This window comes from Rhinatrema bivittatum, chromosome 7 (genome assembly GCF_901001135.1).
Source record: "Rhinatrema bivittatum chromosome 7, aRhiBiv1.1, whole genome shotgun sequence".
In the NCBI taxonomy this organism is placed as follows: Eukaryota; Metazoa; Chordata; class Amphibia; order Gymnophiona; family Rhinatrematidae; genus Rhinatrema; species Rhinatrema bivittatum.
Window position 1 is genome coordinate 65,035,001 of NC_042621.1, and position 72,089 is coordinate 65,107,089.

The window sequence follows — 72,089 nt, forward strand, 5'->3', positions numbered from 1 at the left end:
ATTTAGTAGTAGGATCCTCTGAAAGTGGCAAGAAATAAGAGCAATCAGCTGTCTGTGTACTTCACAGATAAAGTCCATCAAGACAATCCCTCCCCCTTTGTCTGCTGGTTTTATTATGATGGAGGAATCAGAGAGAAGAGATTTAATAGCCTGACATGACAATCATTTCTTGTAAAATTCTGAAACATCCATGTTTTCTTATCCTTAAAATGTTGTAGGTCAAAAAGAACAAGTCTTTCAAAGGATGTCAGTAATGGATCCGCCAAATCAGGCGGGATCCACAAGGATTTTCAACGAATCTGTGAAAGATCAGGGCTGGAAGGCCTGGTGGCAAAAAAAGAGCTTAATTTTCAAAGTTCTCAAAAAAACATTGAAAGAAGAGACAAGTTTCGAAGGGGTCATAGCATGCAGAAGAGACAAAGAACAGACCTTTCTCTAGGACAAGACCTTCTGATGTGCTTAAGGTTCTGGAGGAAAGATTGATGACTAAAGAAGAAGGAGTTTATCCATGCTTGGTTTTTTCAACAAAGATGTTACTTAGTGCCTCACTTAATCTCTCAGGAACATTACCTTCTATTAACGAAGCATTAATGGTCTGCAATAAAAATTTGAAAACCACATTGGGAGGTACTTAATTACATTTGTAAGGCAAGGATCTAAAATACAACTTGTAGCTCTTACTTGTATAAGCAGATATTTAAACTCCACTAAGCAAAGAATATAAAACTTCAAGTCACATTCTGTTCTCCTATTCTTCTGATCTACTTTATTAGAACTAACTGGCAGAGGTTGGCAACTCTGATCTTGGAGTGCCGCAAACAGGTCCGGTTTTCAGGGTATCCACAATGAATACGCAGAAGATATATATTTGCATGCACTGCCTTCACTGTATGCAAATCTATCTCATGCATATTTACTGTGGATATCCAGAAAATCTGGTTGGCTAGCTGTTTCCCCAAGGATTGGGTTGAGAGCTCCTGCTTTAGGAATGAGAATTACATGATTATGTTTTCCATCTCGAGAAAGATGCAAGCACACAAAAAAAAAAGCTAAAAACTGATAAGGAGAAAGCTATCAAAAAGAGATGGGGGGCTTAAGCAAACCTGAGAAGCCTGAGATCATAGGTAAGAGCAGACTGGACACATACACAGAGCATAGAATATAGAAAATGCAAAGGCATGGAATATAGAAAATGCAATAGAAACATGGAATGGCTCTACTGAAATTTATTGTAATCGACAGGTAGAATGAGCACTTTATAAAAATCCATTTCATTCTTTTTAATCAAAAGTGTAAAATGGTGTTATGGCTAATGAGTCCCCTGTTGTAATGAATAACCACCAGGTGCAATTTATTTTAATGGATCTATGACTTTTTAGCAAAGCTTTCGCATTCCTACTGCTATTTAATCAGAAATGAAAAACCAGTATTTGGAAGTGCATTACGACAAGCTATCTGATAAGCCTGGGGGTGAGCTCTCAGTTTGATTGTGCACGTAACATCTGCTGTGTTTCTGTCGTGTTTCAGACCCAGGTAAGGAAATTGTTCTCGCCTTTGTTATGAAATTTCCTGAGAAGAATACATAAATAGGTGGTACAATCACAGCTATAGATAAAAAAAATAAAATACCCAACAGGGCAAACTTTAACATCCAGCAGGGCTCTATGAAGCACCCTATAGTTAAATAAATATGAAATACATAAAAGGGGGAATGGAGCGAAGTCTTATAACATTTACTGCAAATCAACTTATGTCCATGCTGATGGGGGTGATGGAAGAGAAATAACGCCTCTAGGTATTTCTGTTCTACCCATTTAAGAGTTGAAATGAAATTCTGTAAAAACACTGAAGACTGAGGTGCATACATGGATAGAACTATATAATAGCCTAATAAATGATGGAAGAAAATGACCCAGTGGCCCACCCATACATTATTAGCCAGTTAGAATAAAGAAAGCTCCCTGGGAGTGAGTAACAGGAAATAGAAATGTTTTATGGGATCTGCCAGGCACATGCGACCTGGACTGGCCACTGTCAAACACAGGATGTGTCACATATAGGCTCTCACAGGCAGACACACACACACACATACATAATGTATCTGTGAGGGAGAAGGAGCCTGTGTATATGAGAGAGAGAATATGTGAGCGAATGAATGTGTTATTGTGCGTATGTGTGAAAATTTGTATAGCCCTACCTCCCCCAATCCACGATGATCTCAGGGTGACTGGAAATCAAAAGATACCAGGTATGGAAAGCAGGAAATTTTTTTTTTCAATTCTTTATTTATTGTTTTTGCACTTTAGTACAATAAATAAAATTATACTTAGAAATACAACAAAAGAATGAATCTTATAGAAAAATACATCAACTTTAAATCCTAAAGGAAATTTATACCAAAAAGAAACGCCATTTGTTTAATATCAATTAGGTTAAATCATAGTGGCAATCAGCTATATATTAAGCGGATTCAAATTACATAATAAAGGAAAGTTTATGTTTCCTTTATTACATTTATTACTTTATTACATTTATTTATTTATTTATTACATTTATTTATTTATTTATTTATTACATTTATTTATTTATTTATTTATTACATTTATTACTTTATTACAAATTACATAATAAAGGAAAATTTTTTCTAAGATCGATTACTGTAACTCTATCCTTCTGGGCCTACCTTCCTCCTACACTAAATCCCTCCAGATGTTACAAAACGCTGCGGCAAGATTACTGACAAATTCCAGGAGGAGGGACCATATATCTCCAATCCTAAAAGATCTCCACTGGTTGCCTATTCACTTTAGAATCCTCTACAAATCTCTTTCCATAATATACAAAACCATCCATCAACACACCCCACTCGACTTACAAGTCCCATTCCAAATTTATAACTCCTCCAGACCAACAAGAGACACACTCAGAGGATCTCTTCAAGTGCCCCCAGCCAAAACTACCAGACACATTACCTTGAGAGATCGAGCCTTTTCAACAGCCGGCCCCCTTCTGTGGAACTCCATCCCACCGGACCTTAGACAGGAGCCCAGCCTCCCAACCTTCAGGAAGAGACTCAAGACCTGGCTGTTTAAAAAAGCTTTCCCGGACACCGATTAATTCTATTCAGCCAGATTCTACCACTTCCACATGTAAAAATGTTATTACTAATGTAAATACCTATACCTAATGTTATTCTCTCCCTTTTCTTCTCTCCTCCCAGTTCTATTACCTTGTTATTTGTAACTGCTTCCTTCTACACTAATAGGTTATTGAATTGTTCACTGTACACCCCTGTTATATGTAAACCGGCATGATGTGTTTGCAACATGAATGCCGGTATATAAAAATTTTAAATAAATAAATAAATAAATAAATAAAGTATCTCTTTCCAAGGAATATTTGCATTATTTATGACCCCTCATATCCAATAATCCCAAAAACTATATACCAAGAAGGCTTCTGAGGTCCTCTGGCTCTGTAAATACATAGTTCTTCCCTTCTAGTTTTACCAGACAACGGCATGGATATCTCAATATAAAGGACCCACCCCTTCCCAATAAGTCCTTCCTTAACAATAAGAATTTTTTCCTTCGCAATTGTGTGGATCTTGCACAATCTGGAAATATCCAGATTTTCTGTCCATAGAACATTTTTAGACGATTGCGAAAGAAAAATTTCATTATTGTATCTTTATCTGTGATAAAGGCACATTGAACTAGTAAAGTGCCTCTTAATTTAACTTCAATTTCTTCTTGTGACTTTTGTATCAAATCTGAAATGTCTAAAGAACTATCCTTATCAGTTTTTGAGTCCGATGATGCATCAATTTTTTCTTTATCATCTATTGGTAGTTCCTGCTCTAGATTCTTTTTCTTTTTACCCAGATAAAAAGCTCTTACAATTATCGGAAGACATTTTTCGGGAATTTCCAAGATTTGCATTAAATAATTTCTGAACAACTCAGTTGGATTCAATTTCCTAATAATAGGGAAATTGTTAATTCTAAGATTTAATGATTTAATAGAGTTTTCTAATCCTTCCATCCGTTTATGTACTTCCGTTTCTACTATTATCTGGTGGTTCTGAATTTTTTCTACCTGTAATATTCTCTTATCTAACTCCTTCATATCTTTTTCTTGTTCTACCAATTTTTTAGAATTTTGCACTGAAATATTTGTATTCTTCATAACCATCTCTGTTAATTTATTTATTGATGCATCCATCTTGACCAAAAAACTCCAAACATTATCTAATGTGACATTTGCTGGTTTAGAAATCATTATATCAGAATTAATAATAATTTCAACATTTTGATGGAGAGAATCCTTTTCATGTTTCCCTACTTTGGGAATACTAGAACTCTTTGGGAGGGGATGTGATTTACTTGAGATATTCTGTTGAATTGTCCCTTGATCTACTTTAACTATCGTGTCTGATTTTTTTTCTTGGTATAGTTTATTATCCAGAGCAGAGGTTTTCAGAGGTATTCCTTCCTGGTTTCCTCCTGGGTTCTCTGGGGATAATACTCCCTCTGACCCAGGTGGAGGTGGTACTTCGGGTGCCCCAGGGCTTAGAGATGTTTCTTCGACCGGAAGGAAAATATCCCGCTCTGACATTACTCCTTCAATGGTCTGCTCTTCTGGGGAATTCTGGGTCAACCATTCAGAGACAGATCTCTGACCTGAATCTGCCGTCATCACACCAGTTGAAGGCTTTAGTTTAGCCTTCTTCTTAGTGTGAGGCATATCATCAAATAGGAAAAAAAGAAAAGGAGGTAAAATAATGTCCCGGACAGAGTTGTATCTGATATGGAATGCAAATCTATGGCTGTTGTCACTTGATGGAGGGTGAGAGATTTAAGATTAGGAAAATTTGAAAAAGGTACTCATATGATTTCTACATCCAATTTCCAATTTATATAGTAGGAGAAGAAGAAAAACACTTACAATGTTCATCTAGGTCTGGCTGAATCCGGCTAATCCCGGCGAAGCCCGGCAAAGCCCAGAAGGTGTGCGCCCCTTTAGTGGGCGCGGCTTCAGCGGCGCGCCGGCGGCAGCTGCACACCACTACCGTTTGAATTTTATAGTGAAGGAAATTCAACTCACTTCCGGGTTCGGCCACGCCCCTCTGGCATCGTCAGTCGCTGGCTGAAGGTCTCAATACCGTCGGGGCAAGTAAAACTGCTTACCCCCAGATTAGTCAGCAAGTGAACAACAGGTAAATCAAGTATGTCCTCCTTCTCCTCTCACCCTCAAGGAGCGAGAGGGAGAGAATCAATTTATACGAGCAGACTTCCGGGTCCAGGTTCGGCCACGCCCCTCCGGCGTCGTCAGTCGCTGGCTGAAGGTCTCAATACCGTCAGGGCAAGTAAAACTGCTTACCCCCGGATTCGTCAGCAAGCGAACAACAGGTAAATCAAGTATGTCCTCCTTCTCCTCTCACCCTCCAGCAGGAGATTTTTAATTGCTTATTAGTTTTAATTATTGGGTGTAATTGATGTTTCTGCTCTTTTGAAATAGTTAATTTGTTGGGGGGGGCATAGAACATGTTTTAATTATTGGATTTTTTTGGTGTTTGGGAAATTTTGGATACTCTTATTTATTAACTGGCTTGAAATATTTATTCTTTTTATGAATAAGATTTTACTATTATGATTTATGTTTTATATTTCTTGATTTTATTATTTAATGTTTTATGAAGAATGTTAATGTTGCTGTTTTTCCATTGTTGCTCTGCATGTAGAGGCTGGCTTTTTGTGGGTTCCAGTTCAATTCTTTTCAGCACGCTTCTATTTATACTTTCTGATCTCTTCATTCTGTATTTAGTGAGGTTCTGTCTATGTTCTGCAAATGTGACTGAACTGAGGGGGTGGGATTGCATCAGTTTTTAAAAATTGTGATGCAGTACGACCTGGCCAGGGGCAGAAACAGCCTGGATATAGAAAAGCAGAAGCGGGTAGTACCAAACCTATCCACCGGAGGGCGCTGAGGAAAGCAACAAAGACTACACTTCCCAGGTTTCCTGAACCGGCACCTGACCCCTGGCTGGAAGGTGAGCAGGAACAGGTGGAAGAAATAGGGACTAATCCCTATGACTCAGCAGAACCCATGGAAGCTGAGGAAGAGAGTGTGCCATCGTGGTGGAGCTGGCCACAAAAGCCCGGCTCCTCAGAGTCAGAGGAGGAGGAGATGGAGGTAAGCTGGGGAGAGGAAAGCTCCAGCTGTTCCTCTATGGAGGTGGAATAACCAGGAGGTTGGGGGATGGTAAATCCTGTGTTGGTAAATGGATGTATGAGAAAGGTTGGAAGGGAATTGTGGTTTTAAAAGCTGTTTAACTCTGGGCTTGTTAAGGAGAACCTAAGCGGTTAGGCTTGGGGCTTGTAAGGACAACCCGGCATTATTACCGGACTGCAGCCGGTGAGGCTACAGGACCACATTAAACCCTTTTGTGATAAAGACCTTTTTCTGTGTACTGTTTGGGAGTGCCAGGACTAGGCCTGGCACTCTGACTAGAGACTTGGAGGAGTCCATAGCAGCGGTGTGCAGGAACTGTACGAGTGGACAGACAGTGGGATATGAGCGGAGAGGGAGTCCTGAGGCCCAGCAAAGACCCCACAGAGTGCTGAGTGGAGGGGCGTGATCATGACAAAATATAGATCGCAGGAGAGAGCTGGGCTTTTTTGATGGGCCGGAACAGAGCAAAAAAACCTAGCACTGGCCCTGAGGATACCACTCTTAATCCATTTTTCTTCCTCATTGTTTCTGCATCATCCTGGATAGATGAGCATACAATATCCCCTACCTAATCCAACATCCAGTCTCCCGTTCCTCGATGTCTTACCATGAAGCTTTGTAATAATCTAAACTGCTAAAAAAAAAAACCAACTAGTGAGACTTTTGCTGAACAATCCCAACCTATTGCCACTGACCCAGTTGGTTTCTGGAGACTTGAAACCTGCTGGTACCAACTTGGCTATCCCCATTGCCTGCAGTATCAATAGCTTCTGCTTCCTTGATCTGCATGCCTGGAAATTCTCCAGTTTTCACCCAGAGACTCAGGGAATTTTCATTAATTGCCAGTCTTCAGGGCAATGCTAAATAGCTCCATGCCTCTAGTTACTGCTCCAGCCACTCGCCTTCAGGAACTCTGCAGGCAATAGGAGGGGAGGGGTAAGCTCAGAGCTCACACTGCAGGCAGTGTGTGGGGGGGATAAATTGAAGAGGGGCTGCAACAGACCAAACTCATGCTGCATCTGTGATTTCAGGACCTGGGACTCGGCTAGAGTGATGGACAGCAAGTCAGATCGATACACTGAAAGACGGCAGAAATTGTGGACAATTATAGATCTGCAATTAGATGTTATATTTTTTTTCATTGCAATCAAAATCACATTATAAGCGTGAGAATACTTACCTTGATGAAATGCAAATTATATCACCCCAAAACGGTGCCCTGTTTAAAAAATGAATGCAATCAGGGGGCGCCATCTTCAACTAGATCTGCTCCAACGCTTTTTTTGGTTCATTGCTACCACTGGGAAACTGAGGACACTGCGAGCCGCCCAGGATCCAAAACACTATTGAGCTTTAATCATTTCTCCTTCGCCAGCTGCAACCACATGTGTCCCAAAAGTTGGGAGGGGGAGGGCCTGCTTATAGTAGGACCCAGACAGAGACACACAGACAGAGGCAGGTAGGGGCTAAATCTGCATGTCGCTTGTACACGCAGAGTTTAGACAACATTGTCAAAGCAAACTCACGTGCATGTTCACTTTTAAGATGCTCAGGTAATTGCCCCCACCGGCGTACACAAATTGCCTGGTGCAAAGTTACACCTGCTCTTCACAAAGCATAACTTGTGCAGATTAATGGGTGCACATATGTTTTGTTTGTTGTTTTATTTTTAATTTTAAAAAATTGCATGGAAGTTTCAACTCTTCCCTAACTCTGTTCCCCCCGCCCCCCTCGGAATGTCTGACCCCGGTGTGCGTAAAAGTATGCACGAAACCGGGTCACACGTGTACTTTTACGTCCACTGAGCCCAGTCAATTACACGTATAAAACTGGGTAAATGGCTTTGCAAACTCGCCCCAAAAGGCTGATTTCTCTGTAGGACACGAGGGCTGAAAAACAGAGCATATATATTTGAGCCTTTGTTTCTTTCTGCAAACTGATATAACAATTAGTTTCCTGTCCCTTCATTTCTATTAATGATAAGCCCCTCACCCATCAGAGGCCAAGATTCAAATAAAGCTGAATGCCTGACCTAGGTGCCTCTGTTTTAAGCACCTATAACTGGTTGAATTTTCAGCTGAATGTAGCTTCTAGGCTTTGTGCTGAAAATCTGCTTAACTGTAGGAGCCTAACACTGAAGGTCCCTAAATTTAGGCTCCTAAGTTAAGGGGCCTGGCACTGCACATCAGCACTAGGTGCCTAACTTCCTTTTCCTGACCTGGCTCCACCCACATTTCAGGCTCCTACATAAAGACCCTCAGCCAGGGGAGGGAGAGGAATGTTCATATAGGACGTTTTAGGTGCCTAACATCTTTGGAATATGAAGCCCCTTGGACTGTAAATCAGATTTGATGAATGTTCTTACTATACTCTGCATAGACCCTTGGATATCGCGGATTATAAATGTGTAAGTAAATTAATCACTCATTAAAACATTTTGCCTCCCCCTTAATAATTTCCCCTTGCAGAGCTTTCTTTTCTGAGAAGTTGCAATAATGATCTGCTTCTGCTTTCTTTGCACTTATCAAACAGGCAGAAAGAAGAAGAAAAAAAAAACTTAATTTTGTTTCTGCTATAATTTGGCACAGAAAAAAAAAATCTATAACACTGTAAGCATGAAAAGGATATTTTTGCTAATGACCTGCCATTGAGAAACAGGGTGATACCTAACAGATAATTACATTTGGGATGAATTAAAGCAGAGCTGGAGAAAAGAGGATGAAAAGGAATATATTGCTGCCTTAGTGGTGTACGTTCTTGAATGAAAGTTTTGCTAAGAGAGTATTTTTATTCTAGAATAACTGTAAAAGGTTTCTCAAAAGAAATCAGAAACGGTCGGCCCTTCTTCCGTTCCGTCTGGTGATTTTTCTTTCAGCCCGTATGAATTCTTGTTTCATTTGCACTAGTGAGTCAGAAATGAGTTATCGTGACACGCCAGCCTCATCTGCCCTGGCTCTGTTGCCGCGTCTGGCATTGCTGACAGGCCTCGGTAGTTCTGGGTGACCTTTTAGGTAAAATGCTCCAAATGAATGTCCAACTATTTTAACTTGGCCAATGGTTCAGTAACAGAAAGAGATCTTATTTTGGGTGGGAGTAGGACGGAGGGGGGGGGGGGATTTGTTCCTTATTTGTCTCTTCCTTTAGAAGCCTCCTTGCGGTCATCAAGGAATCATTTACACATATGTTTTCTTGTGAGATCATTTTATCACATGAATCAAAGCAACTCTACAAACCCCATTGGGATCTCTACTAGAAAACCTGACCTAGGGGCCTGGTTTACTAAAGCTTTTCTTCCATTCTGTGTCTATGGGAAAAATGCTTAGTAAATGAGGTCCCTAGTGATTAAGACTAAGTGCGTAGTATAGAAGAAGATGCCATTTTGCCGAGGCACTCCCTTTAGAGGTTGCTGCAATGATAGTTTCCTGCCTGCATATTCACAGGTGGCCCCTAGGTTCAGTCGGCATTTTGTTTTGGAAGTTGAATGGGAAGGAAAGATTTTTATTATAGTTCCCCTATTCGTAACACAGTATTGGCTCAGCACCTTTGCTGGAGAATAGGAACAGAGAGGTTTGGAAGAAGGATCAAGCAGTGAATTACAGGTATTTGGAAAGGGAGAGCCTTATGGACAGCTGCTATTCTATTCCAAAGGAAGACAGGGTCCCAGGGAAATGTTTATTTATTTATTTATTTGAAAACATTTCTTTTCCACCTATAGTGGCAAACTGTGTTAAGCAGATCACAATATAAAATAAAACAGATACCATAAATTCACATTAAGATAAAATGCAAAAACAAATAAACATCAATAAAAACAAAAAAAAAACCAGACATTCATATTACAATTAAAATAAAAACAAAAAAATAAAATCATAGTTCAGGGAAAGCTACCTGGAACTATAGTGCCTTCAAATATTTACAGAAAACCTTTATATCATCGACAACCCAAAGAGAATCCAATAAAGGTTTCCATAGCGAAGGATCAATGGCAAAAAAGGTTTGATGACGTGTTTCACAAAGTTATGCTTTTTTAATTATAGGGATATCAAGAAAAATGTTTCCTTGAGACCATAGGGGATGAGTAGGCTGGTAAATTGTCAGTAAAGTCAAAAGATAATTTGAGCCATCCTGTTTTAAGGTTTTAAAAATCGTTAACAATTGTAAAGAAGTATTTCCTGACATTGTTCCTGAGCCTACCCCCTTGGAGTTTCATATCCTGATCTCTAGTTTTATAGCTTTGTTTCCTTCAGAAAAGGTTTGATTTGTGTGTATCATTAACATCTCTCTGGAGTTTAAAAGTCTGTATCATATCTCTCTTGTCGCGCCTGTCCTCCAAAGTATACATATTTCATTCCTTCAGCCTCATTTCATATGCCTTCCAGTGCAGACATGGTTGGTTGCCTTTCTCTGGACTGCTTCCACCCTTTCTCTGGACTGCAGATCATTTTTTAGATACAATGAGAACTGCATACAGTACTCCAGAGGAGGCCTCACTAATGACCTGTACAAGAGACATCATCACCTAATTTTTCCTGCTAATTTTGCTTCTCTGTTCAGCCCAGCATTTCTCTGGCCTTAGCCATCACAGTGTCACATTGCTTTACTACCTTCAGATTGTCAGACACCATCACCTCAAGGTCTCTGTCCCACTCCATGCACATCAATCTTTCGTTCCCCAACATATTCAGCTCCTTTGAAATCTCTGCAACTCACATGTATGACTCTGCACTTCTTTGCATTGAATCCCAGTTGTCAAACCTTCAACCACTCCTCAAGCTTTCTTAGATTGCATCTCATTCTCTCTACTCGATCAGGTGCATCTACTCTGTTGCAGATCGCAGTGTCATCAACAAAAAGATACATTTTTCTTCTACTCCTTCTGCAATATTGTTCACAAAGATATTGGCTAGAACAGGGTCCAGAATCAATCCTTGAGGCACTCCATTTATCACGCTTTTCTCTTCAAAATAGGTTCCATTTATCACCACACACTATCATAGAAACATAGAAACATAGAAACATAGAAATGATGGCAGAAGAAGACCAAATGGCCCATCCAGTCTGCCCAGCAAGCTTCCACACTTATTTTTCTCTCGCTCTCTCTCTCATACTTATCTATTACTCTTGGCCTTTAGTAACCTTTTAGTTCTATTTCCCTTCCACCCCCACTATTAATGTAACCTTTTGGTTCTATATCCCTTCCACCCCCACCATTAATGTAGAGAGCAGTGCTGAAACTGCTTCTAAGTGAAATATCTAGTTTCATTGGTTAGGGGTAGTAACTGCCGCAATAAGCAAGCTACTCCCGCGCTTATTTGTTTACTCAGCCTGTGCAATTCAGTCCTTGTTGGTTGATATCTGAATATAAATCCACTTTTCTTTATTTCCCCCCGCTGTTGAAGCAGAGAGCTTCTCTGACTATGTATTGAAAGTGAAGTATCAGGCTTAATTGATTCGGAGTAGTAACCGCTGTAGCAAGCAAGCAAGCTGCACCCATGCTTATCTGTTTAACCAGACTGTGGAATTCAGTCCTTGTTGGTTGTTGTCGGAATATAAAAATCATCTTTTCTTCATTCCCCTTGCCGTTGAAGCAGAGAGCAACACTGGATATGCATTGAAAGTGAAGCATCAGGCTTGTTTGATTTAAGGTAGTAACTGCCGTAACAAGCAAGCTACTCCCCACATTTTTTGTGACTACAAATCCTTTTTTTCATATTTCCTCTTGCCGTTGAAGCATAGAGCACTGTCGGAGTCGCATTTACAATGTGTATATCTATTTAATAAGGGTATTATCTCCAGGTAGTAGCAGTCTCTCGGTCAATCCATTCCACCACCTTGAGACCCACTCCTAGGCTTTTCATTTTGTTCATGAGCCTCCTATGCAGGATCATTTCAAAAGCTTTACTGAAATCCAGATAAATCACATCAATTACTCATCCTTGATCTAATTCTTTAATCACCCAAACAAAAAAATTAATCAGATTAGTTGAACATGTCCTTCCTCTAGTAAACCCATATTGCTATTGGATTGTGGATAGTTCACTATCCTTTCCTTCAGCAGAGTCTCTATTAATTTTCTACCTCCAAAGTAAGGCTAACAGGCCTGTAGTTTCCAGCCTCCTCTCTGCTACCGTTTATGTGAAGCAGGACCACAACTGCCACAGACACTGACTATTCTGGATTTGATTTTATTGTGTAATTATGGAATCAACAAGAAGAAAAATGAACTGGAAGCCAATTAATTTCTATTGAACATCAGAACAGAAAACGTGTGAAACACTACTCAGTTTCTAAATGATGGGAGGTTACAGACACATTTTTGAGCCTAAACTCAATGAAAAAAAAATTCTACTATATATGGGCCTGGAAGATCTGTTCTACCCCTTTTTGGAGAATCTATGCTAGCTTTTGATAAGATTGTGCCTAGACTAAGCCCTGGTACTGAGTGTGCCTGCGCCTTCATAGCTACAGCTGGAAGAGGGGCTACATAGCAATTTGAGGCCTAGATTAATTAAAAAATCTATAAATATAGCAAAAATAGTTCCTACGATAAAAAGGGGGCATGGTTAGGCAAATTTCTGTGCTCCCACATCACATAGGTAATTTCCGCAAAGCTGCAATAAAATTTCACACCAGTGCTAATTTTCACATCAAATGCTGATTAAACCACTGCAGGTCTGATACCAACCGAAAAGATTTTTATCACACATGCCATTGAGATAGACAGAGAGACTGACCAATATGTAAGTTTACTATTTATACCACTGTAAGAGGGGGCCCTTTTAATTCGGGGTGAGATTTGAGAGTGGATAGGTTTTGGGGGGGGGGGGGGGTCAGTTTTATATATACAGTCAGAGGTACAAACAGCAATGTTGACATCACTGAAGATTTTCTGTCACATGGAGCAATGAAAGGAAAGAAGTTGATATGTATAATGTACTCTCTACCTAGCTTGATGTAAAACTGCCCCCCCCCCCTCGAGTTACAGAGGTATAAATAGTAAACTTACACATTTGGTCTCTATAGAAGTTCTCTCACGCTCTTTCTAAAATCTTTTTTGGTCGCTAACAAAGTCATAAATGACCCTGTGTTGCACCCGTTGGCTGCAGATGGCTGCACCCTCTATTGCTCACTTTTTTTCTACCTGACTCAGTTCATTTTGGAAAGATGGCTGCCTCTGCTTCTCCTCACCATACTCTCCGGTGTCCTCGGCCCGGCATGGGCGATTGCGTTCACAATCTTTCCTTTACATGCTTCATGGCGGGAACCTCGGGGGCATCCCCACCATATGACATCACTAGCTCTGGTATTTAATCTCTGCTCATGATTCCTTTTTAGAGTTAGCAAAGAATCCTCCATGCCGATCTCTCCACGTTACCAGACGCTCCCGCTCTGTGTATGCTCGTTCCAGGACAACTTAGGTACCCGCTCCACGGGGGCCTTGCCTCGCTCCTCCTTACCCTCTGGGGTTACCTCCTACCAACTAGGACGCCTAAGGTACCCACTCCTCGGGGGCCTTGTTCTTCTGTGACCTCCACTCCTCAGGGGTTCCCTTCCTCTACAACTACCAGCATCAGAGTGAGTACTGCACTCCAGTTCTGTCTTGCATTGTCTCATCTCTCTCTCCATAGATCCTCGGCCTACCCCGCACCGCAGAACACTACCGGATCTATTGGCTTCTCCATCTAAGCTTGGGTTCTCGGCCTACCCTGCTTCGCAGACCACTACCAAACCCATCTCCCTCTTGGGACCTGGTGAGACTGTGGAACTGCCTTTTCCAACCTGCAACCTACAGATGGAACATTGCCATCTGGTTCCTCATCTCCTGGCTGAAATCATCACCTGTTCCTTGGGTCACCATCTACGTTGCAGTACAATAAAGCTAATTCTCTGTGTCCATCTCTGCCTTGAGCTAGCCTATCCCTGCAAGTCCCCACAGGGCCCTGCCCTGTGGGAGGTGCCATCTCTTACAGCGACCAAGGGCCCACGCTTCAATGTCCAAAATACAAAACCCTGTAAGAACGAAAAAGTGGACTGCAATAAATAAACCACATGCTTTCCAAAATATAGACAGTGGGAGCACTGAGAGGAAAGGATCACCTTGCTGGTGGCTGAAAGGAATCAGTAAGTTCTGTTTGGGAAATTTTTAAAAGTATCGGGGAGAAGTGTTGCGTTCGTGCCTGTTCTCGCCCTCGCTCCACTCTCTCTACCTTAGTGGCGACTCCCTTCGGGTCTGACAGACAGATGCTGCTGCGTCTTCTCCTCACCGTACTTCCTGGAATCCCTGGGCTGGCCTGATGCTGTGGATCCACCATGTTCCTGATGACATAAAGGCGCATGCGCGCGCTCCAGAGTTTGTAACGGCAAGGGCGCGAACCTCGGGGGCATTCCCCCGTAGTGATGTCATCCACTTCTACTTTAAAAGGTCTTTGCTTGCAACTACAAATCGAGTTAGCAAGGGGAATTCTTTCTCTGCTGCTCTGCCTCCACCACCTAACCCTCCTCGGGGGCCCCACTCTCTCTCTTCTTGATTTCAGATTACTAAGACAGGATCCGGTACTCGCTCCTCAAGGGCCTATGTTCCCGAATGCTCAGAAGACTCCTGACTACCTGGAAGCGATCGCAGACGTGAACACAGTGAGTTCTATTGCAGATAGGAACCGGTACTTGGATAAGTTCTTGGAGGAGAAGTCCATTAATGGCTATTAATCAATTATACTTAGGGAATAGCCACTGCTATTAATTGCATCAGTAGCATGGGTTCTTCTTAGTGTTTGGGTAATTGCCAGGTTCTTGTGGCCTGGTTTTTGGCCTCTGTTGGAAACAGGATGCTGGGCTTGATGGACCCTTGGTCTGTCCCAGCATGGCAATTTCTTATGTTCTTAACTCTTTGAAAATATCCCTGCAACTGCAAGTCCTGCGTTCAATTTAAAAATTGTCAATTTAAAAAGTCAAATATATGTGCAGCATTTTAACCGAAATTCCTGGGAATAAAAATGAAAACTGAACAGTCAATCATATGGCCTTCCCTCACAGTCTCCTCTCCTTGACTCGGCTATAATTTGTGCTTTTTATAGGTAAGGGAAATAAGACCTTCAGTGTCTTATGTTGCTAGGAATATGTACGGCATCAGCTTTCCCTTTCATTGCTACCGGTTTTCACCTCCTCTTAATAGTGTGTCCGAATCCCCAAATAAGCAGCTGAGATTCAGAGCAGCCTCTGCTGAAGCTGCCCGTCCCTGTGATTAATTATCTTTTTAAAGCGCGCAGGCCATGGAATGAATATAGCTAGTGTCCAAGGTTTCAAACGGATCTTCTTTTAATGAACAGTTTCATAATTATCCGGGCATTCATTTGTTTCTGGCAGCAATGACTGGACTGAGAGCTCTGCAGTGTAGTCTACTTCAACTCCATTAGCAGAAACCTGGACATGCCGATGTCTTAATGATCCATCCTAATGCAGCTGACAACCCAAGTGAAGTCTCTCTCTCTCTCTCTCTCTGAAACTGTGACTTACTTCATAGTAAGTGCTTAATTGAACTCAAACAATTAATTTACAAAACAGGAACCATTTGAGAGTTCCCAACACAACAAATAGTGGATCGGGGATCACACTGATACCAAAAACTATAATATTCCAGGCAAAGTCAAATCTGACACTGTGATAGAAGAGATGATTCATGTCTGAGCAAGATTGCAGAATGAAAATTGTGATACTCTGATTTACCTTAGTGGGCAGTAGCTAGGCCACAGGTAATGGCAGCAGCATTGTTCAGTGTAAAAAAAAAATAAAATAAAATTATTTAAAGCATTGCCAGTGCACGAAGAAAACTGCTTTGATGTCCTGCCGTTTTCTGGAAAGCTCGTGTCCAGCAGCATCTTTCTATAGTTTTCTGCTTAGTCAAATAAAAGCATAGCTAAGAATCTTGTGGCATTGCAAGTGACTTTCTGATCATCCTCTTCTTTCTGATTGTCAGCGTCCTTTTTCAACCATGCATCTTTATAGCAAAGATATTCAGGGGCATTAAAGAACATCACCAATGACATCCGGTCATTCTCAGAAGCTCCTCCCTACTCTGTTCTCATTTTATATGCAGGCCTGATACCAGACTAACCACCTATTACCAGGAGAGCACGGGTCAACTATCTCAATAAATACTCTTAATGGTATCACTTTTCTAACTCTTCTATCATTGGCCCATCCAAACAGCCACAGGACTGAGCGGCAGTAGAAATGCAATGCAGATTTCTCACTTGAGTTTCTCGATCGCTAATTATCAAGGTCTATATTTTGTGAATTTCAAAGATGTGCTGAAATTATGCACAGGAGTGACTCTCAGACGGAGAGGCAACTATCCACCAAGTAAGTCCCAATAGTTTCTATGGAGCATGAAGGAAAAAAATGCCCCAGGCCAAACATCTCCAGATATTCAGTAATATACCTACCTAAGGATTTAATCAAAATCGAGACCTAAGTTCTTAGCATGAAACAGTCAGCTGCCGCTGCTAATGTGTAGATGTCTTCATCTGTCATCTTATCCTACGTGAAGCTCAACTGATTCCAGTTAATGTTTATAATGTATTGTATTGTGTTTCCTTTGGCCAGATTATGCTTGAAGTCATACCTTACTAGCAGTGGAATACATGTTTTTTTAGCTAACAAATATCAAATTAAACACATTCTATCTCACATCCTTCAGCAGCTGTCATCCAGCTAACTTCCTGTAAACCATCTGCAGCCTTCAGGAATGCAAAAGACACATCTAGCAAGTTCTCAATGCCTCTGAGTTCTTCATGCTATTTTCCATGCCAATGTACCTGAATCCTCTTCCATTAGTATTTTTTGGTTTAACTACAGCATTTGTAATTTGACTTGCTATTTGGGCTTCCTTATATTTTGGCATCTGATATATTTTGATGAAGTTTAATTTTCTGGAGGAATCCTGCCCAGGTGAAGGGCCCTTTCACCATATCAGTAATGCAGCTGCCTTAATCTGATACATGTTTATACCAAGAGGGATATCTGATAAGCAACAAAAAGGGATTAACAATCAGCATTTGCACCAAGCGTATAGTATTTCTCAAATGCTGCAGTTTTCTCTAATGCAACAATCCTGTGATGCTAAGGCATAGCAATAGCTATAGCAGGACAAAAAAAGCTGTTATGAATGGAATCTGTCAGAACTTGTTTCTTAGTCATTACTATTTATTTCTTCTGATTGTTTCGCTGAATACTAGCATAAATACAAGATAGAGACAGAGAGGGGGAGATAAAGAGAATGTACAAAGCCTGAAGTAAAGTAATAGGCAGTGACCTTGATGTTAGACATTCAGGGGGCAATTTTCAAATACTACATGTAAAACATTCTTTTACACACAGTGTACTGTATTCACAAATCATCTGTCTTTGCATGAATTGCCAGTCTGTTAAACCTTCTTTTTCCCCCAACTTCAGAATATCAGAGAACTCTGTTCTTTAATGCCAAACATTTAATAGAACAAAGAAAAGTTTCAACACTGACTTGAAAGGTGAAAAAAACAGCCACACAAACAACAGCCTGGTTCAGCTGTTAGTCTCTGGAAGCCCAGTAATCAGACAAAGATAACTGCAGCTGAAGTAGAAGTTGTGGCTATTAGAAAATAGTAGGGGCTATCAGCAGATGAGAAATAGAGGTAAAAGAGTGATGCTTCTAGGAGTTTATAGAGGTTGCAGGAAAGCTGTTAGTTTGTCAAGAGCCTTTTTCCAATTGAAAACACCACAGGAAGTGAGTCAGTCCAGGCTGCTTTTGTCAAGGGACCAATAGGAAGAGGCAAGAGAACACAGACAGAGGAAGCAATAAGGAGCTCAGAATCATTCAAACAATAACCAGTTGGGGAAAAAGAGCTAACACCTTGCAGAGACAGTAAACTAAGCCCTATCAGGGAAGCTAAACAATTTGGCAGTGCAATAATGATAGGAGACTTCAATTACACCAATATCGACAGGGTAAATGAAACATCAGGACATGCCAGAGAGGTAAAGTTTCTGGATGGGATAAATGACTGCTTCATGGAGCAATTGGTTCAGAAACTTACAGAAGAGGGAACTATTTTGGATCTAAATGGAATGTAGGATATGATGAGAGAGATAATGATGGTGGGTGGAGGGGCCACTTGTCAATAGTGATCATAACGAATGAGGTTATCAAATTTGTGGATGATACAAAATTTGTGGATCTGTACTTGGATCGGAAAAGCACCGATCCAAGTACAGATCCCTAAGGCACTCCACTGTTTACCTTTTTCCACTGAGAAAATTGATCATTTAATCCTACTTTGTTTCCTGTCTTTTAACCAGTTTGTAATCCATGAAAGGACATCGCCTCCTATGCCATGACTTTTTAGTTTTCTGAGAAGCCTCTCATAAGGGAATTTGTCAAATGCCTTCTGAAAATCCAAATACACTACATCTACCGGTTCACCTTTATCCACATGTTTATTAACCCCTTCAAAAAAATTAAGCAGATTTGTTAGGCAAGACTTCCCTTGGGTAAATCCTTGTTGACTGTGTTCCATTAAACCATGTCTTTCTATATGCTCTATGATTTTGATCTAGAGAATAGTTTCCACTATTTTTCGTGGCATTGAAGTCAGGCTCACTGGTCTATAGTTACCCGGATCGCCCCTGGAGCCTTTTTTAAATATTGGGGTTACATTGGCCACCCTCCAGTCTTCAGGTACAATGGATGATTTTAATGATAGGTTACAAATTTTAGCTAATAGATCAAAAATTTAATTTTTGAGTTCCTTCAGTATCTAGGATGTATATCTTCTGGTCCATGTTTTCTCAGTCAAAAAAATGTAAACATTGGAGTGCCTCAGGGATCTGTACTTGGTCCTTTGCTTTTCAATATATTTATAAATGATCTGGAAAGGAATACAACAAGTGAGGTTATCAGATTTGCAGATGATACAAAATTATTCAGAGTAGTTAAATCACATGCGGATTATGATAAATTCCAGGAAAACCTTGTGAGACTGGAAGATTGGGCATCCAAATGGCAGATAAAATTTAATGTGGACAAGGGCAAGGTATTGCAGGAAAAAATAACCCATGCTCTAGTTACAAAATGATAGGTTCCATATTAGGAGTTACCACTGAAGAAAAAAATCTAGGCGTTGTGATGGATAATACTTTGAAATTGTTGGCTCACTGTGCTGTGGTGGTCAAAAAAGCAAATAGAATGTTAGGAATTATTAAAATGGGAATGGTGAATTAAGGGGCTCATCCAGTGCTGCCGGGCTCATCTCACATCTCGCTGTCGCCAAGCTCCACAGGGGCCTCCCCGAACACCTCCACCAGCAACGAGGGAGTCTAACGAGCCGACCCCCCATCGAAATCACCTGCAACCAGCAGCACAGGCCTCAGAAAGGCCTCCTTTCTGCAGCACCACCCATCTTGAAGCAAAGCCAGCCCCTGACAAGCGAAGCCAGCCCCCTGACGTCAGAGGAGGGGGCTGGGTGAGTGGTGGTTAAATTTAAACTCACCCCAGGCGCCGCGCACTGAAGGTACGTGTCCAAAGGAGCAGGCCCCTTTGCGCGCCCCTTCATCGCAGCACTCAAAGATACCCCCCTTCCTAAATCTTGCCTTCTCAACCCGCTCCTCCCAAACACTAAAAAAGAAAACTGCATCACTAACAACTGCCTTCCAAAAGCAAGCTATATTCTCATATTGCTATCTCAATCAACTTCCAATCCAAAAACTCAAAAAGATATGAAGATGAACAAGATCTCATCTCCAAATAACAAACCTACATCCTCTAAGAAACATTCATCCTCGAAACTTCCACACAAACTAAATCAACCAATAAACTACAAAAACAACACACATATCCAACTCTCAAACTATATGCTTCTCTCATTCATACTCATCAATACTCGTTCTATAATAAAAAAAAATCCCTCTATTCAATGACCTACTCAGTGACCACAAACCAGATTTCATTGCAATTACAGAAACCTGGCTCAAAAACACGGATTCCGTTCTAATAAACCAACTATCCAACCAAGATTACAACACCTCTTCAATCCCCAGAAAAAATAAAAAAGGAGGTGGCTTAATGCTTACATCTAAAAAAAGCCTGCAACTAACACTTCGCCCATCTAATAATATTCCTCCACCATTGGAAATTGCTTTATAAGACTCACCAAAACTGCAAATATGCCTCATTTACTGTCCTCCAGGAGCACTCGATAAAAACTGCTCACCTCTAATTGAATATATTATGAACAACATCTCCCTCAACAAACCCATAATCATACTTGGTGACTTCAACATACATTTCAGCTTACCAACTCACTCAAAAACCTGCCAAACTATCATTGATGCACTGTCAACTCTATATCTAGAACAAATAATCCAATCACCAACTCATAAAGTAGGCCACACAATTGACCTCATTTTTGTCAACACTGAAATCTGGAAATCATTCTCTACCCACACCAGAGATACCCTGGTCTGACCACCATCTATCCAAGCTAACTTACATACCAACATCAACCTTAAACCTCCTCAAATCACCCCAAACAAAATATCCTACCGTCCACCATTCAACATAGAACACGTTACAAAAAACTCTTCAATCTGAATTAAACACCACCAATCTATCTAACTCCAAGAATGCTACCTCATCATGGCTAAGCATCACAAAACAAGTTGCAGACAACATCATTCCCATTATTACAAAGACTAAACAACAACCCAAACACAACAACCAATGGTATAACGAAAATATCAGAGCTGCCAAATGCATACTCTGAAAAAAAGAAAGAGAATGGAGAAAAAACAAAAATACTACCACACTAAATAATTATCGGAACAACTTAGCTCAATATAAAAATATCAACAATGCAAAAAAGGAATTCTTCTCCAACAAAATCTCCAAATTTCATCATAACACCAGAATGTTATTTGCAATAGTTCAGAAACTTACCAAAATCACCCAAGAGTCTTCATGCAACAAACTTGGAAGCGACGACTTTGCTGATTTCTTCAACAACAAAATATCTCATCTAATCCAATCCAATATAACCAAACTTAACAAGATAACCTCATCATGGTCAAACTTTGACACTGCCTCCACCATTGAAATTCAATCTATAATAAATAAAATGAACCCTGCCAGCCATCCATTAGACAACATCCCAATAACAACCCTCAAATCAATTGAACCTACCATATCAAAAACCATCACCAAAATTGTCAATTTATCACTGACCGAAGGCAACTACCCCAAATGCCTCAAATCTGCTGTCATCAAACCAATCCTTAAGAACAACCTAGATCCAGAAATCCTTACCAACTACAGTCCCATATCAAACCTTTCGTTCATAGCCAAAACCATTGAAAAAGTCGTACACACTCAACTAGATGACTACCTGGAGACAAACAGCATCCTACCTCCATCCCAATATGATTTTAGAAAAAACCTAAACACGGAATCTCTCCTCATCTCCCTAAATGACATTATTATAAGAGGCTTTGACAAAGGTGAAAAATACTTGCTCATTCTTCTTGACCTTTCAGTCGCCTTTGACACAGTGAACCACAATATACAATTGGAGCGACTATCCCAAATTGTTTTAACTGGCAATACCTTACATTGGTTTTCTTCCTATTTATCTGATCGAACATACCAAGTATTAATCAACAACAACCTATCAAAAATAATCAACCTCAACACCAGAGTCCCTCAAGGATCAGCTTTATCAGCCACCCGTTTCAATATACCTTCTCCCCATCTGCAAACTACTAAAAGAATATGAAATCACACACTTCCTCTATGCTGACGACATTCAGCTCCTCATTCCCATACAAAATTCGATTGAAGACACCTACAAGAAAACCTCAGAACTACTTATCTCAATCAAACATCTCCTAAATTCCCTGAAACTCATAATCAACTTTGACAAAACTGAAATACTCATGGATAAAAAACCCAATCCAACTCTGCCACCCCTGACAATACTTGACAAACAAATGATAACTATACTCCCTACCACCCACACCAGGAACCTCGGAGTTATTATTGATAAAGAACTTTCTTTCAAGAACCACATAGCAAATAAAACTAAAGAAGGATACCACAGACTCCTAACCCTAAGACACCTGAAATCATTTCTCAACCCCTATGATTTCAGAACTGTACTGCAACTTCTTATCTTCTCCACCTTCGACTATTGCAACTCCTTACTAATTGGAATACCTTTTTCATCCCTCAAACCACTCCAAATACTGCAGAACTCAGCTGCCAGAGTCCTAACTGGAACAAAAAGATGTGAACACATAACACCAATATTGACATCACTTCACTGGCTCCCTATTACTGCACGTATTGCTTACAAATCAATGACCATAATCCACAAAATCCTAAACAATGATAATCAAGGTCTTAACACCCTAAACATAATCCCTCAAAATCCTCCAAGAAACCTACGCTCTAATAACTCAGGTTACCTAAACATTCCCCCTATCAAAGATGCGCATCTGGCAACCACAAGAGAAAGAGCCTTTTCAATTGCCTCACCTATACTTTGGAACACCCTACCTAAATTCCTGAGAACCCAACACGACCTAAAAACATTCGAAAAAGACCTAAAAACACTAATGTTCCGCAAATTCTACATTGGCCTTCAGACGTCTGATCATCCCAACTCTCAACTGAACTCTCAGCTGTAAACCTCTTAATACATTCTCTTCATCCTGAACCTGCATACCCTCCTCATCCAACCTAATAATGCTCTCTGGACTTGATATGCTTATTTCTGATATTGTTCAAATTGTTTTTACTGTTGCACAACTGCTAAGAAAATGTATACCGTTCACATTGCTTTTCTGTTACACAACTGCTAAGAAAAATGTATACTTTTGTAAACCGTTATGATGGCTCTACCGAATGACGGTATATAAAACTCAACAAATAAATAAATAAATAATGGCTCTGTATCGCTCCATGGTGATACTGCACCTTATGTACTGTCTGCAATTCTGATCGCCGAGTCTCAAAGAAGATTTAGTTGCACTGAAGAAGGGACAGAGAAGGCGACCAAAATGATGGGATGAAACAGCTCCCCTATGAGGAAAGACTAAAGAGGTTAGGGTTGTTCAGCTTGGAAAAGAGATCGCTGAGGGGGGATATGATAGAGGTCTAAAAAATCATGAGAGGACTAGAATGGATAAATGTGAATTGGTTATTTACTCTTTCAGATACTAGGGGGCACTCCATGAAGTTAGCAAGTAGCACATTTAAAACTAATCGGAGAAAATTATTTTTCACTCAATGCACAATTGAGCTCTGGAATCTGTTGCTGGAGGATGTGGTTAGGACAGTTAGTGTAGCTGGGTTTAAAAAGGTTTGGATAAGTTCTTGGAGAAGAAGTCCATAAACTGCTACTAATCAAGCTAACTTAGGGAATAGCCACTGCTATTACTGGCATTACTAGCATGGGATCAATTTAATATTTAGGTATTTGCCAGTTAGTTATAACCTGTACTAACCACTGTTGGAAACCAGATGCTGGGCTTGATGGACCCTCGGTCTCATCCAGTATGGCAACTTCTTATGTTCTTATAAGATAACACAGGATGGCAGTATAGCAATGAAATATATACATACACTAGGGGGGCAGAACACACAGAAATGGAGTTTTAAAAAACGTCTGTCCTGCTCATGCTTTACCCAGACTGTGTAGAAGTATTCTCAGTGATGTGGGTTTTACTTATATGTATACTTTTCGATTTATATGTTACAAATAGCTTGTGTAATTTCTGGGGCCACTTTTGGTGGTATAATTTTCAAAATGAATGTACGTGCATATCTTCCCTTTGAAAGCTTGTGCAAATTCTGCATGCATTTATTTGCTGCAGAAGTTGTCCACAATGTTACAAAATTAGCATCCCTATGAAATACCTTGGAATTGATTTGAACAGAAAGATGAATGTATTTTTTTCCAAATGACTTTGATAGTTTACTCAGGTTTGGGTTTTTTTTTTTTTGTTTGGGGATTTTTTTTTCAGTTGTGGTATCAATAAATACAATCCCATAATAGCACAAAGTCTCAGATGCCTACAAATAATTTTTTTAAAGAGATTGTTTGTTTAAAATTGTTTTTTATTACCTTTCCTTATTTACAATTCTTATTATTATTGTAATTAAATTTATAAGCCTCCTATCTCATTTTGCCTCTTTTAGGATCTTTTTTTCCCATAGAGATCTCACATGAAAAAAAAAAAAGTGTCCCTGGAAACACGAACAGAGAGAAAATAACTACTCCTAGACTACAAAGAAATTAATTCTAACCATTCAGTGATCTTTCAGAAGGACCTTTTGCTGCTTTTCCCCACCAGCCCTCCCTGCTTTTCTTTTGGTACCAGTAGTTCAGACAATCTTGCATTAGATATCTGAAGAATTTCCAAAGCCTCCACGTCATCTTTCAATTCAACTTCCAGCACTGCATACATAGTAGGTGCCGTGCTCTGTGCCTCTTGATATTTTGCATTGTGGTCCAGCGAGTTGCAAACCAGGCGGCTTCACTCTGAAGAGTCTGACTTTCTTGTTTCTATGGAAACCGTAGGACTCACAGATTTCTACTCAAAGGCAGCCTCTACTGACGGCTCAACTCTCCTGATGCCCTGGCGTCATCCCACCTCTTTCACTGAGCACTTCTTCCCTGGGGTTGCCACCTTACCCACATCAGTGGGAAGAGGCTGAGCCTGTCCCCCTTTTGCCCCATCGCACTGCATGCATGGAGTTTTAGCACTGATTTTTTTCCCCCGAGAAAAGGAGGATTACAGAGGCAGCTAACTTGTGTCAGATATTCAGTGGCCTGGAGACACTGCTAATAAATACACCCGGCTATCGGGAAATTAGTCGGATAAGTTTAATTTAGCCAGAGGCCCAGTCTCTCCATATTGACCTCGGAATTTGACAGCAGACAAAAGACTCAAATGTCAGTTCTACTCTGCCTAACTCTAGTCTTGCTGCAGGTTTGATGGATTAATTAGAGAAGACCACAAAGACACAACTTCAATAGGTAAAACACTTTTACTCAAGAAGGGGGGATGTGAAAGAAAACGTGCTGGAAGAGCATGCATGAACACATAGGTCACTGCAGTAACATATTCCTTTCTTTTTAGGAAGGTTTTTAAAAATTAAATAAAATGTAAACTAATAGCACATCAAGTGACACATAAGTGAATGTAATTCTTAGATAACAATTGAAACACTTTGCTCAATGTGAATGTAATTTTCCAGTTTAATTAACATAATATTTTAAGACTAGCTGATACCTGGTGAAATTCAACATTCCCAGATGTTTATAAAATGGAGGGAAAAGGCCTCAGAACCTTATTTTTAGTTCTATTTAGATCATATATTTGTGAGGTAATATTGCAATCACTGGTCTTAGAAAAAACCTCCAACCTTCCTACCATCCAACTTCAAATTTTATTGATACAGGTTCATTTTTTATTTTTTCAATTTTCTTTTAAAAAAATGTTTTTTAAACTCTCATGTTTTAACAACAAAACTCAGACTAAGGAGGAAAAGCTTGTGGATCCCCATTAATTTCTTTTCAAAATTCTAAAAAGTGTTGTCCTTCTTTTACATATTTCTCTCTGTGTTTAACAGTATGACAACAGTCCATTATTCTTCTTTATACACCACAAAAACTCTGGGATTCAGCGCAAGGTTCAGACTTATCTGTGCTGATATTCAAAACCGGCCACTTATTCTCTCTTCACCAATAGTCTTGGTTGCTTAGAGTCGACATCAGCCAATGTTTCGGGTAAAGCTGTCTCAAGGCATTACTGTTTCAATCAAAAATATTATTGTGAATAGAACAGCATTAAAGAATTTCAACAGACATGTCCCTTTACTGAGATCAATTTTACCTTATGCAATACAGCGTCCAACATCTAATCATCTCATTCTTGCTGACTCAGCCGCTAATGGCGATTTAAAGCACAAAACGCTAGCACATGTGCCTTGTATTTATATGGATTTCTAACCAATCACATTCAACTCTGTTTTTTCAAACAAGCCACCGAAATGTCTGATTCATTTAAAATCAATCACACTATTTGCAAATTTTCTTGACTACTCACTCAGCCAAAACTTTGATCGGTCACCAAAAAAATATTTTTTTAAGTTTTTTTTAGTTCACAGAAATATCTGATTCGTTGAAAATACATCGCATTATTTGTAATTGTTCTCAACTACTAATTCAGCCAAAAATTCAATTTGTCACCAAAAAATCCTTTAGTTCTCAGGTTGATTTTATATTTAATAAAAAGGAAACCAATCAATTTCCAAATTTAAACCACATGGTTGAACACATTGGAGTTTAAAAATCCATCGGTTTCTTGTTGTAATAATTTTTTTGGTTTATCTCCACCTCTAGCATTCATCTTGATTTATTCCAAAACAATACATTTAAGTTCCCCAAATATTTGTTGCAACTGAATGCAATGATTCACCAATGGTGCCTCTAATTTCATGGACTTAAGGCAACTCTTATGTTTGACTAATCTTAGCCGCAATGATCTGATCATTTTGCCCACATAAACAAGCTTACAGGGGCAGATCAAAGTGTAAACAACAAAGTCAGAACTGCAGCTGGTAAAATCTTTTAATTCATACATTTTTTAATCTTTGGGATTAGTGAATGTGTTACCTTGAATCATTATTCCACAGAACAAACACTTCCCACACCGATGATGCCCGCTAGGTTTGCCATCCCCAACAGTACTGAGAGTTTGCTTATTTTTTTCTGGTAAAAATGACGGACTCACAATCTCCTTGATGTTCTTCAATCTTACATATGAAATACGAATGTTACTTTCTTGAAAACACGGAATTAGCTTAAGAATATCCATATGAGATTTTTTTTTTTAGATCGAGGCTACAAACAGAAAAGAAGAGGCAGAGGATGCTAAAATTGTAATAAAAAAAAAATTTCATTATTGAAGCGGGAACAAAAATGGAATTTTTTATTAGATACAGTCACACCTAAAGGATCGAATGCTGAACTAGAGTGGAGTTATTTTACCTGACTTCCCTTGTAGTGATTGGATTGGATGTCCTTTCTGCTCTCTTATTGGTTTAGACCTCTAGCGTCCTGATTGGTTACTTTTCTTTCACTTTGAGCTTTCTGTGCTTTTCGCACCAAAATTTGGGCTTTAAATTGCTGTTAGCGCTGGAAGTCTGTGCGCTCCCTGGATGCTTTGATATACAACGCAATTGGTATGTTGTTAGTTTATTCTTATTTCTATGTCGGCTTGCCCTTTTTATTTCGGTTCTTATGTATATATTTATGTTTACAGATATCTGGTTTAAAGATATCTGTCCCTCCCGACGTAGCCTGATGGCGAAGCAGAGGTTTATTCTGTTTTCATAATAGGTGAATACATCCCATTAAAGTCTTTCTCATATGTTTGAGCACAGCCAGTGACAACAAGTCATGCCTTCTACTTTGTTATGAAATTGTCAGGACTCAGCTTTAATTTGTATACCTATTTTGAATTGATGGTCTTCCAACCTGGAGTTTTTTGCTACATTATTATACTGTAGAGCAGGGGTGGCCAACTTCGGTCCTCGAGAGTTACAAACAGGCCTGGGTTTCAGGATATCCACAATGAATATGCAGGAGATAGATCTGCACGCACTCCCTCTATTATATGCAAACATATCTCATGCATATTCATTGTGGATATCCTGAAACCCAGGCCTGTTCGCGGCTCTCGAGGAGTGGAGTTGACCACCCTTGCTGTAGAGACTTAAGAGCTGATTTTCAAAAGTATTTACATGCTTAAAACTGGGTTTTACATGTGTAGATGCTCTTTACCCATGTAAGTGGGCTTTTGAAAACTATTATATATGTCATTGAAGTGCACTTAGCGCAGGTAATGGCTTTTGAAAATTGCTATAATGTTATGCTACATTTACATGTGTAACTCCTTTGAAATTCACTTATAAATTTCTTCTTGCTTGGCTTTTTCTATTCCTTTGCATATTTTATTCTTATAGCCTCTGTACGAGTGTGCAGCATCACAGTTTCCTCTTGGGTTACTCATGCTTATTCATAACAGTTTTGTTTATCTTCATCATTCTGTTCAGTTTTACTGTTAGATGATATTCATTCTCTATAATTCGGTATCCCTTTGTTTCTCAGATCCTACTTTATTGTCATTATGTATTTTTTCCCCACTTCTTCATCAGCTAATTTTTGTTCATTATCTTGACAGGTATTCACTATTTTCATCAAACAACCAAATGGGAAAACAAAATGATAAATCCCTAACTCTGGTGTCCAGTACTGTACTTGTGAGTAACAATCGTTTTATAGGTTATGACTCAAGCTGTGCAACAGTGCCATTTTTACTTTATGTGATACTAAGTTATATTTTTTATATTTTTGCTATTAAAATCTTTTATCATTCTAAACTAATCAGTTTTTCAAATGCCATAGCTCCTCCAGTGTCAGCTTGCTTAAACCTTCATCACATATGAGTGCTTTAAACTTATCTTGTTGACCACTATAAGTGATAGTAACTCTTGATGGAAGCTCCTTACTTCAGATTATTGATCATGTCGCCTGATACTGACAGTGTTTTGGCGCATAGCGTCTGCTTCAGCGACTGGAGAGCTGGGTACAAACATGAATAGACACAGCCAAGACCTTCTGCCAAACACCAGAGAAAAGAACAATAATTTTATGCCACTTACTTTACTGCTGCATTCTCTTCCTCTTTTGCTCGTCGCCTTTCTGTGATTAGGACGGCATTGGTCCTAATCACATTAGTATTTAAATAATTTCTAGCCAATCAGATTCTCTCCCGGAGCTGGAAATTGCCCACTGTGTTAGGGTACATCGGCTTGTGTTGTTTCTTCATAAATGACCGCTTTATCTTTATTTCGGTTAAGGTCTACGTTCCTCCGGAACTACCCCAGTGTTACTCCCCCATGGACTTGCAATCAAATATATGATTTTTCTTTTTTATATGCACTTGCCACATTCTCCACTAATGTTTCTCAAAGAACACCCAATTGGTTCAATTTTCATGGGGCCATCAGAGACCTATTTCTGATGGGCGGGCATGAGCAATAATCTGAAGTAAGGAGCTTCCGTCGAGAGTTACTACCGCTTATAGTGGTCAACAAGATAAGTTCAAAGCAGTCAGATTTGATGAAGATTTAAACAAGCTCATGTTGGGGGAGTTGTGGCATTTGAAAAATGGATTAATTTAGAATGATGAAATATTTTAATAGCAACAATATAAAAAAATAAGAAAATATAACTTAGTACCACACAAATTAAAAATGGTACTATTGCACAGCCTGAGTCATAACCTATAAAATGATTGTTACTCACAAGTACAGAACCAGACACCAGAGTTAGGAATTTATCATTTTGTTTCCCCATTTAGTTGTTTGATGTTAGTAGTAGAGGGGTTCACAATAGAGGAACAGGTCTATTATAATTCACTATTTTCAACCTGCTCTACATTGTTTTCATGTCATTCTTTATGATGTATATTATTTAAAATATTCCTGAAAAAATGTTCTTGGTTGTCCTCTCTCTTTGCTGAATTTTTTTCATGAGGAGTTTATATACTCAAGAAAACAAATGTCTTCATTAAATTTGCGGTGTCTTCTTTTATGACATTTGTTGTGCTATTGTATATTCTATAGGCTTTGCATACTCTTGAATAAGCCACAAAAATTCCATCTTAGGCTGTTAGATCAAGCTTTTCTCTTTTATGTTTAGAGGCCCTGTGATAAGGATGCTAGATGAAAATTTTAAGGAGACTGATGTTTTAAGATAGGCATCTAGATCTGGCTTAATAAAAAAAAAATTCCCCTTCCCCACTGAGCACCTAAGTTTATAAGATTCCTAAATTTAGGTACCTTAAAAATAGGAAAGCCAAAGGTGGGGCTAAATCAGAGGAATGATTTCCATTTCCAACATTGGGTGTCTAACTTTAACTGAGGTTCCTAAAGTTACTCCAGTATAACTTTAGGTACCTTTCGTGAGGTTATAATTTAGGCACCTATATTCAGCCCAATATTAAGGAGGTCAATATTCAGAGCCACTTAAGCCAGGTAAGTTTGGACGTATCAGGATAAGAGGTGGTGTCTGAATATGCAATCATGTTTAGTGGTCACTGCTTAGCCAGATAACTATTTATCTAGTTAAATAGTTACCTGGCTAAGTGGTGGGCAGAATGAGGGATATCGAGAAGGAGCTACCTATCTGGCTAACATAGTTGGATAAGTGGCGATATCCAGATAAGTTAGACCTGCTATTGAGCAGGTCTAAAGTTAACCAGATAAACTTGTCCGGCTAATTAAAAGTTATCTGGATATATTCAGTGGTGCAGCCATGCCTCTAAATATCCTGACCAAGGCCTGGATTTATAAAAATATACTAAATATCGCATGCAATAGAAAAAGGGTGTGTTTTATGGTAATAGGCTGTTTATCACAAAGTGCATTATGTTAGCACAGATATTACTGCAATAACCTTTTTGCACTTAGTACCCAAATTGTTGCAATTTCTACTTACAACCAGTGGGGGTAGAGAGAGAAAGAGAGAGAGAGAGACTAGGTATAAGGCCCTCATACTAGGTAGGTATTTATACCTCTGTATGAGGCCCACCTAGTTACTCGAGGTGAGGTTTAGGTAGGAGTATAGGGGTTAGGGGCCACTTTGACATTCAAAGTGAGACGTGCGAACAGAGCAGTGCTCTCTTGTGAAGATTTGATGACCTTCCGAGTGAGGAAACTCACTCAAAGTTGAGATTTGTGCAATGTTCTCTCAACCTAGCTTGATAGACTCTCTACCTGAACAACATCAAGCTAGGATGAGAGAACATTGCACAAATCTCATCTTTGGGTGAGTTTCCTCACTCCGAAGATCATCAAAACTTCACAAGAGAGCACTGTTCTGTTCATACATCTCACTTTGAATGTCAAAATGGCCCCTAACCCCTAAACTCCTACCTAAACCTCATCTTGAGTAACTAGGTGGGCCTCATATAGAGGTATAAATACCTACTTAGTATGAGGGCATGATAGCTAGGCTGTCTCTCCAGTAGCTTAAAATACTGAAAATGCTATTTGTAAAAACACCACAAAGTACAATAAAGCTATATCACATGGCTTAACACAAATGAAAAAGGTGTAGTTAAAATTTGCATTAAAGCTCTGCAATATGGCTTTACAAACTGTAAATCCCAAACTCCTCCCTTTTTCCTAATTTGCATCACATCATGCGTTATGCCGTTTTCACATGCGTTAAAGGTGTTTTTCACATGCAAAAACGCCTTAACGCATACGAAAACTCCATATAGCACTTTGATAAATGTCCCCTTAAGTTAGCCAGATATGCATATCTGGCTAATTTTCCTAGTTGGAAAATGTTTATCTACCCCTCGGTGCCTTAGATCAGCTGATTATGGGTATTTAACTTTAGAATCTAACTTTGATGCTCAGTGCACGTTAAATATCGAAATCAAAGTGCTTACAGGTGGGCTGTTGACCTGTGAATTTTTCTCCTATTGTCATGTCCATTCTATATGGTGTTTGATTTTTTTTTGGTATAGTAAACTGGTAGCTGCTGTTTCTATTCTGTTCACTAATGTACTGCCTTTTTTTCAATTCTAGAACCAAAGCATTCCGCAGCATATACAAAATGTTAGTGGCAATTTTAAATTGATTAGTATAGTTCTCATGCCCTCTTTTATTGTAAGATTTGCTCTCCCAGCAATATCGTTGCTTTGTGAACTGATTACTTTGGGCTTTGTAAACAGATGTTCAATGCCATTTGCTTTGGTGAATTCTTTATTTAGAAAGTCAGTGCCATTATCATTTCATATGACCTTTATTTTTTGCTCAAATGTGTGTATTCTCTCGGTAAAGTTCTTGTCTCATCCTTTGTTTTATGGGAATAAGTGAAAATATTGTGAATTTTTCTCAACTATAGTGAAAATACAATGTGCATCACTTAAAAACATCACAAGCATTAGTCTGATGAGGTCAATAAGATCAAGTGGGATTTTTTTTGTACTCTTTCAGGCTGATGCAATATCGTGCACTCCAGTCAGCGAGCCTCTCTAAGCACATTGGACTTGTGTTTTGGATGCGCTAGTCGTACATCAAATGCAATACCAAGATTAGCGCATCCATAACGTGCCTGCAAAACAGCGCAAAGCAATTGGCGCCGATTGCATTTAAATTCCATGTAAATGACCCGATTAGCTAATAGCTATTACTCCCAATGCAGTATTGCGCGCCCAAAACTTTTGCGTCCATAGCAATTTATTTTTTTTTACATATGAAATCTAGCGCCATCCCTATCTCTGGTGTAATTGTGGTGGCGTTATTGGTAGCAAATGGTTTGTGAAAGCTTTACCTAAAAAAAATCAAAATGTTTTTTTCTGCTTATTTTTATTGGCTGACATGTAGCTACCAAATTCACTTTCCGTACATCTAGGTTTGGATTTTGTAGTAGATTGCTATTGGACGTCATGCGAGTCTGCTGTCTATTGTGGTTTCTCATGTTCTCCTGCAACCCTTGTGAACTTGAGCTGTCCAAGCTGATTCAACGCTGTTATTGCCATTAGTGCAAGTTTGGTTTCCTGGCATCCTTATTTGTGTTCAGTCACGGCGTCTGCTTCATCTTGCATCGCGACAATTTCCCTTTGGCCTTTAAAATCTTGATATTCGCGCTCCTTTTGTCGGTTTGCAAGGGGTATACCAACGTGTGCTATTATCATGGTTTATTCATCCGCATGTTCCATACTGAAGTTTTTATCTTTGCCAGCATCTGAATCCACGATATTGATGCCAAGTTTTGGCTTTGCACACTATTTCTTGATCTGCGTAATGTTTGGCGCTGGTTTCTTCATCTTCTGTTTTTAAAGCATGGTGGATTGTTACCATTTCAATGTTTTCATTCACATCAAAAGATCTCAGAAAATTGTGATATCGGGGTGATGGTAAGACATGGTTCTTTTCATTCATTTGTACACCCATACATTTTGCCTTTTTTGCAAGTTTTTCAGGCCCATCGTTAACTTGCCCATCGTATCTTGCTGCAAGATTGCTCTACTTTTTGTTTGTGATTGCAAAGTTCACTTATATATCTAAGCTTGCACCTTCTGTGGCACAAATAAGCATTACTTCATTATTATTCTTAAACCAAGCATTATAAACTTGTTTTCTCTGTTGCTGTAACTGTGTTGGGTGGTTGTTTTCCTTTCTATTGATAAATATGGCAGCAACTTCTGTGCAGCAAGTGCTATTGTAATGCAGAATTTCTAATTAATATAATTAGTTGAATTTTAGCATTGGAATTGTGTTTATTGTTCCTGATGACGATTGAGCCTCCACCACCCTCCCGACCCCCCCAAAACCATTTTAAAATTACCTTTTTAAAGATGGTGCCGGCCGTCCAGTGCTCCTACCATGTGACAGGGGCCGGCCAATGGCACGGTTACCCTGTCACATGGTAACGGGACAAAGGGCCATTGGCACCATTTTTATTAGTGGCAGCCGACGGCCTGAGAGCGGGAGATCACTCCCGGGGCCCACTGGACCACCATGTAATTTTAAAACGTTTTTGGGGGGGTCGGAAGGGTGGTGGAGGCTAAGGGAGCAGTTTTAAAGGGTCGGGGTGGGTTTTTTGTTTATCGGCCGACAGCCCAAGCACGAGAGAACGCTCCCGGGACCCCCGCTGGACCACCAGGTAATTTTAAAATGTTTTTGGGGGGGTCGGGAGGGTGGTGGAGGCTAAGGGAGCGGTTTTAAAGGGTCGGGGTGGGTTTTTTGTTTGTCGGCCGATAGCCTGAGCGTGAGAGAACGCTCCCGGGACCCCCACTGGACCACCAGGTAATTTTAAAACATTTTTGGGGGGGTCAGGAGGGTGGTGGAAGCTAAGGGAGCGGTTTTAAAGGGTCAGGGTGGGTTTTTAGGTTGTGTCCTAACTCCCGTTAGTGTGCACTAACCCGATTAACGATTTTTTCATGATAAATCGGTGGGATTTCTATTGTATCGCACTCTTTAACAATTAATGACGATTTAAAAAATATCGGACGATATTTTAAATCGTCAAAAAATGATTCACATCCCTAGTAGATATTCAGCCGCTAAATGGCTAGTTAAGTTAGCCAGATACCCATATGGTATACTATCCAGCTAACTTACCTGCCTATGGCTGTTCTAGAGTTAGCCGGTTAACTCAGCTCCTCTCTGAAACGCCTACCTCCCGCCCCAGGAACACCCCCAACTTACCCGGCTAAGTTCTACCTGGATAACAGTTTATCCAACTAGAATTTAGCTGGGTAAGCATTTTTTTAAAATGTGGCTAAGTCATGTAGATAACTTTCCTTTTCAATATGTACCCCAAAGTAGATGCGATGGGGCCGGATGAGATATATCCGAAGGTAGTAAGGGAACTTAATGATGTCCTGGCAGCTCCGCTGGCTGACCTTTTCAATGCTTCTTTAGAGTTTGGAGTAATCCCTGGAGGACTGGAAAAAGGTGAATGTGGTTCCTATTCATAAAAGTGGAAGCAAGGAGAGGGCTGGTAACTGCAGACCGGTTAGTCTGAACTCTGGGGTAACTAATCTAATGGAATCGCTGTTAAAACAGAGGATAGTACAATTTTTGGAATCCAATGGATTTCAAGATCCAAGGCAGCATGGGTTTACCCAGAGTTAAATCTTGTCAGATGAATCTGATCAATTTCTTTGATTGGGTGACAAGAGATTTGGATCAAGGGAGAGCGCTAGACATAGTGTACTTGGATTTCAGCAAGTCCTTTGATATGGTTCGACATAGAAAACCTATAAATAAAATGAGCGCCCTTAGGGGTAAATTTTAAAAGGAGTGCACACGTGTGAGGTTCCCAGCACGCACACATGGACGCGCCGATTTTATAACATGCGCGTACGGTGCGCACATGTTATAAAATCCATTGGTTGCGCACACATGTACACTGGATTTTAGAATCCGCGCGTGTGTGCGGGCAGCGCGCACAGTGGGGTGAATTTTAGTAAATTGCGCAATCAGGCCTTCCCCAGTTCCCTCCCAGTCCGCTCCAATTAAGGAACGGACCGGGAGGGAACTTTCCTATCCCTAACCCTACTCTTCCTTCCTCTTCCCCTCTCCACCCCGACCCCTAACCTAACCCTAACTATCCCCATTTTTCTTTGTTTTTTTTTACTTACTGCTCTGTCGGAGCAGAAGAAACTTCTGCACGCCGGCCAGCTGCCGGCGAGCGCTTCCCCTGAACATCGGCTAATGGCCGCTGTCCCGGCCGGCCTCTGTCCTACCCCCGCACATCCCTGCCCAGACCATGCCCCCCCCGGCCCACCCCTTTTTCAGGGCCCAGCACTTGTGCACGTATTGGGCCCGGCCACGTGTGTGCGATATGTAACTTATACAGGAACATCAGTATATAAAAATAAATAAATAAATAAATAGATGTCTCGATTTTTACGCGCACAAGCCCTTTAAAAATGTGCCCTTTAGTATGGAACCTTGATTTACTGACCGGGTTAGAAACTGGCTGGGGACAACAAAGGGTGGTGGTAAATGGAGTTTTCTCTGAGGATGGGGATACTACTAGCAGTGTCCCTCAGGGATCAGTCCTTGGACTGCCACTTTTCAACATTTTTGTGAGTGACATAACTGAAGAGTTGTTGGGAAAGTTTGTCTTTTTGCTGATGATACCAAAATCTGTAACCGGGTGGCCAATCAGGTGGATAAAGTGACAGTAAAAGCCAGAAAGATGCTTGGCTGCATAGGGAGAGGAATGGTCAGCAGAAAAAGGGAGGTGATATTGCCCCTGTAGAGGTCCCTCAAAAGACCTCACTGTGTACAGTTCTGGAGACCGCACCTTCGAAAGGATATAAACAGGACAGATTCAGTCCAGAGGGTGGCTATTAAAATGGTCAGCGGTAGCCTAGTGGTTAGAGCAGTGGGTTACGAACAGGAGACCAGGGTTCGAGTCCTGCTGTTGCTCCTTGTGACCTTGGGCAAGTCACTTTACCCTCCATTGCCTCAGGTACAAACTTAGATTGTAAGCCCTCTGGGGATAGAGAAATACCCACAGTACCTGAATGTAAACCGATGTGATATCTCAGATCAAACGTCAGTATATAAAAATAAATAAATAAAAGCATATGGGGACAGACTTAAAGATCTAAACATATACACCCTAGAGGAAAAATGAGATATGGGAAATATGATAGAGACATTCAAATATATCAAAGGTTTCCATGCACAGGAGGTGAGCCTCTTACAATGGAAAGAAGGCTCTAGAACGAGAGGTCATATGATGAGATTGAAAGGAGGAAATATTTTCTCTACAGAGAGGGTGGTGGATTTGTGGAACAACCTCCCAGTAAAGGTGTTGGAGGCAAAAACAGTATCTGAATTCAAGAAAGTGTGGGATAATTACAGGGATCTCTAAGGAAGTGATGGGAACTAAACTAAACTAATTGGACAGCTGGGCAGAGTGGATGGGCCATATGGTCTTTTTCTGCTGTCATGTTTCTGTGTAGTACTGTTTGTGTTTCTCTTGACTGACTGTGTTTTTTATGGTACTTGTAATATTGCTTTTAACTAATGCAGAATGCCTAGAGCTGTGGATAGGCATTTTACAACTGGAAATGAATAGCGTAAGAGTATGGCAAGACCTATGGATTTCTGCTGAGTGAAGCCAAACTGAAGTTCACATCGAACAAATATCCTCATTCTTAGTGAAAAACAAATAGGTCCCAACAATGTCCCTTTGCGATCTGAGTGTTACCACATTAGGTGACTCATCAAGCACCACTATATTTTTTTGTTTTCTATTCAATAATTAAAGCATTATGCTTGAGCATAAACAAAGCAGGGTTTCAAGAGAAGGAAATTATCCACTCCATGGTTAATGAATGCGTATTCTGAATATTTATGGGTCACCTGCTGCTGTATAAACCGCTGGCAATTTCCTTTGTTTCCATTTCTAGATCTGTTCGCAGTGGTGTACAAGCCCTTTGATGTTCCGTATCTGAATGTGATAATAAATATTTCATACAGGAATGATGATTCTTCTGATTAAACACCCACTATGGTATTTAGAGTGAGACATTGCAACCTGTCTCAAAAGTTCCCCCCTCTCACCCTCCCCTCCACCCATCCAAACATGGTTGAGCAAATTACCATACTGGAATCAAAACCTTTAGAGAAAAAAGGATGAAGCTGCACTGCACAGAATTAATCATACAATGATTTACATTAACATTGTTGGAGGGTTGAGCTACTCAGTGTTGCGGGAGTGCTAGGGAGCGATCCCACTTCCAGGGAGAGTGGTGTGCCCTTGGACCATGACACGACTGCAGAGAGGAGCTCCTAGAAGTGCTGAGACAGGTGAGACGTATCCCAGCATAGGCAGACAGGCAGAAGACCAGGGACTCGCAGCTCCGCTGAACCTGACACATCAGTAGAGACCCAACAATGCAACGCTGGTCTCTGGGGTAGCCCTCCAGCCACTCGATAGCCCTTTCAGACCTGCCGTATGGGAACGGAAAATGCACCAGGACTGACAGAGGTCGAGGGTGGAAGAAGATGAGACTTGAAGACTGAATACAAAAGGACGATACTTGAAGACGAGGATCAGATGAGGAAATAAGGATGAGGCAAGGCTGAAGAGAAGAACATCAGGGACACTGATGAAGACACTTGCTGAGTGAAAAGACGACAGAAGAGTTAAAACTCAGTATGAAGGTATCCAGCCATGACTCATAGCAGCAACCATCCTGGACTGAGGCTTTGGGGACCCAGCATAATCAGCGCATCCAACCTGAAAAAGCGGCGGCTTCAGACCCAACACGGAGAATGAATCAGAAGGTCAACTGAAGTTGAAGAGGATAGTCCACTAGGAAGTAAAATCCAGAACCAGGATATCCAAGAGGAAAGTTATCCTGACGAGGGTGCCAAAGAGTCAGAAGGCTTCCTTGACGAAGGAGCCCAAAGGTTCCGAACGCTTGACAGCAAAAAGGACAGAAGACGAGGACATCAAAAGGATTCTGAAGACGAAGACAACTTGACACGAAGATGTCAGGTACGTCAGGACATCTGGACTTTAACCCCAGGGACACTCAGTCAAGAGAATCAAGGAGGTGTCAAGTGAATTGGAGAACAAGACATCTGGACTTCAGACCCCCAGGTCACCCAACCAAGAGCAGCAGGGAGGCTCTGAAAGGCAGAACAATAGGATGACTGATTTCTGGAAGGACAGGACATCAGAAGATGAGGACTTCAGGAAGATCTGAAGGAGAAAGCATCAAGAGGGTTGGATGACGAAGACATCTGAAAACAAAGACTTAGGATCCGGCGAGAGACCAAACATGGAACAAAGACGAGACGAAGGATCAGGAACTACAAAGGAAGACAAGGGAATTCCCACGAAGAACAGAGTGCCTTGAAGAAATGGAGCTGGAGATCAGGAACTCCTGGACCAAACAGCTGGAATGGAGGATCTAGGAGCAGTCCGACTCCATGACTGACTCCTTGTGAAGGCAAAGAGGAACTGAAGGCTGAACTCTTTTGTAGGGCTGAAGAGGAACATCCAGGATGACATCATAAGAAGGAGCCAGGAGGTCTGGCCCTTTAAATCCAGAGAAGAGGCGCAGCCCCGCACCTAAGGAGGCAGGACTAGGGATATAAGCCTTGCTGTGAGGAAGAAAGCAGGCCTGAAGCATCTGAGGCGGCTCCTGCCACAAAGAGAAGCTGAGGATGACTCCACACCACCCAGGAGGAGCAGAAGACGGCGGTTCTGCCAGCGCTGGAAGATGGAGAGTGTCGGCGGCCTCCGGGCTGTGAAGAGGAGCTTCGGGGTGGCCTCCCGGCCGCAGAACAGGAGGAATGATGGCGGCACTCCCTGCCATGAGAAGACAGCGTCGGCGGCCTCCTGGCCACATCAGGTCATAGCGGCACGACCGCAAGCCGTGAGGGGAAAGATGTGGGCGGTCTCCTGACCACCCAGGAGCACCAGCAGCAGCCCTCCTGGCTGCAAGAGCAGCTTCGGTGGCCACGGCCGCATGGAGATTGCGGCAGTGAAGCAGGCAGGCAGATGGAGAAACTGGCTGAAAAAGGTGAGAGAGTGCTCACGGCTAGGCCCGCGAGCAGAATCGTAACACTCAGGTTACATCATTACAACCCAGGTGTCTAAAGTGTAGTTATTTTGTGTGTGTGCCAGATCTGCTTCGTGCAGACAGGACCTCTGATCCATCCAATTGTATCTTTCTACCTTTAAGGGTATGGAATACTTAGATTACCTTTATTAAATGAATATCTTCGGAGACAACAAATACCATCCCACATTCCAGCCCCTAAGCCTGACAGCCTTTAACGCCAATGGACCACATGCATCCTCCATTTCCCAGGATCTAAAGTGGCCAACAATACCCTCACTTTTGCCTCTGCAGGTTATGAACAATCTCTTCCTCCCTCCCAGGGTATAAGGTTCCCAACCTGGTAATGAGCAAAGAGCACTATGTGCATACTGCAAATGTGCTCAAGGGTTCCCCTCCCTCCATACAACTTCCACCTAAAAGGACAAAAGTTGTTGGAATAACCCTACCCCTGTGAAAAAATATCAACATTGATATCCTCCTGTCCCTTGAGTCGTCTTCTCTCCCAACCCTTATTCCCCAGATAACTTGTCTTCTCAGAATATGCCATCATTGGAAAACAGATCATGAGGATTAACTCTCTTTAGTCCCTGATCTTGGTGACATTGCCTCCTCTCCAGGGTTGTCCTTTTTTGATGGGCTTTTTCTCTTCCTAGAAGAAAGAGGGCAGGGCCACTAGGACTGGTGCCAAGTTCAAGGTGCTTCTCCTTAGCATAGTCAATTCTTTGTTGCATGTTACTACAATTATAGCAAATCTTGCTATAGTGTACTGTATACCCAACAATACAATGTTCATCTCTTGAATGAATTTCTCTCTTGTCATGGTAAACTATCTCACTGAAATCTGAAAACAAAATGGTTTAGGGTCCTTGTTTATTTAAATATCTTTAAACTCTGAACGCCACTGAAAAAGACAGAAATGAGTAGGGGTGTTCATGGAAAAAATGTTTGGTTCAATTCACTTTTTTGGTTCAATTTACTGTTTCGTTTGGTTTGAATAATTCATTTCATCTCCTTATTTATTTATTTATTTATTTATTTATTTTTAATTTTTATATACCGAAGTTCTAGTAGGGACTACAAATCACTCCGGTTTACATAAAACGAAGAACTGCTCAACAGATAGCGGAGCTTTACATGGAACCGTATAACATATGGAACAGTATAACTGGTTGACAATTTAACATAGTGCTAAATAAAGAGATAATATTTTAACTGGTAATAAATAATATATATATAATATATATATAATATATAAGAAGTATAACTATTTAACGTAGCAATAAATATAAATATAAGCAATGCCTAATATATATATGAAATAAAGTGAATTTTTGAGCTCAGATAATTGTCCATTTGCAGATTCTTAAAAGTAGTACTTTATACAGTGTCCATAGTTAAGGGATGGAAGTCTGTCAGTCATAGTAAGATTAAGCGTCTGGGAAAGCTTGTTGGAAGAGAAACGTTTTCAGTCTTTTTTTGAATTCTTGATAACTGGGTTCTAGTCTAAGATCTGGGGGAAGCGTGTTCCACTGGTGTGGGCCTGCTGAAGATAGCGCTCGTTTGCTCAATGATGATTTTATTTGCGGAGCATGCAGTGTTCCTCTGTATGCGCTTCTGATTGGTCTGGAGGAAGTTTGCGGTTGGAGTTGAGAGCTTAATGTGATGGGGGCTAGATTGTTTGTCGCTTTGTGGATGATAGTGAGTACCTTATAGAGTATCCTTTGTTTAATGGGGAGCCAATGTAAGCTCTGAAGGATTGGGGTGATATGGTCTTTTTTGTTAGTGCTAGTTAGAATTCTAGCCGCTGAATTCTGAACCATCTGTAATGGCTTGATAGTGTTGGCGGGAATACCTAGTAGCAGGGAGTTGCAGTAGTCGAGCTTGGAAAGAATGATGGATTGCAGTACTAGCCTGAAGTCGGAGAAGTGAAGGAGGGGTTTAAGTTTTTTAAGGACTTGCAGTTTGTAAAAGCAGTCCTTTGTAGTATTGTTTACGAACTTTTTTAGGTTTAGATGATTATCTAGCCATGCTCCAAGGTCTCTGACGTCAGATGAGAACGAGTTGTTTGTGTTAGGTAGAGAAAGGCTGGAAAAGATTGTGCGTGGATCCTGGGAGACAATGAGCATTTCGGTTTTATTAGCATTTAATACTAAGTTAAGGCTTGAGAGTAGGTTTTTGATGGGCTGTAGGCATTCGTTCCAGTACGTGATGGTTTTTTGAAGGGATTCTGTGATCGGAAGGAGGATTTGTATGTCGTCTGCATAGAGGTAATGGGTAAGCTTAAGGTTTGAGAGTAGATGGCAGAGAGGGAGGAGGTAGATATTGAAGAGGGTGGGTGAAAGTGATGATCCTTGTGGGACTCCTTGCTCTGTCAGGATTGGGTGCGATTCTTTGTTGTTTATCCTTACTTTGTAGTATCTTTTGCTTAAGAAGGAATGGAACCATCTAAGGGCTGTGCCTTTGATCCCTATGTTGGCTAGTTGGTCTATTAGAGTGTTTTACCGTATCAAATGCAGCGGAAAGATCCAAAAGAATGAGCAGGTAAGATTGTTTATTCTCCATTCTTCCATTAAAGTCAATGGGGGAAGCAGTTGACTCTAACTTTGAGGTTTTCCATCCACATTTTTTGAAACTTGTTGGCAGGTATCATCAGCAGCAGCAACTGCACACCAAGACACCAAGAGTGAAATAAACAGCCCACCATATCAAAAGAGGAACAAAGGGCACCAACAATACCATGAAAAGCCCAAGCCATTGTAGGAGGGGAAACGCAGCACAACTAGTGACACGAATACACCAGAGCTCCAAAAGAGTGACACACTAGCACAAACAGTGGAATGAATACCCAATGCACCAAAAATGGAGCAAAGGGCACCGAGTGGCATCAATACCCCTAAGGCATAGAGAGAGAGGAGTGTGGCAGGAAGAAGAATGGTATGAATACCCCAAAGCATAGAGTGAGGGGTATGGAAACAAACACAATGCATTAACACCCCAAGGCATGCTTAATCCCTATGTTCACTAAGGGCCTGAGTTTTAAAAGCATTTATACATGTGAAACTCGAGTAAGTGGGCTTTTGAAAATTGCTACAGTATATGCCATTGAATTGTCCATAGAATATACTCTCATATGTGCAATTTACTCAAATAAATGGCTTTTGAAAATTGCTATGATAGTGTTATATTTACACATGTACCTCCTTTGAAATTTCCTCCTACGAATTTACTGTTGAGTCGCACACAGAATTAGTTCATACCCAGAAGAATTATTTTATGTATCTTAATTTTTATGTTTTTAGCTATTTATGTTATTTTGTAATCCACTTTAGAACCATGCAGCATAAGGCAGAATATAATGGGGATTAAAAATGGTAGCCATAAGCAAAGCCTTGGACCCACCATTATAAATGGCAGACAACACTGCTGGATCAGGTTCCAATTGAGCTGGAAATCCAAAGATCAGGAAGACTATTCCATAAATGAATACATAAACGTTATTGATAACATTTATGAACCTCAGTGATAAATACTGACAAATGAGGCTTTACACCTTGCACTTGAACGTAAACAGCAGTTCCAAGGGGAAAAAGAAGCTACTGCCTCACTGCCAGCTGCAGTTTCACAGACATTGAGAGCATCAGCCATCCATGCTGTTTGCATCCGTATCTAAGACTCTAACTTATAAAGCAGGAGGCCATAAAGATCTAGATGCGTGGCCTGGAAGTGCTGTCAGGAAATCAGAGAGCTTGCTCCATCCTGCTCGTCTTGTAATAGAAAATAAATAATGCAATGTAAGAGAGAGCAGGGGAACGTGATGATCTAAGTACTAGCTAGGAAGCAGTGATCGGTTTAGATATCTCTTCCCAGAATATCATAGTTAATGTCGCAGAAACAGCCTATTAGTTCCAGCCAAGCTGGCACATAAGTACCAATTATTGTAGTGCATCAGAACCCTTTCTAGGAGTGTATTATTTACTGCATGCTCCTCCTTGTTGGCATCTCCTCTAACATTGCAATGTAATTAATGCAGGAAAAAAAGCAATGCAGATTTTTCCAGGCAGGCTCACTACAGTAATTGTTCAGTTCAGGTTTAGGCACAAAAGAGATCACTATTCAAAAGGATTTGCCTGGCTAAGATTTATCCGGACAAATCTGTAGTCTAAATATTTTCCTCTGTATAAGTCTTTATCTGGTTGAAACCTCTAGGGTGAATTTTAAAAGCGTTGCTTGCGTTAAAAGGCGCATATATGCGAGTATCTGGGCCAATGCATGAGCAATACGTATTTTAAAAGCTGCAAATTGCGTGCGAGCAAGTAAAAAATAAAAAAAGAGGGCAGCGTTGGCATGTGTAAGGGACATTCCGGGGCGAAGCCCCAATTTATGCGCACAAATCCACATTTTAAGTCCGGCGGCCGCAGCACGCGGCGGGCTGTTAGTGGCACATTTATTTACTTCTGCTCTTGATAAGTTGTAAGTCTGCAAAAATATCTGTTTAGGCCTAAAACCACTGGGTGAGGTATCTGGGCCAATTGGGGTGAGTCTAGGCTGAAAAACCAGAGGGGTCTGGAAGACCTCGAGCCAGACTGGGCAAACTGGTAAAACTGGGAATGTCCTTCACACGAGCATATTTTAAAATCCGCTTGCCCTGCATGTATTAAAGCTGACAAAGTCCTAAGGAAGCTATGCAAATTACATTTGCTTAAGTAACCGCTTAAAATTAAGAGCACACGTATGCGCAGTAGAGTCATTTTAAATCAATCGCACACACAATTTAAAATTCCTGTGTATGTGTGCTTGTGCGCCTATATGCGTATGTATAGTGCTCGCGCGCTTGTTTTAAAGTTACTGTCCCTCTGAAGAAAAATAAGGTATTCTGGGTATGGGGCTTAAACTTAGATGAGTAAAAGCAGGTCTGAAGTTATCTGGGCATGTGTACCTGGATAACTTTAGTCTAAACCGGCTACTTTAAAACCTTACTGGTTAAAGGACGCTAAATTGAAAGTAAAAAATAATAAAAGTTTGCTGGCCTGCTGCCCTGATCCCCACCCCACTGTGAAACATAGCAACTGAAACCCTCCCCCCTCAAGCTCCCCAAAAGTTATTAAACATTGAGAAACTATCAGCCCAAGCAGCTTCCCCACTCCCTATCCCCCCTCCAATTCTGAATTTTTTTAGTGACCTTTGAACCCCCTTCCTAAAGACCACCCTTCCACCTGCAAGCCAAACAGCGACCTTTCCGTCCCACCCAACATCCCCCAAAACCCTCACACTATCAGGCACACAGCAGGACTGTAGGGCTTCCAGCAGCATCTAAAGTTGCTTTCATAGCGAAACTGGCAACATAAGCTACCAATGTTGCTGCCAGATTACACACTCTGGGGCCGATGGAATAAAAGACGCGCAAAGAAAATACGTTCATGAAGTACGCACATGGTTTTAACGCGCGCGCAATTTCTTGTCGGTACCACGCATGCAATATTTAAATGAATCAGAAATGAAAAGTGCTCGAAAGATGCGTTCGTAGTTCAAAACAGAGCGTTCGTAGCGCCATACATTTTATTGCATTGGATGTTCAACTTTGCATCGCGAGTGCGATCAGTGTCTGCGTATACCTGTCAAAAAGGTTTTTGTCAACTATAATACAATAAAACAATTGTTCAACTACAAAAGTAATGATGTTTTAATTAGAAAAGCAATATTTGAAATCGACTTTGCTCCCCTACTGTGAAGTCAGCAAATGGGTCATAATCCTATCTGCAGTGTATATAAATCACTGCCACGAGGTAAACTTTCCTTTTGTGCCAAGTTCAATTGGACCTGTATTGGCTGCAGAATGGTGCAAACTGGTCCCTTGAATTCACATGACTTCTGCTTTATTTAATCTCTTTATTTTCTTCATTTTCCAAAGGTAAGAGGTGGTTGCTTTCTATTTATTTAAATGTTTTTACATGCTGGGGGTTTTTTCGACGTCTAGAAAATGGACATCCTTTGAAGGCATCCACAAATGGGTTTTTATCGACTCCTGATTCCTGGGTGTCCATCTGCCCACCATTCAGTGCTCAAAAAGGACATCCATATATAACACGGCTTGGACATCGCTAAATTGATATCAGGGGCCCAGGATGCAAGGATACTGAAAAAGTAGATAAGAATGTTTTCTGAGTGCCTGGGGGAGACCTGTCCACCAACCATTATCTAACCTTTTTCTGTATCTTTACATTCTGGCCCCTGGAAACCAATTTAGCAATGCCCAAGTCTTGAACACCAATCCTTTAATGAGTTATCAACACTCCATTATCAAACATCAATCAGTAGAGCGTCCCCATGGATGTTCTGATTCTTGGATGTGCTCTCTGAGAGGCCTTTCTCTCTCTGTTCATACTCTCTGGAAAGCCTGTGTCTATCTGTCCATGCTCTCTGGGAGGCCTTTCTCTCTCTGTAGTCTTTTTTTCTGTCTGTCCTTTATGTTTTCTCATGTATCATTGCTCTTCTTGAAATTGTCAAAAACAGGTGTACAATACTTTTGTTTCCTATCTCTGTTTCAGCAGTGACCGAGTGAAATGGAGAACAATTGTCGAAATGTTGATGGCCAAGTGGACAGACAGCTCAATGGAAGAAAATGAATGTTGCCTCAAGACGACAGACAGGCAACTGTGCAGGAAGAGCTGGCAGGCCCCAATGGTCTCCAACCTCCACAGAAGCGTGTACATGATGTACGCTTCTCTGATGCAGAGAAGGAGCAGCTATGCCAGAGTATTTGTGAGAACTATAGGGCGCTCTTCAAATCCAATTTTTCTGCATTGACCAGGAAGCAAATCTGGGTGCAGATTGCACAAGAGTCAGTCTCCAGGGGTCAAGCAGATTCAGCACTGCTGGCGTGACACCCACAGGGAGGTGAATGAGAAGATGGGAAAGGTTGCGGCTTCACAAAAACGGACAGATGGTGGACCTGCTTATGCTCTGACATTGACTCCCCTGGAGGAGCTGAGCCTGTCAACTCTGCACCTAGAGGTGGTGGATGGAGTGCCTGTACCCAATGGGTGTGACTCAGGACGACCAGAAGGTACAATTTTTTAACTAACTACTGTGTTTGCATTGTTTATTTCTTTTTCTGGTGCTTGGATGATCAAGATAACTAATTATTGACCTTGTTAGCCATTCCTGCAGCTATACCGGTGAAAAATGTGACCACTCAGAATATGGATGACGGTCTGGAAGGAGACTTCAATACCAGAATTCATGTTCCCGGACATTTCAGATGAGCACCCTCCCATTGAGAGTGAACTGGTTGGAGTCCCAGCCTGAGGAAGAGTAGACACTAACCCTACAGGAGGACACCCCTGAAACACAGTCAGTGGAGGCTACAGGGGCTCCAGTACAGCAGCAGGAGGAAGTAGTTGGCATGCCCATCATCTGCCTAGATGAGTTGGCCAACAACACGATGACCAACCTGATCGAACGGCAGCAAGGTCACAACACTGCTGTTGCCGAGGGGTGGACTGCAGTCCACTCGGTCCTCCAGTAAATGCAACATGATAACGCTGAATTCATGACCAAAATGACCGCACTTGTGGGCTGTCTGATCGTGGCCGGAGAGGGCTTAACCAAAGCCTTCACGTCACTGAACCCACAGTGATAGTTCTCTATTTCTTAGTTTTTGCAGTAAAATAGTGCTGTGTTTTTCAAAGGCTTCAATGTCTCTCATTATTCCATTGTTTTAAAGTTGTCTATTTTATACCTTCGTTTGTTTTATTCAACAAGGGTTAAGCGTTTCACCAAGTGTGGAAAGTCTGCAAAGAAAAACATAGGAGATAGTGGCACAACCTAACAAGGGGCCACTTTATTGAGCAGAAGGCCCCCTTTCTTATTATCACTTTTCTTCCCTTTTCTTCCCCCAACCCCTAGACATCATTTCTATTATTATCTAGCCCAATCCCCACCCAACCCTGGCATGAACACTGTCATTGTCCTATCCCCCTATCTCTTCCCTCTCCATTGTATTTTTGCCCATGCACATTACCTTGAGCAATGGGACAGCACTGGTGTTGGTTTTAATAGTTGGACAGCCAAGAGGACAAGCAGCAAATTTCAAGATGTTTATGCATATATATATATAAACATATATAAAAATATTTACAAAAATAAAATTATGTATTTACAAAAAAAGGAGAGGGTTGGGATGGAGGGCAGGGATTGTGTTGGTGTCCCTCGGGGATGAGGAGGAGCATCACTGGCAGGACGGTGGGAGCTCACTCGGCCAGGGCCAGGACAGGACCATCAGTGATTGAGCTCTTGCGATAGATGAGAGAACCTTAATCATCTGCTGCTGGCCTTGTACCAGCTGACCAAGCAGTGCAAGCACAGCATCCAGGTGTGCCTCGATTGAAGAAGGCCTTCCTTCTTCACGAGGTATGTCCTCAGATGCAGCCTCTTGCTTCTGCCGATCGCAGGCCACAGATGGAGCATCAATGGAGGGCTCCTCATTGTCAATGATGATTACCTTCTCGTCCTGCAGGGACACAAGGCGGGAAATGGGAAGGGAGAGGATGTAGTGGTGTTGGGAGTGGTAGTGATGGCAGAGGTGGCAGGGCTGGTGGAGGTGGTGGTGACGGCTGAGGTGGTGCTTACAATTCTTCCTCCTACTCTTCCTCCTCTTCCTCTTCCTCCTTTTCCTCCTCCTCTGCGCTGGAGGTATCTGAAATAGCAAATAGCAATGTGTTGGGGAAAAGGAAGATAGAAGGATGGGCCAGAAGGAAGGTGGTGGTCAAGATGCATCGATTTTACACAACAGATATAAATAAACCTTATTATTTCTACTCACAACAATAAGATTTTTAAGGAGAAAAGAGAAGCCAATGGACTAGTATGCCCATCAATCACTATTTTATCAATTTAGGGGGTGGAATAATTGGCTATGATTCCTAATATACTCACCATTCAGCTGCCCACGTCTGGCACGGAAGGACAGGAGCCACTCCTTCTCTCGTCGTAGATGCCTGGCCCTCTTTTTCAATGCTTCCACCTGGCAATAAGAATTAAAAATGCAAAAAAAATGTAAATATTACTATACACAGAAAATAATGCAGAACCTGCACCGCCCACCCATTCTACAATTCAAACTACAATTCTAGGCTTCACCCATACTCACTTCTCTTGGGTAGGACACTTGGGCATTAAATGTCCAGCCAGGACACTTGGGCATTAAATGTGCCAGCCAGTCAGCATCTGCCCTTTCCTGGTTCCACCGGTACCCAGGGCAAAAGTATAGGTGCCTCTCATCCTCAACAATCAGGGACTAAAGCAGTCGAACATCACCTTCAGTGAAGTTTGGCAACCGGTTGTGAGACATGCTGCCAATGGTTCTGCTCAAAATGGCCATCATAAGACATGTGCACAAGGAACCATGTGTGAGGAAGAAAAGGGTTATCCAAGTCCAGGGCGTCCTTTAAAGGTGCCAGATTTGAGCTTCCGAACAACCTGAGATCAGCAGCCCAAGTTCGGCATCTTTAAGAGATGCCATGGACTTAAGCATCCATTGATGCAGCCCCTTGTGGACGTCGATGTCCACGACATCCCTTAAAGGCGGCAAATTTGGGCTACCAAACAACCTTTTCAGGGACGCCTTGGATGTAAGTGACCAAGCTCAGGACGTCTGAATTCAGTATATCTCTGGAAGGGACACTGGTCAGATAAGATGTTAAGGGACTACATTAAACCACAGATACACCCAGCTGTAAAAATGTTATTTATTAACTAAAAAAGAAATCAGAAACAAAGATAACATTAGAAAATCCTGGAACATTCTTCAGTGCCTCTCTCAGACTCCAAATACAACTCCTAAAATAGAAAGCAAAATGAATGGATTTAGATTATTCGAAATATCTTTGACAGAGGAGAGGGGGTCATTTGTAAGACCTCTAAGAACCTACATGAGAAATTCTCTGCAATGACCCTTAGCAAACCTCCGAGCCTCGCACTGTGTTGTCCGCTTCTGCAGCTGGTTGTAGAGATGGGTCTGGGGCAAGTTTTCAGGGACCTCCACTTCCAGCCCAAAGGGCAACGTGAGGTTATGTAGCATGCAGCAGGGCCCCAACAAATCATGCAACCATTATGGGTCTGTACTGGAGGCCACCACCTGACCGGTCCAAGCATCTGAATCGTCCTTTCAGCACGCCAAATGTCCACTCAATAACAGACCTGGTGCTGGTATGTGCCTCGTTGTACCGTCTTTTAGCTGCAGTGCGTGGGTCTAGGAGGAGTCAGCAACCACAGCTTACAGCTCTAGCCAGCATCACCTATAAAAGGGGTAATCAATATTGCATCAAAGACACCGAGAAAACACCAAGAAACACATATATACACTAGTTCATAACTGGTTCATGTTATACTACACCCACCTTAACAATACAATAGCACCCAAATACTACAGGATAAAACAATTAACTTTTTTTTGTGCATTTCTCCTTGACATCTGGTTATTTATCAAGACTTCCGATAGCTACTGTTACTTACTGAGCAACCAACCATCACTGTATTTCCCTTTGGAAAAATTGGTTCCAAGCAACGAACAAGCAAGGAATCATGGCAGCTCCCTGGGAACCTCGAAACTACATTCAGGATCCGTTGATGCGCATCACATACCACCTGCACATTCATCGAATGGAATGACTTCCGATTGCAGAATGCACTCTTCTGTTCTGCGCTGGGGGTAAGTGCGATATGGGATGCAGTCTTTTGTGCCCAATACATTGGGCATTCCAGCTACATCAAAGAATCCACACCAGATCTCCTGCAGTTGCCCTGGGTTCTCTGGGAAATAAATATACTGTCGCATATGTTTCATCATAGCCCTCAAGACTTGTCCAAAGTGCCACGAGATTGAGGATTGATTCATCCCACAAACCAATCCTACTGTATTCTGGAAACTTCCTGTCATGAAAAAATGCAAGGCGCACATAGGTTTCGCTAGCCCAGGGACCGCATGGTTGCGAGAGGCGATGGGATCAATATCATTGTGCAGGTCCACATACAGGGGCTCAAATGCTCTAGAGCTGAGAAGGTATCTTAGCACCACTTCAGACTCGGGTAATCCTAGGAAAGTTGTGTGTGGCCGAATAACACGCTGCCTGCAGGGTCTTTGGGTGCTATTGTATTGTTAAGGTGGGTGTAGTATAACATGAACCAGTTATGAACTAGTGTATATATATGTTTCCTGGTGTTTTCTCAGTGTCTTTGATGGACAACACAATGGACAACACAGTGCGAGGCTCGGAGGCTCAGAGGTTTGCTAAGGGTCATTGCAGAGAATTTCTCATGTAGGTTCTTAGAGGTCTTACAAATGACCCCCCTCTCCTCTGTCAAAGATATTTCGAATAATCTAAATCCATTCGTTTGTGATTTTTATTTTAGGAGTTGTATTTGGAGTCCGAGAGAGGCACTGAAGAATGTTCCAGGATTTTCTAAGGGATGGCTCCGGGCTATACCTGGAAACATAACAACATAAGGAACATAAGACATGCCATACTGAGTCAGACCGAGGGTCCATCAGGTGTTTTTCTAACAGTTAGACTAACCACATCCTCAGCTTATCACAGTTGTGTGGCGGGTGGGATACAAAAAAACACATTTTTAAACAGACCCAAAACTAAAGGGTTCTTATAAAGGCCCTTGTTAGTTAAAGATGCCTGAGGGCTGAGGCCTGAGGCCTGGAGCTGAGGACTTTGGCGTCCATTGTTCTAGTAATGGACGCCAAATTAATGAACGTTCAACTGTTTTGCGTCGATGTCACTGAAGTCCAAGTCCAGGGTATCGTGATAGCCCTGGAACTGGATGTCCAATCGACAAGTTTTAATAAAGCTTTTAAAGGATTAAAGCCATTTGCTAACCTGTGGCTGCTCTGCATGTTCCTCTGGTTTTCTGTCGTTGGCAGGGTTATTTGCTATCGCCCATGTGGCTGCCCTAATTCTTGCTCGCAGACCCAAGAAGGTCAGCACGACAAGGAAATAAACAGTTTCCATTGAAAAAGCAGGAAACCCTCGGAAACTACCAGCTACCACTAGCTCCAGCACAGTAACACCAGTGTAAGGCAGGTGCAAAATTTCGAACGTAAAAATATTCACCTAAGAATGCACAAACTTTCACCGCGTGTTACTGCATCGGATACTAATACCTAATTGCTGCATTGCCATTGGCACTATTCCCAATGCACAGATTTTGCGCATGTGTTATGGATGCACTAATCCAGATACTGCATTCGTGTTTCCTTTGCACTCAAAAAATGTGCGCCCAAACGCACACTTACCGTTGCTCTAAGCAGAAAGCCCGATATTGCATTGGCCCCTCTGACAGTTGAGCATTTCCGCAGGTGTGGTGGAAATTCTTTGCAAGTTGCTCGGTCAGCAGTACATAAAGGAGTGTTTACCTAATATAGTTTTGCACCTGGAATAGTTTAGATTTCCTTTATTTTGTTGACCTTATAGAGTAAATGCTCTGAGAAGAAAGATGTGTTGTGTATATAACTTAGTTCATGTCTTTTGGAATTTTTAAATTGCAGTAGATGTAACCAATATAAATCAGTGTTTTCCTGTAAAAATTGTACAGTGAATGATATATTTGCATAGATGTTTGAATAAAATATGGACCAATAAGCACAGTGTAAAATTCCTAGCTATCCATGTCTGTCAGTCTCCATGAGGTTTATAATATGCATTAACTGTTAAAAAGTTTAGGTGAGCATAAAGGCCGTCAAGCACGTACGGTCGCACAGAGGCACTGTTGTGGGCTCAGAAGCGTATCCCTAACAATAATGGATTCTCTTTTATGCTAAATGAAATAACACGTAGCTACAATTCCTCAGGCACAAGTACTTGTTATTCTCAGGCTGCTTATTCTTTCACACAAATCTGCTGGAGGAAAAAAAAACACAGAGAGGATGAAAAGATCGATTCCATCATCTCGATCATTTCGGTAGTGTCCTGACATAAAAGAACAGAATTGAAAAGAACGCAATCCTCCTGAAGAGGTTTTTTCAGTTCGGCGTGTTCCTCCAGAGATATTTCCATTGCTAGTCAATTTTGTGATACGTTGCCATCTTGGGATGTGCTGTGCAAGATACAGTTCCAGAATATTCTGAGGAAATCTTAATGTGACGCATATATAAGTTGTACTGCGTTTTGCTTCCACCGTCGCTGATGACATTAAAATTAAAGTGATGATGATGGTATCAATAGGAAAAGCAGAGAACACACATATATACCATAGACATGAAACCCAGCAAAATAAACAGTTACTGAATTTGTATATAAAGTTTCAGGAAAATAATATTGTAAAAGGATAACCCAAGTGGTCCCTTTACTAGTAACTTCAGTGTCTCCGAGGATCTGGGTAAAAGTGTAGGGGTTAGTGGTGCATTCTGACACTCCCCAGCGGGAGATGTCTTTCTACTTTCAGGGGTTTAACAAACTCCATATGCCCACTTGGCTCACAGTTCTTCAGGGGTTCTCTCTCCAATGGAGAGGACTGCCAGTCCTATCTCCTGTCCTGTGAAGGTGATGGGTCCAAGGTCGGGGGACGCAGGCCTTCAGGACTTGGGAGCGTTTTCTACCGTGGAGGTCCAAGGTGGACCACTGAGACTATTGAAGGGCCAGAAGGAAATTTGTGGGTTGGCGGGGAGTTAATCCTAATTTGCCTTGGGAGATGCTTTAAGAGCCTGAAAAAAAGAGTTTCAAATTGGGAGTCACAGAGGACTTCCAGACTCGGAGGTCTGCTAGAGCGCTGCACAAAACTGCACCAGCCAGGAATTCCTGCAGAGTATCAGCAGGAGTCCCCAGAGACTCCCAAGAGAGTCTGCATCCAAGTTTGCAGGCATGATTGGGGAAGATCCCAGGGTAGGTCTCTTGAGTACCTCTGCCAGAGCAGGCAGATTTATCAATCATTGTTACTGTGACATTTTATTCTGGACTTCTACTTTCTGACTTGAAGTGCACCAGTCACGAATGAATTACTTGTGATTTTAATCCTGCAATCAAATGTCAGTAAAAGGATTTTGTTTTGAAAAATGGTGTGCCTGTGTGTTTTATGTACTGGACTCTTGCAGAAAACCTCTAGATAAACTCTAAGGCAGAGCTTTCCAAAGTGAGTGTCACAACACTTTAGTGTGTCGCCTGCAATGTGCCGGTGTGTCACGCAAGCCCGGTGCACGTGACGGGGCAGAGCAAGTGGTATACCGAGGAGAAGTCAGGGGGAGCCAATGCGGCTGCCGGTGGACCTCATCCCATTGGCGGATGAGTAGTGAAGTATCGCTGTGCTGTGCCGGAGACCCACAGCAGGAAGATCGGCAGGGCCGTGGTGGAGCTCATGTCACCATGGCCCGAAGAAAGAGGTATAACAGGGCCCGCTAAAGGTATAACAGCTTTCTTACCGTCGAGTGCCGTTCTACAAATCCGCACGTTCATGAGTGACAGTATTGTCATCGCTCGAAATATCCCCAACAAGGAACAATGGGGATTTCTCGCAAGTACATTTAATCACAGTGCACAACGCACCATTTTACAGTCTTTTTGGAAAAACTTCCACTGAAGAGCAGTCCTTTTTCTGCCGTGTCACGTAGCAAGTATGTATTATTTTCCACTCTATACATCCAATTGTTAAGTGGTTTTCAATAACTAAGGGGATTCTTTTTTCTTCGATATTTTCTTGCACAAATTTACAGTCAGCTGAGTCATGTTATAGAGCAGCCCGGGCTGCCGGACACGTCACAAATCATCAGCGCAAAGCATCTTTCCTGGCAGCTGCAAGCCCGTGAAGAAGGAGCGTTTTGCTCCGAAACATCTAGATGTCGGCTATATAATATTTGCCAGAGTTTAATCACATCTGTCTGAATCCATCTGACAATCCTGTAAATTATCCGCCATCTTTTGGAAGAGGAGTGTGGAGTGAGCAGCGTGAAGACGAGCTCTTATGAATGTTGAAATTAATGAAAGATACTGTGCTACAGGGTGCAGCGAGAGAGTGGCTTCCCCTGATGAAGAGTAATCGAAACCTGGCCTTGTTGGGGCAAGTGCCGCCAAAAGACCACCTTTTTGAGGATTTCATACGTTAAGATAAGTGCTATTTGGGATTTGGAGCTCCCGTCTTAAATTTTTGGCGACCTGACATTCGCTGTTTGTATTTTAGTGTTTTCACACTTACTAAAAACATTTTTAGAAACAAACAAGAAAGAAACAAGAAAAGCATTTCAAGATAAAATAAAAAAATAAAAAAAGATATTTTTGAGGAATTTAATAAATAATTAAAAATTGGGTGGACGGTGGTGCTTATGATTAAATCAAAGACTTGAGCAAGGCACTTAAGGTTAGTGCTCCTTGAACTTTATGAAGCATCACTGCACACCTATTAAATATTTTCAAGTCAAAGGAGTTAAAACATAATTTTTAAGAAGAAATAACTATAAATAACATTCATTTAAGAACAAGGGTTACACAGTTAAGTGTGAAATACACAGGTGAATTTGGCAATTAAAAATGGAATACAAAATAGATCCAGCAAAAAAGAAAAAAAAGAAGAAAATTTGGGGTTTCAAATGTGGGTTCTTTGAGCAGTGTGAATCCATCTGACAGCATAAGATAAGTGGCATATCGTGACACATGAAAATTCTTTTACCATTTCACATGGAAAAGTAAGTGCAAGCAAATAAGTCAATGTCATCAACATTTCAAGTGGCAAAAAAATCACCATTTGTAAACATTATGGGCCTGATTTTAAAAAGCATTTACATGCGTAAAACTGTGTTTTACGCATGAAAATGCACTTTACTCAAGTAACTGGACTTTTGAAAATTGCTACAATATATGCCATTGAATTCTCCATAGGATTTACTGCAAAAGTGCACTTTACGCAGATAAATGGCTTTTGAAAATTGCTACAATGGTAGTTACATTTACACATGTAAATTATTTTGAAAATGACCCCCTATTTGTTTGGCAAAAAAACACCAACAACGATCAAGGTACCTAATGATTTTTAAAGCCTTAGAGTAATTGGCTTACAGACATGATAGCTACATTTTTGCAGCTATGTATGAAGGTACACACTTGATCACATTCAGGATTCTCCTATATAGCATGTCCTATTTTTGTTTGATTTTTGTTTCTTGCTATTTCTATTGGGTCTTATATTAATTATTGTAGCCTGTATGCATGTACTTGAGAGAGAGACTCTTTTAAGGGGGCCATATGACACTCCATATATCTCCCACTGTAAGAGGGGCACTTTCAACTCAGGGTGGGTTTTGGGAGGGGGGGGGGGCAGTGTTACAAGGATCTTACAGACCCATGCGTCCTAGGCAGACTGGGATATATAGAGAGTGTCAGAGTGGCCCTTTAAAAGTCTCTCTCTCTCTCTCCTCCCTCTCCCACTGTTCAGGATCCCCCTGGCCCAAACTCTCTAGACTCGCACCTCATCAGGACCAGTAGTAAAGTTACCTGTGTAGCTTGGTGCATGTTGCCATGGTCAGCCTTGCAAAATTCAGGGGTATGCATTGCATATACGTCTTGGCCCCTTTTCTGCCCCCTTATTCTTGATGCGCACGCACAGGTATGTACACACGTACTTCCCGGCTTCTTAAAATTCACGTTGCTCACGCGCAGCCCACATGCGCGTGTATGGGGCCGTTTTTGCATGATCAACACTTTAAGAATCTACCTGTAATGGAGTAAGCTGCTAAACCTAGGTATAATGAATTACAGTAACCTAGGCCATTTAAAATTAAACCTTGTAGCCCAAAGCAGAAGTTGTTTGGATTAAGGAGGGGCTTCAGACATCATAGGAGATGTAACTTATACAATAAGGACTTTACTATAGCGTTTATTTGAGCTTTCATTGATAGTGTTGAGTCAAGCATGATACCAAGGTCACAAAAGTTCTCCATTGCTGAGGAAGTGTTAATTTAATCTCTCTTTGTAACAGTCTAACTGACTCCTAGCTATGGTATGTCGTAGGGATGTGTGCATTCATTTTATTTGTTTCATTCGTTTCCTATACAAGCATGTAATATTAAATGAATTAAACAAATGAAATGAATGCACATCCCTAGTGTGTCGCTCTACCTCACCACTGGCTCAATCCCTCCCACTACTCTCTTCTTCCCACTGGCCCTCCTCAGCTTCAAGCATATGATTGAATCAGTGAGCATGTATTTGTGACACAAAATGTGAGAGTCAGTGAGCATGTGAGTGAGTGTGTGATTTTCTGAACGCATGTGTGAGTAAGAGTGGTGTGAGTCAATGAGCATGCATAATTGAGTCATTGAGTATGCATTTGAATGAGCAAGTCGGTAAGCATGTGTGTCGGTCAGTGAGTGTGTGTGTGATTATGAGAGAGGAGAAAGTTTGTACATACCTCCCACCATGAAATTCTCAGGGGTTCTGGAAGCAACAGTTCCCAGATATGGAGACTTGGGATTTTTTTTGTCCTATTAATTCTAATTATTAGGAGCTATTTGTTATTTATGCTGTTTCAAAATATTGATGTTTGGGAAATTTTTACAAAACTTTATGAGTTTTTAATTATTGGATGTTCTAGTCATCAGGTATTTTGAAATATTTATTATTTGTATTAGTATGGTTTTACTATTATGAACAATATTTTATATTTCTTGATTGCAGTGTCTTTTGTTTTATGATGTTTCTGTTTTTCCATTGTTTCACTGCATAAGGAATCTGACTTGTTACAGTTTCCAGTTCAGGACATTTCTATTTATACTTGTAATCGGGGGATCACATAAAATGTTGAGAGGGTCTAACACCATTGTGTACCAAGTGCCAGTCTCTCAGGTTTAGGGTTCAGCAATGTGGGTCATGGAGATGGTGCAATGGATCGGGACTAGAGGCAGAATGGGTGGGTGCATACCTATTTCTTAATCTGGGCCAAGGAAACTAACTCCTGGGGCCTACCCTCTGTGAACTTCTGTATCCCTATGGTTGTTGTGGGTAGACAGAATAACCACAATTAACATCCTCACCAAGTAGAACTCCAAAATAATCAAACATATATCTGGTGTTACCAGCGAAGCAACAATTTATAAAACGGTAGAAGGTATTAAAAGATTACTGAATTTATCAGTGTTCACAGGATGTCACAACTGAGATACAGCTTTCATAAATCAACTACACAATTTCAACAAATTGTGCCAAACTTCAAAGCATTGTTTTACTCTCAACAAGCTTCACATTTATTCTTTCATGGTACTCCGATAGAAATATGTTGGTCAAATTTCTGTAACACCTTACAAATCCCATTCTCACAATATCCCACCGCCACCATCAGTGGGAATCTTAAACTCCTCTCTAACATCAACATCAGCTTCCATCTGCATCAGGTACTCAATAGTGGGCCAACAGAGTATCCCATTTCTCTAGGTACAGTACCTCTGCTCCCTGGCAGTGCTCGCAGACTTCCCCTGTACACTCTCCCTCGAGAGCTCTATTCCATTACCTTCTTTTCTGGGATAGGGTCAACTGTTTCTGATCCCTTCTTGGAGCAAACCTAGGCTGGGTTCCCTGGTAAGAAGAATTCCTCTTCAGCCTCAGGTCTATCCCCTTGAGGGGAAAAGCCCATGAAGGGCCCCCTCCTGAATCAAAGGCTCGTCAGTCTTGACTGGCAACTCCCTTATTCCCAGTCTATGGTGAAATCTCCTCAGTCAGTCCTCCAGCCAAATCTTGAAGCACGATTATATACTCACTTGAGCGTTTCTTCCCAGAGGATCTGCTCTCTAATCATCTTAGAAAAACTAACTGTACCCATCATTAACTTTACCTAGAAACTTCCCATTGACCTATACTTAGTATTTATTATGCCTTTTAGTGGTGGTTCACTGATACTGCATATATAACCATTTTCCTCCATTTATCCCATACTGACTCATTGGGCGCTCCCTCACCCAAAATCTCTCCCAGAACATACTCCAGGACATGGATCCAACTTTGGGATCTGTCACATACTTTATGGTAGGGTTGACTAACTCCTGTCTTCAAGAGCCACAAACAGGCCAGACTTTCAAGATATACAAAATAAACATGCATGAGATAGATTTGCATACAATTGAGGCAGTGCAAGCAAGTCTATCTCATGCATATTCATTACAGATATGCTGAAAACCTGGCCTGTTTGGGGCTCTCAAGGACCAGAGTTAGCTACCCCTGCTTTATTGTCTCTTTGTTCTATATTTGGTGAGGGTTGGTCTATGAGATCTGGTGTGTATCCAAGGTAAGGTATTCTGGTAGTATGTAGTTCCAATGCAGAGATCTATAGGAGCCTGGCTTGTTCTGTTTTCCTAATAGAAGGTGTATTGGTGTTTTTAGACCCTGATGTAATATTTGCAGTGTTGCCTTTTTATAGGTATGATTGTTACTATTTGAGTGCTGACAGTTAGTGCTGTTTTGGTATGGGAGGTTTACTATAGTGTAATTGTAATTCAGTTTACTCATGGCTTTCCTAGGGCCAAGTCAACGCCCAAAACATATTAAAATAAGCCTAATACCACATGGGTTTCAATTATCTTTTGCAGGGTTTTCAGCTTAGCACCACAGCAGTGTATTGTAAATATAATATACATGGTGTTCTAAGAGATATTTTTAACTTTATCATGTTAAATCTGTTATTATAGTGTAGAACTAGCCCTGGCTGTACTGGCTCCATGTGGAAAAGTTGGATTCCATCTGGAGCTGTGCTGCTGCAGTTCAGTAGCTCTCCCCAGTCTTGGCTGCAGCAGCGATGCATGCAGTCTTGGCCAGGGTTTAATTTTCTTTTTTTTTTTAAGCCCTGTAGGAAATCAGCAGCACAAATTACTTCTGGTCCGTCCCCCGTCCCCCCCCCCCCCCCTCTGGAGTAGATAGAGCAAAAGCTGGGGGGCACGATAAAAGCAGCTGAATCTGTGTAGCACACATTCAATGGGAATGTGCTGAGTTAGAGGGGAGGCATTGAAAAAAAGAGGCATTACAGTCACAGAGAGGGAGTGAGCCAGGAGGAAATGCCTTAGAAGGAAGTGACGGAGCAATGTTAGTGAGGCTGCTGTCCGATGTGACTGGGCTGAGAGAAGCCTTTGGCTGTGAAACAGACAAGTCTCCTGGAGTATGGGGGATGCTGAAAAAGGTTGCAAATGGGAAAGGGAAGGGAGTTGCCACAGGTTAGGGAAGAGCTGGCAGCAAGCAATAACTTTGCATAATGATGCAGCGCTCACTGAATGAGACAGCACAGGAGCAGCAGCATAACGGCAGAGAGCAGGGGCAGACTTACAGTGATCTGGGGCCCTGTGCAGTAAGGGTTATTGGTCCCTAACCTTCCATCTGAGGCTGGGGAGAGTGCTGTGGGCCCTCAGGCGCTGCCCCCGCTGTGTGACTACTCAGTCTGCTCCTGGCAGAGAGTGAGAATGTGCGTCTTTTCATCTGTGAGAGAGTGAAAGTGAGAGTGAGAAGTGTGGGTCTTGTGTCTGAGAGTATGTGTGTGCGTGAGAGAGTGAAAGTGAGTATGTACCTATATGTCTGAGTGTGTGCATCTGAGAGAGTGTGCGTCTTTGTGTCTGAGAGAGTATCTGTGTCAGAGAGAGTGTGTCTGAGACATTGAATGTGTGTCTGAGACAGTGTGTATCTGTATTTGCATGTAAGTGTATCTTTGTTTCTGAGAGAGTGTGTCTGAGACAGTGAGAATGTCATTATGTCTGAGAATGTGTATATGTGTATCTGAATGACAGTTTGCGTATATGTCTGAGTGAGAAAGAGAATATGTGTTTCTCTATATGTGTGTCTTTGTATCTGATACAGGGGGTGGGGGCGGTGGGATCTGTGCCTGAATTACTGGCTGGCAGTATAGTTGTCTCATTGTTTGGCAACTGGTTCAAGAGCTGATTTGTTGGCAAGAGACTAACACTAAACCAGAAATCCAAGATAGATGAGAAATGTAACCAAATTTGGGGAGGGGGGATGTCCAACTGATTGCATGGATGGAAGGGGGACTGTAGCTCAGTTTGCTCACCCCTGGAATAGGAAAAATGTGAAATGTATGTTCTGTCAAGGCTCCAAGTCACATGATGTACCTCTCAGGTGTTGTGCTTTCAGGAGCTGAATCCTCTCCATGAGCCCAGTAATTCATCATACTAACCAAAATAGGATTTTAACTCCCTAGGCCAAGTTCCAAAGGCAGGTACTCAGGTAAAATGGTGTGACTGAAAATTGCTCACTTCTGGCCAACTAAAACCTTTCAGAGCACACATACACGTACATTTGACCACACTAGAAAGAGGCGTTTCTGGGTATTTAGGGCAGTGGTGGAATTAAGTGTATTAATGTTACATTTTTAAATGTACACATACTACTTTGCACACATACATCCACACACCCATCCCTGCCACCCACACAAACTGCAGGCGCAAAGCACATAGAAATTTTTTTAGTGCACATATTTTGCGACTGCTAATTTTCAAATGAAAACAAGGCAGGTTATTTTCCTCCAGAAAACTGGCTGCAGTGTACGAGGGCCAGAAGTGCCAGCGTGCTCTGCATACCAGGTGGGCTATTCCACATCACCCCCTTGATGTTATGCACAAGGCATGAAAATATGCAAGAAGTGTACCAAAGCATTTCATTGCTCAGCCCGGTGCCAAGTGCTTGGCACTGCCATGCGGAAGTCCTGGATTCAGTTTCTGGGCAGGCTGGGGAATGCTGCAGAGGTGGCTGCTCACAACGCCAGCACGGAGGTAGTCTCTCAGGTAGTCTCTCAGCCATTGCTCAATGGTGACACCCAGAGGTTAGACTAAGGATTTGCATTTACCAGGTTCTGGAGGGAGCCACAGCTTGAGGACCCTGGCCAAGGACTGTCACTGCGAGGGATGAGCTGAGGGGATATAAATAGGAAAATAAACCATAGGCAGTTCTAAGGAAGGGCTTATGGCCCCATAGCTTGAATAAAAGGCTGGATATGATTCAGCTGGAAGGTCAAAGGAGCAAAAGAAAACCTCAGCGATAGATAGATAGATAGATAGATAAATAAATAAGGGTCCCTCTCCCTCCCATTTTCTGCTGATATTCCGTGCCAAAAGTGAAAGGAAGAACAGCAGCGTGAAGGTTTGTTACGTGAATCAGTCAGAATAATCAAAGCAGATAGTGCTCTCATGGACTCGGAGATAACTAAGGCAGGGGAGCCAAAGGGGTTTTTTGTCAGGATGAAGTCTGTGGAATGATTCCTTGCTGTAATCCATTCATAATGAAATGTTGTTAGCATTTCCTCTAACTGGAATTTCTCGGCTGATTGTGGCCTGTGTTTTTGTTATGGTTTGTGGGGTGGTGGACCCCTGGCCCGTGGTATGAGTTACAACCTGTGGTGAGGAGCCCCACAGGCCCACACCGATGGGAGGCGAGGTCAGGCACAGCAGGGAGTTCTGGATAAGAGTGGAGGGGTCCCAAGGAATCAGGAGGGATTCCTCAGTAGACAAGCGGGCTGCCGATAATACCTTGACTGAGACCCCCGGAGGGGAAGGCGCCAGGCAGGCCGTAGAGCGGGAATCTTGAGATTGGCATACAGGAGGAATAGTAGAGACATCCCCCCCCCCCCCCGAGGGGCGGAGCTGCGGAGCGAGGAAGGTGCGGCTGTAGTGACGCAGGCTAACCCGTGGAGCAGGGAAGCCCGAGTCAGGTCTCCGATGATGACGTACGTAGACCCCGAGGAGCGGAGAGCACCTGCAGTCTCTGTAGATAGCGAAGCACAGCCCCGAGGAGCGGGGAAGTGCAGGTAATCTTGTAGCACGTAGGCGCAACCCCGAGGAGTGAGGAGGCACGGACAGTCACAGTAAGCACAAGGATACTCTCCTGAGGAGCGGGACGGTGCTGAGAGTCTCTAGAGAAGTAGAGAGATGCAACCCCCGAGGAGCAGGGAAGCGCTGACAGTCCAGACAGCCTGTAGGCACAACCCCAAGGAGCGGGGAAGCGCTAGATTAACTCCCAAGTGGTAAGGGTGTTCCACGGGGCTGCCCCGAGGAGTGGGGAGCCTTGCAGAGTAGGACTTCAGGAAGTGCAGGGCCAGCCCAAGGAGCAGGGGAGGCCAGGGGACAAGCTCCCTGTGAGAGCGCTACTGGCCCCCGAGGAGCGGGTACCAGACAAAGTCCAAGGTCAAGGTAGTCCAACTGCGTAGCCACCGGAACACGGAACAGGAGCTAGTAGAGACGTATGGAACTTGTTGCCAAGTCGTCTGGCTGAGGGCAAAGGTGGAGCTTTACCTTGATCCGATGACATCATCAAGTAGGGACGCCCCCGATGTTCCCGCCGAAGGGGCTTCAAAGGAGGGCCCAGTGACGCGCGTGTGTGCGCGCCTAGTAGTGCCCTGAGATGATGTAGTTTGGGGCGGCATCTCGGCCGCCATGAGGAGCCATGGGAAACGCAACGGTAGAGATTGGCCTGTGCCGCGAGCAGACCCGGGGAGGGCTGGAGAATAGTGCAGGATGTAAGCGTGGTCGCAGCCATCTGCAACCGGGCGTAACGGGTTTTTTTGACCCATTCTACTTCAACTAATCCCGAAGAGAGCTGCAATAACTGTATTTTTTTTTCTTCCAATGGGGGTTTTAGTGGGTTTTTTTATTATTTTACATAGCTCAGGAATTTTCCTGATAGCAGGCCATTTCTTCCTCCCTGCTATTTCCCACAGGTAGCTATCATACAATATCCTGTCTAAAGTCAATGAGCACTTAATTTCTCCACCTATTTTTTTTATATCAGTGTGCTCCTTCAGCATAAAGAACACCATCCCGCCAGACACCCTCCTATTAGATAATAAAAAATAACGCAACTTCATCATGTTGAATTCCCCTTTCTGTGAATTTCCACAAGAAAGAGGAAGACACAGGACTAACAGCTCTGCCTGGGAAAATGAAGACAGATATCTAAGACAGCAAAACAGGGGGCAAGCACGAGAGAGAGAAAAAGATAAGAGAAAAGAAAGTCCAGAAACAACAAGATGAAAGAAAAGAAATAGATGCCTGTAGTCTTAAAACAATCCTTTATTGCAGTGGAGACACAAGGGTAGCCCGACTCTGGCCGAGTTTCGCCGTTTCAAAACGGCTGCCTCAGGGGCTTACAATAATCTTCTTGAATTCATTAGTTATATATCAACTAAGAATATAATGTGATCATATAAAGAGCTGTATGATCTCTTATGTTGCGTCTTGAAGCATTCGCGATAGCAGAACTCCACTAGCTTTTTGGGTCAGAAACAACAAGAGTCATTTTTTTTTCGATGCCAATTATGCAGGTAAAACTGGGAAACGCTAGCTCTCCTTATCCCAGGCAGTCTCGTCTTGCACGCGGCTCACACTGTTGCTGGCAGCTGGGACACATCCTTATCAGGGTGGACAGAATAACCAGGTGGACTGGATGGGTCATTTGGTCTTTTTCTGCCGTCACTTACGCAACCCAAATGTAATCCACTCTTGAGCTGCTGAATGGCAGAATATAAATTAAATAAATATTAATATGAAATATATCACTATGCTAAAGAGTGATTGCATAATCCTGACATAATGCTCTCCAGACCAAGCCCCTACTTTTGTGTGAGCACGTTTGCTGAATCTACAGCTTTCAGTGGGTTCCCATTATAAAATTCATTTAGATTACAATGAGCATTTTAAAAATATATATTAATATTATAAGTATTTTTGAATAATTTCGAGCATTACATTTGGCACTGAAAAAGAATCCAATGACATGGAACAGCAGTTACATAGGGAAATTGAAAACATCAGAAGTAGTACAGTATCCCATCACAAATCAAGTCCACTTGGAGGGAGGGAGAAGGAAATTATAGAAGTTGGAAAAAGACAATATCTAATAATAAAATAATTCCTCCACCCAGCTATATTACTCAGCCACGGTACTATCCTCTAGAACAGGCAAGTGATCCTTCAAATATTTCTCTAATTGATATGGTTCATAAAAGACAAACTGTGCTCCCTGATATTTCACAAGATATTTTGAAGGAAATTAGCACCAATCTTGACAGTGGCTGCATATTCAGAAAAAGCCTGATTTTAAGAGGGCCACGTGCATAATGGGAGTTACATGCGTGGACGGGACTTGCGCATGCTGCGCATATTTTCAGAAGGGCCCATCCATGTGCGTAATCCTCATTACACACCGAAGTGCCAGGCCTCTCCAAAGGGGCAGGCCAGAGGGGGGAGGCGGGGTCTGGCAGGGAGGGGTAGGGTGGGGAGTGGGCTGGGACAGTGTCATTCGACGCTGTCAGGTAAGTTACTTAACAAAAATAAAATAGGGTAGGTAGGTAGGGATTAGGGGTCGGGTGGCAACAGGAAAGGGGAGGAAGGTTAGGTAGGGGGTTAGGGAACTGGAAAAAAAGGCTGATCACGTTGCCACGTGCAATTTGAACATTTCCCCCGCTGCACGCTGTTGCAAACGCGGGAGTGCAGTTGCTTTCTCTAGAGGGATGTGAGCCCTTGGGCCTCGGCACGGCGCAGGGAGGAGCCTCAAGACATACACCGTGGGAGGTGAGAGTGTCCAAGCACAGGCTGGAGCAACGTCGGCACTGGAACGAGGCAGGCTCAGACCTCCACTGGACCTGCACGCACAGGTGAGACCCAGCAACGCAATGCTGGTCTGAAGAGAAGCCATCCGGCCACTCTGTGGCCCTTCCGGACCCCCTGCTTGGGAACAACGAGTGCATGAGGCCTGACAGAGGCTGAGGACAGGAATTTGATGAGACATGGAACTGAGGAAAACAGAAGACTCAGACGAGGAACTGTGAGAACTCAGGCGAGGACTTGAGGAACTTGGAAGACTCAGATGAGGATTCAAGGAACTTGGAAGACTCAGATGAGGATTCAGGATTCAGGCACTAGTATGGGGTGAATACTGCACCACAATGTGCCCTATACAACCGCCCATGGCTGGTCACGGACCATGCCGGAAGCGAAGCAGACTCCAGACGAGAAGATAAAGATTTGAAGCTGGAATTATGACGATGATTCAGGAGAGGTCTGCACTGAGGCGCGCCTTACACAGCCTCCTGTGGCTGGTCACGGACCATGCTGAAGTGGAGCAGGCTCTGGCTTGAGTCTAGGGCATGGATGGAAGCAGGAGCAAGGAACTCTGAAGACCGGGAACAGGATTCAAGGATTCAAGACTCAGGATTCAAGGCTCAGGATTCAGGAACAGACCTCGGCATTAAAAGCAAGGGCCTTCCAGAGACTTGCAGTGCAGACATGAAGACAGGCCTTGTGCCTTGAAGCGCCCTACACAGCCCCCCATGGGCTGGTCACAGACCATGACGGTGGCACACCAGGAAACGAGAAGGAAACCTGGAAGCAAGACAAAGAGCCAGAACCTAGAACATCAGGACCAGGAACATCAGGAACATGGAACACCAGGAACATAGGACAGGCGATGAAGGAGCTCTGATGAGGAACAAGACCAGGAACATACAAAGAACATCCAATGAAGAGCCATCTAGACCTTGACCAGAGAGAGACCAAAGGCAATTGTGAAGATCTGATGCGAAGGCCCCGAGGAGAACCAACAGAGTCCTTTTATAGGGCTGGACATGGCACAGACTGATGACATCATCTGTTGGGACCACGGGGCTTTTCCCTCCGATGGCCCTTTGAATGAATTTTGCGCCTAGAAGGCCCAGGACAGGCAGGAGCGGAGAAGCAGCGTCGGCAGCTTTCCTGCCGCGTGGGGAAGCACAGCGGTAGCGGCACCAGGACCGCGAAGAGAGGACCAATAGTGGTGGCTTCCCAGCCACATGGAGACAGGGGCTTCCCCTGCCACGCAGGAATGGTCCTGGCAGTGGCTCCTGCCACATGAAGGGAAGACAGTGGTGGCTCCTCCTGCCGCGCACAGCAGCATCGGGCTGCGTGGGAGTAGCAGTAAGCAGCGATGGTCCGGGGCGGCGAGGCCGCTTCAACGCAGGGGACCGGTGGCGTTGGGCCGGAGGGTGAGCAAGGCTGCTCACAGTCAGGGCCCGTGAGCAGCGAGTGCAACACACGCGCAAGTCGTGGGCTGCCTGCATATGAGTGCAGCCATCAGATTTTATAACATGCGCGCGCGCCATGTCTTTGGAAACATCTGGATAGATGCAAATCTTGTGAGCAGAAAAAGAAATATCTTTATGTTTCTTCAACCTGATTGCCAGCCAAAACCGATGAAAGGTCTAGATTAAAAAGGGATGATGGAGTTTCATAGAGTAGTAATGACGGCAGAAAAAGACAAAATGGTCCATCCGGTCTGTCCAGAAAATGTCTTATGGTAATAACTGCCATTCAGGGAAGTTACCCTCATGATTCTATTAAGGGTAGTAACTGTCACTCCATGCAGATTATCCCCAAGCCTTATGTTAAGGGTAGTAATATTTACAATCAAAACCAAGCAACTGTCAAACCCACAGGAAAATTACTGCTAGCAACATTTTTACTTGGTGAGCAGCCTTCCTGATAATTCAGACAATGCTGCTTGAACTTGCTTTGCTTTTGGACGTGGCCGTAGAAGCGGTCTCATGCTCTTTTTCTAATGTCTGTGTATCAGATCCCCTGGACCATAAAAGTCAGGGCCCAGCATTGGCGTGGATTCCCCTTTCCCCCACCCCCCACCCCCACCATTGAATCAGGGAGCGATGTTGCAGTTGTGTCAAAAGAATTAAGACTAATGGGTTAAGGATGAACATGCCCATGCCCTTTAAGGGAAGTAACTGCTGCTCCATGAAGGTTACCCCCATGCACTCTTTTCTTCATTTCCAACCTCTAGCGATTCACAGTATTTATCCCATGACTTTTTCAATTAGTTTACTGTTTTTGTCCTCACCGCCTCTTCCCAAAAGGGCATTCCAGCATCCACCATCCTCTCCCTGAAGAAATATTTTCTGATGTTGGTTCTGAGTCGTCTCCCCTGGAGTTCCATTTTATGACCCCTAGTTCTACTGTTTCCTTTCCAATGGAAAAGGTTTGAAGTTCATGCGTCATTAAAACCATTCAGGTATCTGAAGCTCTGTATCATATCTCTCCGGCACCTCCTCTTTTCCAGAGTATAAATATTTAGATCCTTCATCCTCTCCTTATAAGTCTTCCGATACAGACCCCACACCATTTTGTTCGCCCTTCTCTGGATTGCTTCCGTCCTGTCTCTATATCCCTTTTGACATGCAATCTACAAAACCGAATACAGTACTCTAGATAAGGCCTCATCAAGGACCCGTATAAGGGCATTATCACCACCTATTTCTCTCAGCCCAGCATTCTTTTGGTTTTAGCTATTGCCTTGTCTCATTTCTTCATTACCTTCAGATTGCCAGACACTATAACCCTAAGCTCCCTCTCCCAGTCTGTACACAATAGTCTTTCACCATCATTCACATACATCTTTTTTGGATTACCGCATCCCAGATGCTTGACTCTGCACTTCTTGGCATTGAATCCAAGCTGCCAAATCTTCAACCAAGCTTTCTTAAATCACTTTTCATTACTCCTTCAGATGAGTCCACTTTGTTGCTGATCTTATTTGCATAATTTTATAAAATGGGTAGAGAAATGTAAAAAAAAGGGGGGTATATAGTAGGCCTTTACTACAGGAAGTATGACTTCCTGAGGAATGTGTAATATATCAAAACTATATTTCTTAAGCATATCAACTGGAGTTACCAGTTCAAGATTGGGAAAATTAACATATTGCAGATTCCTTATCCTTGTAGCATTCTTCAGAGTCTCAAGCTTATTTCTAAGCAAAAAAATATCTTTAGTTAAAGCTAAATTGGTATTTTGGAGGGTAGAGACTTTCACCTCCACCCTCTCCAAATGAACTGTTACCCTCTGGTTTCTTGTTATTATCTTGAAGCTTAACACCACATCATTTGAACAGGAGCAAAGTTTGTTGATACAACCTGATAAAGAAGCTTCAAATTTTGCAAACATTCACCAGAGGTCCTGGAGTGTGAAATTCTGAAGTGCTTCAGCCAGCACTGCTATTATCCATCGAACTGCGTGTGGCATTGACACCTCTCCAGTAGACCCCTGAGGAGAGGCTGGTTCCTCAGTCAACAGCATCTCTCTTCCAAGAGGCAGTCACTGTACATCAACAACCAGCTGGCATGTCCTTGCCACATCCCCCTCTCTTTGGACTTCAAGACATCAATTGATCTCTCCACCCCAAGAACAAAAGTATCAAATGGATCATCAGACATTCAGAGGCCCCACTGGTGTGGGGAGAACACCAGTGTCTGCAAGGGAAGGGACAATCACTGCAACTCTTGCCAGCTAAGGTGGGGTACGGTCCATGAAGCAGAGCAAGGCCTTGGGTCCTGATAAAATCACTTCTCCACTCATCTGGTCCCACTCAGGGTCTTAGGTACCACTGGTTACTGCAAAAGCAAATCTCTGGGACAAGAGATGTGATGAGGTATGTTCATGTTTTACCTTCTCTCATCGCCATATTCCAGAGAATAGGTGAAGCTGGATGTGGAAGTGCCTCAAGCAGAGCTCCTTATATAGTAAATATTCAACACACAAAATAAACCTAAAACCACATGCTGTATAAAAACACTCCAGAACTCTCTTTCTGCTGAAAACACCATGAAAAAAATATATAGTTATACATGAAAGGTAAGGGGCATATTTCACAAGGGACTACCTTATAATATGTTTCTTAAAGGTGCTTTGTTATAAACATCAAAAACCACCTCGTAATAGTCCCATTTTTTAAAAATCATTTATTTATATGTAAAATCTCAGCTTAAGAAGCAGCAGCAATTTAATCAAATCTGATGTGGCACCAGTCATCCATTGCCCCTACCATGTGACAGGGGGCAGCCAATGGCATCGGTAGCCTCTGTCACATGGTAGGGGCTAAAGGCCATGACACCATTTTGTTTAGTGTTAGCTAATGGCCTGGGAGTGGCAGATTGCTCCCGGGCCCCCCACTGGACCACCAGGGGTTTTTGTGAGTCTTGGGGGGGTTATTTTATTTAAATTTGGGGGGGGGCCATCTCAGGCAGCACATTGCCTTGAGCCACCTCTGGGCACGAGCCATGTGGGTCCGCGAGTGGCCCCACATGGTTCATACCCCCTAATGGGGGTGGCGGCACAACCGGGGGGGCAGTGTGATAAGGGGGGGGTGCAAGGCAGAAGGTGCCTAGTGTGCCTAATCCCCATATACCGGCCCTGGGAGCACGTTAGCTGTACAATTTATGTGGCTAACTGCCGATATTTGAACTTAGCTGCATAAGTTGTATGGCTAAGCCGGAAGTGCCATAGAGCAGGTCTAACCTTAACTGGTTAGATTTATCCAGCTAAGTAGTCAGTTATACGTGTATATTCAGCAGCATAGCCGTGCCACTGAATGTACATCGGAACTTAGCCGGATAAGTTCTAACTGACTATGGGGGTCATTTTCTATGCGGATCACACGCGATAATGCACGTTTCACACGCGGAAAGTCCCTTATCGAGCGCGATACCAAGATCGAAGCGAAGTCAGGGCGGCATCATCCCCGGAAGAGGAGTCGGGGTGGCACCGGGGCTGACGCATGAAAACTTCGCCGACAGCGAAAGGTACACCTCTTTATCGCTGCCAGTTTCGCGCCGAATAACTACACCTTTTATGGTGTAGTTATTTGGTGCGATCGCTGCCATCTATCACATGACCGCCCCCCCCCCCCCCCGTCCGCTCGCGATTCAGGGAGCCCTGTGACGTTGGTAAATGTAGGCCTAAGTTCTGTAACTGGCTAATTTTGAATATTAACACCACAGTCTTTAAACAACTGCGATGTTCAATCAGTCCCGAATGCATTTTTCTGCTAGTACGTCCAATAAAGAATTTGGGACATGAACATATTAAAACATATATAACAAAACCGGAGTAACAATTTGTCACAGTCTTTCATTTATTGCAGTACTCTGGTACCAGATCATTCCACTCCGTACCTGTAACTGTACTGTCACAAAAATCACGTTTGACCCGGCAATCGCATTCACATTATTCAATGAAGAATACATAACATGTACTAATCTGCCTTTAATGTTAAAACCACGGGAGAATGCTATTAAGGGTAATTCTTTAAAGATGTCATGTAAAGCAAGTTCATGCCAGTGTCGCCATACAGAAACAGCATTTGCTGCAGCTGTTATTGTATAACTGAAGTATAGCAGAGTTATTGTAATGCAATCATCCCTGAAGAAGAAACTTAGCTTGAAACACAGCTACAGCAGATTGGATTAATCACTGCAGGTCTTTCAGCTAAGTTTTTACTTGCAAAGAAATTATTTCAAACAAACGGGGCTATTAGGAGGCTAAGATGGTTGGTGATGGTTATATTATAAGGTAGCCTCATATTAAATATACCCCTTGCCTTATATATATATATATTTTTTTTTTCATGGTGTTTTGAGCAGAAAGAGTTCTTGAGTGTTTGTATCAAGCAGAGCTCCAGGCTGCTGACATCTTGACACCTCCCCTACCATGAGCTTTCATCAATGTATTACTCACATTCCAGTGGCAGAAATTATAGAACGTTGTATCCCTACTGTGGGATGGAACATGGTAGCATTTAATTAATGCCTCAGCACATCACACTCCAATAAGGCTGGGAAAGTAAGTTTTGAGAAAAGAATGTGCCAAATCAGGACTGGCTAACAACAGTCTCGATGGTCATCCCTATCCACTGGTGTACCGCAAGGCTCAGCCCTTTTGGCTTTAGTTTTCAACATATATCTCGCACCAATCAGTAAGATCCTCGTAGGCCTTTCTAATGGCTATTAAATCTACACAGATGATATCCAATTCTTCGTCCACGTACTTCCCAATTGGCCTGATACAATGGAACTAATTCAAATCTGTATGTCTGCCATCAAGCAATGCTGCAACATAATAAATTGGCTCTAAATATTTCAAAATCAGAATTTACTATATAATTATTGCCATGTTGACAACCTTTCTCCAGCTTCATTAACCATCAAGGTTTTCTATTCCCTATTCTCCCTTGGTCAAGAGTCTAGGAATTTGGATTGATGCACATTTAGCTTTTCGTTACCAGATTAGTTCCATCTCAAAGATAGGATTTTTTTTCAGCTACGTAGATAACCCGACATGACCTATTAGATCCTCACAGAGAGGCCTTCTTGATATTCCTTCTGTTAGACAAGCTCAACTGGTGGACACCAAGGAATCTGCCTTTTCAGTTGCTGCTCCTGCAGTTTGGAATTCTCTTTTGGAAACAAACCACCTGGTGGACTGATCGAAAATCTTCAAGTCAATGTTAAAAACATCTTTGTTCAAACAGGCATTTGAGTGAGAATACTGAATATTGATGGACATTAACAACTTATTTGTCTTAAAATTTTAGTTTTGTCATTTTTTGGCACTCAATTATATTGTTATGTAAATTGCTTAGGTTTATTAAGCAAGTAATAAATAAAGTAAAGAAAAGAATGGAAGAGCTCAGGGTCACATGCAGAGTATCAAAAATGGGGGTTAAATTGAGGTGGGCACAGGGTGAACCCCTCCAGCCCCCAAGCATCAGGCTGAACTGCCAATTTATATTCAAGATGCCTTGATCTACTCTTGCATCTGCTTCGCTTAATCTGTAGAGAAGTATTGTG

General features: G+C 42.1%; 1 long non-coding RNA gene across 1 annotated transcript; it reads left to right on the plus strand.

The window, feature by feature from the left end:
* The first annotated feature begins 27,407 nt into the window (after positions 1–27,407).
* On the plus strand, positions 27,408–47,136 carry LOC115096097. The gene is made up of 3 exons (XR_003857963.1): positions 27,408–27,510; positions 46,001–46,518; positions 46,611–47,136. It is a non-coding gene; the product is annotated as an uncharacterized LOC115096097 (long non-coding RNA).
* The last annotated feature ends 24,953 nt before the right edge of the window (positions 47,137–72,089 follow it).